The sequence below is a fragment of the Erythrolamprus reginae genome, chromosome Z (assembly GCF_031021105.1).
Source record: "Erythrolamprus reginae isolate rEryReg1 chromosome Z, rEryReg1.hap1, whole genome shotgun sequence".
In the NCBI taxonomy this organism is placed as follows: domain Eukaryota; kingdom Metazoa; phylum Chordata; class Lepidosauria; order Squamata; family Dipsadidae; genus Erythrolamprus; species Erythrolamprus reginae.
Window position 1 is genome coordinate 148516630 of NC_091963.1, and position 56775 is coordinate 148573404.

A 56775-nucleotide genomic window follows, 5' to 3' on the forward strand; every position below is an offset into this window, starting at 1 on the left:
GCTGGATTCACTTAACGACCGTGCTAGTAATTTAACCACTCTTTAACGGTAGCAACGAAGGTCATAAAATGAGGCAATAATAATTTAAGAAGAATAATAATTTATTAGATTTGTATGCCGCCCCTCTGGCAAGGCTTGCTTCACCCTATTTCTCGCCAAGCCACATAAATCCATAAATTTTATAATATTGTTATTTGTAGATGAAATATATCTCATGTGTGGTTAATTTTAATTAACTCAGTAAAGAAGAGGATAAAAAGGACATATTGAAAGTATTATTAGCGCTCTTTTCTCTCTCCGAATGTTTAACATATCTAAGAAATATTATTAATTATTTTAAGCATTGATTCTGTGTTTTTTATTGCTCATGTTGTTTTATTGTATGTTGAAAAAAAAAATAAAGAAATATTGTACACCCAAATAAATAAATAAATCCATAAATTTTATAATATTGTTATTTGTAGATGAAATATATCTCATCTGTGGTTAATTTTAATTAATTCAGTAAAGAAGAGGATAAAAAGTACATATTTAAAGTATTATTAGCGATTTTTTCTCTCTTCGAATGTTTAACATATCTAAGAAATATTATTAATTATTATTTTAAGCATCGATTCTGTGTTTTTATTGTTCATGTTGTTTTCTTGTATCTTGAAAGAAAAATAAAGAAAAATTTTATACCCAAATAAATAAATCAATCCATAAATTTTATAATATTGTTATTAACTCAGTAAAGAACAGGATAAAATGTACATATTGAAAATTTTATTAGCATTTTTTTCTCTCTCCGAATGTTGATATTATTATTTTAAGCATCGATTCTGTGTTTTTTATTGCTCATGTTGTTTTATTGTATGTTGAAAGAAAAATAAAGAAAAATTGTATACCCAAATAAATAAATCCATAAATTGTCATTAGCAGAGGATCCCCCCACCCGTATGCACAGGGGAAGCCAGATTCGCTTAACGACTGTGTTAGTAATTTAACCACCGCAGGGATTCACTTAACAACGGTTGCAAAATGGATCAAAACTCACTTAAGCTAAACGGGGGGGAAGCCGGGTCCACTGAATGACCGCATGGCTCCCTTAAAAACTGCAGTGAATTGCTTTGCTGCGGTGGCACAACAACAAATCTCGCTTAACGGCATATATGAGGGGCGCTATTGCGGTCGTTAAGTTGAAAATGGCCTGATAAAGGCCTCCTTTCGAGAGTTCTCCCTAGAAGTCAGATATTCGGTCCACGAGTTCATCACCACTTCGGCCTTGAAATCCAGGCGGTGTTTCGATAAGACGACACAGAAGCGCGCGTGTGTGTGTGTGTTATAAGCCTGAAAGCTCGCGTCACGAAGGAGCTTGCGACACATCCCAGCACGCTGTGCAACAACTTCCTCGCACACAACACAACCTTGTGCAGGAGAGGTGGCCTAAGCCCAGTGTACGAAGAACTCAGGGCGCACGCAGCCCTCTGAATCATAACTTCCACCCAAAAATGAAGCAATGTGTGTGTGTTTCGGTATGTGTGTGTATATATATAGATACGCATATAAAAGTGGTTTTTTTCCTGTCAAATCATCCTCGTCTACCCAAATATGGGACGGAGCACACTGAGGAAGTTTCCCCTCCTTTTCATTATTAGCAAAAATATGTTACATACATTTTGGATCCCCCACACCCAATTTAGAATAAGAAAAGGCGAATAAAATCCAGCTGGAAGAAGCCTCAGGTTTCGTGACTTCTGGCTGTACATCGTTTAGGGGGATTAAGAGGCGTTCCCGTTTTTTTCCCCCTCGCAGGCCCACACATGTTCTCCCCGAATTAACCTCCCACTCTGCAATATTGATGGATTGCTTTGTATCTGTACAAGTGTGTACTTGTGTGCAACTCGAAGGAGCCCTTAGTGTTATCCATAACAATTCACATTTATTCCTAATAATTCACATTTTTTGGTAAAATATTTTTTTGTCTCCACAATTTCCATATACAGTGTTCCCTCCATTGTCGCGGGTTTGCGAAAAGTCTATACCATGGTTTTTCAAAAATATTAATTAAAAAATACTGCACGGTTTTTTCCCCTATACCACGGTTTTTCCCACCCGATGACGTCATATGTCATCACCAAACTTTAGTCCCCCTTTAATAATTTTTTTTAAAATAAACTTTAATAAATAAACATGGTGAGTAATAATCTAAATGGTAGCTAAGGGAATGGGAAATTGCAATTTAGGAGTTTAAAGTCTTAAGGGATGGCTTGTGATACTGTCCATAGCCAAAAACAGTGTATTTACTTCCGCATCTCTACTTTGCAGAAATTCGACTTTCGTGGGTGGTCTTGGAACGCATCCCCCGCGAAAATCGAGGGAACACTGTATACATCAATGCATGTACCTTAAAACGTATCAATAACATACATAATTCTACCTTTTTTCCCAATCAAACATGAATCAATGTCCTAATTTTGGCACCTATTTTATGCTGTTATTTATCAGTCTGTTTTTCTTCTCTTCCCTCTACCTTCTTACTCCTTCTCTAATCCTCCCTCCAAAGTCAAAGTCAGGTGAAGTATGAGTACTGTAGTATAAAGCCTTAGTAAGACCAGACCTGGAATCCTCCAACTCGTTTTGGTCACATTACTAAAAATTTCACAGCAGTGAGAACAATTCATCAGTGGAACTGCCTGCCACCGGAAGTTGTGAGTGCGCCATCACTGGAGGTTTTTAAGAAGCGAGTGGACTGAAATGCTATAGGGCAGTGATGGCGAAGCTGTGGCACGCGTGCCACCATATTGGACGGCACATGAGGCGCTGCCTTACATGCATGCGCTGTGCAGTTGATTTTCAGTCTTGGGGAAGGCCGTTTCGTCCTCTGGAGCCTTCAGGGAAGTTTCCTGAAGCCCCAGAGTGCGAAAAATGGGCAAACCATACGTTTGGAAAAATAGACTTCCGGTTTTCCCATTCTGCTGTTTTTCGCACTCTGGAGCCTTCAGGAGAGCTTCCTTGAAGGCCCCAGTGTAAAAAACAGCACAACAGGCAAACCGGAAGTCCGTTTTTTCAAACTTCCGGTTTGCCAGTTTTTTCACCGTCCCAGGTTTCAGTGAGGCATGCACGCATATGAGGGGACAGAGGGGGCATTGTGCGCATGTGCAGGGGCAGCACGAGGCGGTGTTTGCGCACACGTGAAAAACAAGGAATGCATGTAGGTATGTGCACATATGCTAGTGCATGCACCCATATCCGTTTGCCACACGAAATGAAAATTAATTTTAAATTTTAAAATTATTTTTAAATTTTAAAATTATTTTTAAATTTTTAAATTATTTTTAAATTTTTAAATTATTTTTACATTTTTAAATTATTTTTAAATTTTTAAATTATTTTTACATTTTTAAATTTTTAATTTATTTTTAAATTTTTAAATTATTTTTAAATTTTTAAATTTTTAAAAATTATTTTTTAATTAATTTTAATTTTTAATTTTTAAAATTTAATTTTTAATTTTAAAATGTTTGCCATCACTGGTATGGGGTCTCCTAATCGAGGTTGGGGGTTGGACTAGAAGACCTCCAAAGGTCTCTTCCAGCTTCCAGGCAGGATCCCAATAAACAAACTCACAGGACAAAGCATGCAAATAAACTCGCAGCACAAGGCCTCTGGATCGGGATGATTTTAATTGGCAATAAATTAATTGGTCTGTGGTGCTTTCCATCCCCCTCCCCAGAAAATCAAGTCAGGATGTTAGGGATGTTGGGGAGCAGCGTGGCCAATTCTGACCGGATGCCCGGAGTTTGGCACAGGGGGTTTCCTTGGAGGTTGAGCTGAGTCAAGGCGGGGAAGTCGACCAGGCTCCGGAGGGCGGAAGCTCGCTGGATGCCTGAGGAACGCAAAATGAGTTAAGGAAGGTTTTTGGTCAGAGATATCTCAACCCACCGCCTCTCAATCTCCTCAGGCCCCGTCCCTGACAGGCCTCATCCCACCCGCAAGGATACGGTTGTTGCAGAGCGAAAGCTCCTCCAGAGAAGGCAGCGGGGGCAGCCCTTCCAGGCTCTCGATCCGGTTGTTGTCGGCCTCCATCACCTGGGGAGGAAACAAGCAGAGAATCAGAGATACGGCGAGTTCTCCACTTAACGACCGTTAATAATGTCACGATGAATGAGCTACAACCTGATTGGTTTAGAATTGTATAAACAGTAATGCACCTTTGCATAGGTATGGGCGGTGGTTTGTTGTGATTAGTGGTTAGTAGTGGTTTGTAGTGGTTCGTGATTAGTAGTCTGTAGTTAGTGGCGGCGGTGTATAGTAAGATAGTACTGTATCGTGTTCTGTACATGGGAAAAAGGGAATATAGCTTTGGTACAAAGAAGAGTAAAAATTCCCCTTTTTTGAGAGCTTCTGACAAGCAAATTCAACGGGGAAGCCAGATTCACTTGACTGCCAAAAAATACGACTTCAGCAATAGAGTAAACAACACCTGGAATGCACTACCTGATTCTGTGGTTTCCACTCCTAACCCCAAAACCTTTAACCTTAGACTATCTACAATTGACCTCTCCCCCTTTCTAAGAGGTCTGTAAGGGGCGTGCATAAGCGCACCACTGTGCCTACCGTCCCTGTCCTATTGTCTACTTTTTATCATTACTTATCTAATGTTTTATATGTACAAATTACCAGCCTATAATTGTTTGACTGACTAACTAACATAACATAACATAACATAACATAACATAACATAACATAACATAACATAACATAACGTAACATAACTCTGGAGGTTGAGAATGCCTCCTCCCAGAATTCCAATTCCAAGAATTTGCTGGGAATTGTAGTCCGGACGTTCCTTCCATCGCTGAATATGGAGAAGCTGCAATGGTCATAACTCTGAGGACTGAGTAAGTCCATTTTCCCTCAGTGCTGTCATGATTCTGGACACACCCTAAATCAGGGGTGTCAAAGCTCAATTTCATTGAGGGCTGCAACAGGGCTGTGGTGGACTGGGGGGGGGGGGTCATGGGTGTTGTTAACTAGGTAGTTGTGGCCAAATGGCTGGGCGTGGACAGTTTGGCGCCCCTCCCCAAACCGCTGGCCTGATATTTTGTCTTCACATTGGGCAGATCAGGCTGAAGCGACATGGGCCGGCTCCTTAACATTTTCCAGGACGGCTCTGCAGACCAGATCTGACCACATTCTGGGTCGGATATAGCCTTGTGTTTTGACACCTCTGCCCTAAATGAACACTTTTAATTTGAGGAGAACTTGTGCAAAGCCATGGCTGATGGGTTTCGGGACTCTGATTTTCGGGGGGCGGGATGTGGGGGTGTCTTACCTCTAGGCAACGCATCATGGCCACTGTGGGGGGCAAGGTAGAGAGAAGGTTGTCGGAGAGATTCAGGTGTGTGACCAGCAACAGGTGTTCCAGGTGACAAAGGCTAGTCAGACCCTAAGAAAAGGAAAATATTTATATATATAATTATTTTACTTAAAGATAAATAAAAATATCCTGATATAAATCAAAATATTTTACTATTATTTTAACCGTTGAATCCTGTCCCAGCTTTTTTTGGCAACTTTATAGGCAGGTAAACCTGATCGCCTGTCCATCACGATTTCTTAATATTTTTTAATATCAATATTGCAACTTTTGTCATATTTTGCATTTTTTAACTCAGACGCAGTCCAATTCGCGATTCCTTTTTGTGACCTTCGGACAAGCAAAGTCAACCGGGGAGGTGCTGGATTTGCTTAACAACCGTGCTGTTCGCTTTACAACTGCGGTGATTGGCTTAACAGGGCGCGGAATGAGGAAGAATTCACTTCGCAATCGCCTCGCTTAGCGTCAGAAACATTGGACTATGACACGGACATACGTCGAAGACTACCTGTATTGCACGAAGGTGAGGCTTCCAGGATTAAAACATGGGCAAAATTTTATGATTGGCTAAAGAAAAGAACAATAAAGAAATAAATAAAAAATTATGCAAAGCAACACGTCAAATAAAAGAATTCAAAAATTAATAGTATGTAAAAAGAAGTGAAATTCTCTGATCAAATATCCAAAAAGTGGGGAAACTTTCATTTCCCAAATGTTGTATGTATATGTTTTTATGTATGTTTTTTCTTTTGTCTTGTATGTCATATTTGTAAAAAAACACACAAAAAAATTAATAAAAAATAATAATAAAATAAATTTAAAAAAAAGGTGTGACATTTGCACCCAGTACCAGTGACTGCTTTAACTTGGGGAGAAAAATAGGTGTAGAAATATCAGAAAAGGGTGTAAGGTCTCCTGCTCGGCCACGGCGGGAGGGAGGAGGGGCTGGACTAGATGACCTTCAAGGCCCCTTCCAACTCTGTTAATCTAAATTTACAAAAACCATTGGGAAATCAATATGAGGCCAAACCCTTCACCCAAAGCCTTCCGTTTCTCCTTCTGCAATTATGAGATTTTTTCCCCCCACAAAGATCCCAACCAAACCTTCCAGTTTGTAAATGTGAGCATGCTCGCACACCTGCACTCACTACGCTAGCTTGCGCCCCTTCTGTGTATACACTTTACTAATACGCGCAGCTAGCACAAATGCGCGGGGATTAAAAACGTGCCTAAATCGGATGGCACATGCAGGTTGCTACTACCAGTTCGTCGAAACTAATCCGAACCCGTTGAATATCACCTCTAAACCTAAGGAGTCCAAAAGTTGACTTTCCAACCAGGCAGGGATTCCTCTTCGACAACGCTCCCGGAACGCTCCCGGTGACGATGTGGGCATGCCGGAAGCCAAATCATGGGTGAGGACAACATGCGTGACCAAGATTTTGGCAATTTTCGTCAATATTTTTGCTTCTTCCGCGAATGCACGGAAGCAAAAAAAAACCCCAGCAAAAATTGCCAAAATCTCACTCTCAAGTACATCCTTGCACAAAATTTCGCTTCCGGCAAAAGCTGAATCTCACACCGATGTGTGTGTCCACCCACCGGTCAGCTGGAGCTCCACGTGCAGCTCCATTTTCGATACTGGAACGCCGTATTGGGCCGTACCGGCTACAACCTGCTAGTGTTTCCCACCCTGCAGAACTTCCGCCTGGTTCCGCCCCAAGGGAGAAAAATTAATTTTTTTTTTCAGGTCAAAGATCTTCTGTATTGGTCAACATTCCCGATGCGGGGAAGTTGGCTCATCTCGCCTCTTATTTTAGTTTATGAACCAATTTCCTTAGAAGCCACAAAAGGAGGAAGTGGTTACCACGTACAACCGTAGCTTAATTTTTGTAAGCAGGGGTCGTGGGTTCATCCGTCTCACTGTCTCTCTATTGTGCATTGTGTGCTGAAAGGTGAGGAATATAGGTAGTCCTTGACTTACGACCATTTGTTTAGTGACTGTTTTGAAATTACAGCGGCACTGAAAAGAACATCATAAGAACCTAAGAAGAGCCCTGCTGAATCAGGCCAAAGCCCATCGAGTCCAGCATTGTTTAACACAGTGGCCACCCAATTGTCCATGGGGATCTTGAGCAGAAAGAGAAGGCAAAACCCTCCCTTTGCCCTGACCCCCAACAAATGGGACCTAAGGGAACCTTGCCTGCCTCAAATAACATAGAGGCGGCACATGGACATCCGTTTCAATAACCACCGATACACTTGGCATCCATGAATCTGTCTAATCCTGCCTTGAAGCTATTAAAGAAGTGACCTAGCAGCCATTTTTCACACTGAGGACCGGTTTGTGGAAAACCAACCCATCCCCAAAGTTTAGAATCCGAATCAGAACTACAATAGAGGTCATTTAGTCCAATCCATAGACATTGACAACATTCCCCCTCGGTCAATTGCAAAAGGCAGCTCATCTTGGATGGGCTGACATCCTACGACTACATCTGTCTATCCAAAGTCCTTGGGAAGGACCGGATACAGTAGTCCCTCGCTATACCGCGCTTCACCTACTGCGGCTTCACTTCATCGCGGGTTTCTGAGGAAGTCGATCGGCAGATTTAAACAGCCCGCCGAACTCGATCGGCAGGTTTTTTTTAAAAAAAAAAATCTAAAATTGTAAATACTGTATTTAAATACTGCATCTAAAATAAATACTGTGTGGGAAGGGGTTTATAAACACTTAAAACAATGAAAACTTACCAAACAATTACAATATAAATACTTAAATAAGTACTATCAGTCGATAAATTCCCCATCGCGGATTTCACCTATCGCGGCCAGGTCTGGAACGTAACACCAGCGATAGGTGAGGGACTACTGTAATTTTGAATCCCGTCTCAGCATTTGGGAAAAAAATTCCAAATCCCGTCTCAACATTTGGGTGGCTCTTAACAAAAGATGAAGAGATACCTCTCCTCTATTTTTGGGTACCCCAAGAATTAACCAAAGCGGTCACACCATCGCCATTTTCCCAGGATGCTCTTTGGAGTACCACCTGGGACCCTCCCTCCAACTACCTTCTGGGATAGGTCCACCACCCTCGAATCGGCGTACTCCATCTTGAGGACGCTGTTCTCAATCAGAAACTTGCTCCGGAGGTCGTTGAGGTACGAGGAACGCATGGGGTCTGCGGCCTGACGGACGAAAGACAAGCATGAGAGCACCATTAGTTTGCTGTCGACAAATTTGACATGGGAACGTATCCGGGCGGATCATTTTAGTGTAAAGATACAGCAGGCTTTGTCATCCTCAGGGCCTTTTTAAGGAGGGGTGGGCTTCAACCGCCAGAATTCCCCAGCCGCTGTTCTTTAAAGTGGATGGACTTCAACCCCCAGAATCCCTCAGCCAACATGCTTGTCATGTTGGGTGGATCTCAAGTCCCAGAATTCCCTAGCCACTATGGTTTTAAAGCAGATGAACTTCAATTCCCAGCATTCCTGGTCACCTCTGTCTCCACTTTGTTGAAATCCACCTCTATTTTGTTTATTGCATTCCCACCCTCTGTTAATAATAATAATAATTTATAATAATAATTTATCAGATTTGTATGCCGCCCCTCTCCGAAGACTCGGGGCGGCTCACAACACAGTAGCAATACAATATAGCTACAAATCTAACGGGTGTAACTCATGGGATTGGGCGGCATATAAATCAATTAAATTAAAATTAAATTAAACTGGGAGGACAATAACCAAAATCCCCAGCCGCTGAGGTAAAACGTTGCGTGCTACATGTGCGAGATTAGCTTCCGAGCAAAGTGTGAGTCACACCAGGCTTTGGCGTTCTCTCCCAGGCTGACCTTCAAGGCCGCAAAGTAACGGAGGGTCTCTTGTTCGTATACCAAGGGGTCCAAGGCCCTCATGAGGAGGATGATGGTTAGTAGGCACCCTGAGATTAAAAAAAAGAAAAAAGGACAGATTCAGATTTAATCAAGATACCCAACTCAACTCAGACGCCGTTAATTCATTCGCCAAAAGCTTCCTTTATGCTCCATACTTTTCCCCACCTGCCCTAATTCTTGGGGTCCCACTTAAGAACAATCCTAAAACATTCCATTTAATGTTTTCTTTGATCGTCTGTTTATAGGTAGTCCTCAACTTACGACGAGCACTGGGAAACAGAATTCCCGCCGTTAAGGAAAGGAAAACAGTGGCTATTTACCACTCTTTTTTTTTCACCCTTTGAATTCCCTGACGTTGTTAAGCGAATTATGCAGTCGTTAAGTGAATCCGGGCTTAACACCCACCCAACCTTTTTGACTTTGCTTTGTCGAAAACCGGCTTGAAAGGTCACGAATGAGGATCATGTGACCTTCCCATCCCTCCGGGGCGCAAATAACGCGCCCACATTTTAAACGGTGAGGCCGTAGGGAAGTTTGTGAAGGTTGTAAGTGCGAGAAGCGGTTGTGGGTTGTTTTTGAACAGTGCTTGCTGTCATTCTGAACGGTCACCAAATGAGTGGTGGTTAAGCCCAGGAATACCTGTACCTCTCAAGTTGCTAGTCTTGAAGGATGTTAAAACAACATTGGAGGTTCCCCTCTAGAGGTTTCTATGGGCTGTCAGTAGAGTCTTAAGGCCTAGTAACTTAGGAAAAATTAACACTTGAGGCGGCTGCTACTGAGGTCTCTTCTCAGGATCCGTCGAGTTGTGTGTGTGAAGGGCAAAGGAGATCCAGAACCTACACTTGTTTTCCGGCTCCAAGGCCTGTAGTTCCTTGCAAGATTCCAGCTCCGACTGCAGCACCGTGGACTTTTCGATGGAGAGTTCGCACCTGAGACAAGAGAAGGAGGCAAGTGGTCAGGAAGGTGTGAGGTATCATCAATATGCAGATAGTACCCAGCTGTACATCTCCACCCTATGTCCAGTCAACGAAGCAGTGGAAGTGATGTGCCGGTGCCTGGAGGCTGTTGGGGTCTGGATGGGTGTCAATAGACTCAAACTCAACCCAAATAAGACGGAGTGGCTGTGGGTTCTGCCTCCCAAGGACAATCCCATCTGTCCGTCCATAACCCTGGGGGGGGGGGGGGAATTATTGACCCCCTCAGAGAGGGTGCGCAACTTGGGCGTCTTCCTTGATCCACAGCTCACATTAGAGAACCATCTTTCAGCTGTGGTGAGGGGGGATGTTTGCCCAGGTTCGCCTGGTGCACCAGTTGAGGCCCTATTTGGACCGGGACTCACTGCTCACAGTCACTCCCGCCCTCATCACCTCGAGATTCGACTACTGTAACGCTCTCTACATGGGGCTACCTTTGAAGAGTGTTCGGAAACTTCAGATCGTGCAGAATGCAGCTGCGAGAGCAATCATGGGCTTCCCCAGGTATGCCCATGTCACACCAACATTCTGCAGTCTGCATTGGTTGCCGATCAATTTCCGGTCACAATTCAAAGTGTTGGTTATGACCTATAAAGCCCTTCATGGCATCGGACCAGAATATCTCCGGGGCCGCCTTCTGCTGCACGAATCCCAGTGAATGATTAGGTCCCACAGAGTTGGCCTTCTCTGAGTCCCGTCAACTAAACAATGTCGTTTGGCGGGTCCTAGGGGAAGAGCCTTCTCTGTGGCGGCCCCCGACTCTCTGGAACCAGCCTCCCCCCGGATATTAGAACTGCCCCCACCCTCCTTGCCTTCCCTAAACTCCTTAAAACCCACTTTTGCAGCCAGGCATGGGGGAATTGAGATATCTCCCCCGGGCCTATACAATTTATGTATGGTATGTTTGTATGTATGTTTGATTAATAATGGGTTTTTTAAAATGTTTTTTAAATTATTAGATTTATTATGAATTGTTCTATTGCTGTTGTGAGCCGCCCCGAGTCTAAGGAGAGGGGTGGCATTCAAATCAAATCAAATCAGATCAGATCAGATCAAATCAAATCAATAAAGGAACGAAAGCAAGTCTTTGCCTCCAGGAAAGAGAGGAAGGAGAGAGAGAGAGAAGGAAAAGAGGGAGGGAGAAAGGAAGGAAGAGGAAGAAAGGAAAGGTGGGAAGGAAGGAACAGGGGGAGGGAAGAGGAAAAATGGAGGGAGGGCAGGAGGAAACATGCGGTGGAAGGAAAGGAGGAAAAATGAAGGAGGAAAGAGATGGGGATGAGAGGAAGGGAGGGAGGAGAGAAAGATGAGAAGGAAGGAACGGAGGGGGGAAACAAAGGGAGGGAGAGGGGAATGAGAGGAAGGAAGAAAGAAAGAACGAAAGAAAGAAAGGGAGGAATGACGCGAAGGAAGGAAAGGAAGTAGGAGGAAAAACAAAGGGAGGGAGGATGGAAAGTGAGATGCAAAGGAAGCAATGAAGGGCGGAGGAAAAATGAAGGAGGGGGGATGGGGAAGGGAAGGAGAGGAAGGGAAGGAGAGGAAGGGAAGGAGGGAGGAAAGATGCAAAGGAAGGAAAAAAACAAAGGGAGGAAGGAAGAAGATGGGAATGGAAGAAAGAAAAGAAGAGGGAAGAAGGAAAGGAAGAGGCGATGGAAATGGAGGAAGGAATGGAGGAAGGGAGAGAGAAAGGAAGGAAGGAAGGATGGAAGGAAGGAAGGATGGAAGGGAGGGAGGATGGATGGAAGGAAGGAAAGAAAGAAAGAAGGAAGAGGTAGCTATTATGAACCCCTCTGTCTTCCACTTTGTTCATCCAACAGTTAAATTAGAATTTCACAATTGGGGAATTCTGGGAGTCAAAGTCGACCCATCTTAATGGGGCTGAGATGGAGAAACAACCTCCCTTCCCTCCAACTCCCCACCCCTATTTTGTACCACTGAGCTTTTTTTATAAACGCACACACCCTCCCCCCCCCCCCCAACATCCGTGGAAGGGTTTTCCTCCCGTGAGTCAGGCAGGGCTCAGCGCTCACGCTCGGCTGAAGGGAGCCTGAGGCTTAAGTGCCTGAAAAAAAAGGGGTTGGGCCCATCAATCACCCCTGGCTGACTCGGTTTCCCCTTTAGCCAGCTCATGGTCCGCCCTGGATGCCCCAAGAATGGAAGGGAAGTGAGTTTGAGTAGGCGGAGAAGGGGAGGGAGAGCAGAAGGAGGGAGGGGGGTGACGATGAAGAGGAAACAAAGTGGATCGTTTCCCTTCCTTCCTTCCTCTTTCCTGCCTTTTTTCCTTCCTTCCTTCCTTCCTTCCTCTTTCCTGCCTTTTTTCCTTCCTTCTCTCTGTCTCTCTTTCTCCTAATGTTTTCCTTCCCTTCTTTCCTCTTTCCTGCCTTTCTCCCTCCCTTCCTTCTTTCCTTCCCTCTACATGTTCTTTCCTTCTTTCCTCTTTCCTGCCTTTTCTTTTTTCTTTCCTTTAATTCTTTCCTTCCTTCCCTCCCTCCCTCTGTCCATGCTTTCCTTTCCTTCCTTTCCTCCTTCCCTTGTCCCCATGCTCCTCCCTCCCTCCCTCTTTTCTGCCTTTCTTTCCTTCCTTTTCTTTCTTCCTTCTTTCCTTCTCTGTCCCCCTCTCCCCCAGACTTTTCTTCCTTCTTCTCTCTTCTATCCTTCCCTCCCTCCCCGTACTCCTTCCTTCCTCTTTCCTGCCTTTTCTCCCTTCCTTCCTTCCCTCCCTCCCTATGCTCTTTCCATTCTTCCTTCCCTCTCTCCTTCCTCCCTTTCCTTTTGTTAAAAACCTAGTAGGGGAAAAAGGTTTGGCCAGAGTGGACGAGGGAGTGCTCTATCTATCTATTATATGTCTGCCTGATTGTCTGTCTAACTATCTCCATCCATCCATCCATCCATCCATCCATCCATCCATCCTATCTTTCTTCTATCTCTCTCTCTCTCTCTCCCTACCTATCTACCTACCTACCTCCATCCATCCATCCATCATCTCTCTTATCTACCTATCTGTATCTGTCTATCTGTCTGTCATCTATCTATCTATCTATCTATCTATCTATCTATCTATCTATCTATCTATCTATCCATCCATCTATCTATCTACCTACCTACCTATCTTTCTTGCCTATATCTCTGTCTGTCTATCTCCTTCCTTCCTTCCTTCCTTCCTTCCTTCCTTCCTTCCTTCCTTCCTTCCTTCCTTCCTCTGAATGACTCAGAGTGGCTTACAACAATAAAATAGCAAAAACAATGTAAACAATTAAATCACAACGAATAACAATAATATACAACCCTATTAAAATCTCACTAACACAATCATACCATGTCATACATCCCAATCAAGTTTTATTAGGCCAGAATTAAATGAAGTGGCAATCATTCACGGCTCCTGGGCCTGCTGGCAAAGCCAGGTTTGTACGTCTCTGGAAAGTCAGTTGGGTGGGGGGCTGTACGGACCTCAGTGTATGGTTGGTCCTAGAGATCTGGGGCCACTTCAGAGAAGGCCCACCCCTGCGGCCCCACCAGTTGGCACTGCTTAGTCGACGGGACCCAGAGAAGGTTGAACCTGTGGGCTCTAACCGGTCGCTGGGAATTATGCGACAGAAGACAGTCCTGTTAATAGTCTGTCCACTTTATGCTTTTACTCAAAATACAAGATACACAGGTGATCCTCGACTTACAATAGCTTGCTTAGTGACTGGTCGAAGTTTTGACGGCACTAAAAAATGTGACTTATGACCGTTTCCTAGACTTAAGACCATTGCAGAGTCACATGATCAAAACCCAGGCACTTGGCAACTCCTACTTATTTGCAGTATCCTGGGGTCCACACGATCCCCTTTGGCGACCTCCCGATGAGCGAGGTCAACGGGGGAACCGGAACCACCTGCTACCGCACAAATCCCAGCGACTGATAAGGTCCCACAGAGTTGGCCTTCTCCGGGTCCCGTCGACTAAACAATGTTGTTTGGCGGGCCCCAGGGGAAGAGCCTTCTCTGTGGCGGCCCCATCCCTCTGGAACCAACTCCCCCCGGAGATTAGAACTGCCCCCACCCTCCCTGTCTTTCGTAAACTACTCAAGACTCACTTATGCTGCCAGGCATGGGGGAGTTGAGATATTCCTTCCCACTAGGCCATTACAAGTTATGCATGGTATGTTTGTGTGTATGTCTGGTTTTATAATAGGGGTTTTTAGTTGTTTTATTAATTGGATTGTTACATGCTGTTTTTTAATCATTGTTGTTAGCCGCCCCGAGTCTACGGAGAGGGGCGTCATACAAATCCAATAAATAAATAAATGAATGAATGAATAAATGAATAAATAAATTTGCTTAACAACCGGGGGACTCGCTTAACAACGGCAGCAATCTACTCAACAACAGTGGTGAGAAAGGTTGTAAATGGGTCAAAATTCATTTAGCAACGGTCTCCCCGAGCAAGGGAAATTCCAGAGTTCCGTCGTGGCCGTAATTTGAGGGCTACCTGCAGGATCAAACCGACAGGTGTAGGTGGTGGCACAACAGTTTGTGTTGTGTTCTCTTGCGGCCTTCCCTCTTCGCTCTTGCACGCTGCCAAGATTTGCTACGGTGACTTGAGGCTTGTTACACGGGGATTAGCTACCTGTCTTCCTCACAGGAGCTTCGGAAGTAGAGATTAACTCTTTCCTCCATTAAGCCAAATCAGGGAGTCAAATCGGCAGGGAGAGATTTCTATCCTAAAGCGGTGTTTCTCAAAAGGCAGCAACCTTTAAGGTGGGTAGACTACAACTCCCAGAGTTCCCCAGTCAGGTTGGGTGGGCTCCCGGAGTTCCCTAGCTAGCATTGTGGATGATTGGTTTTTAAATGAATTAGGGGTTTTATATAACTCGTCAGATTTTTATGATTTTAGATAGAAACATAGAAACCTAGAAGACTGATGGCAGAAAAAGACCTCATGGTCCATCTAGTCTGCCCTTATACTATTTCCTGTATTTTATGTTACAATGGATCTATGTTTATCCCAGGCATGTTTAAATTCAGTTCCTGTGGATTTACCAACCACGTCTGCTGGAAGTTTGTTCCAAGGATCTACTACTCTTTCAGTCAAATAATATTTTCTCATGTTGCTTTTGATCTTTCCTCCAACTAACTTCAGATTGTGTCCCCTTGTTCTTGTGTTCACTTTCCTATTAAAAACACTTCCCTCCTGAACCTTATTTAACCCTTTGACATATTTAAACCATTGAAAGTTACAAAATGTGACTTACAGCATGTCCTCACCATTATGTCCTCGCGACCACATGATTAAAATGTGGATGGTTGGCATCCAGTAATGGTCATGACTTTCCTATTAAAAACACTTCCCTCCTGGACCTTATTTAACCCTTTGACATATTTAAATGTTTCTATCATGTCCCCCCTTTTCCTTCTGTCCTCCAGACTATACAGAATGAGTTCATGAAGTCTTTCCTGATACGTTTTATGCTTAAGACCTTCCACCATTCTTGTAGCCCCTCTTTGGACCCCTTCAATATGTATTATCAATATCTTTTTGTAGGTGAGGTCTCCAGAAAGATTTGATGGATTGTCTTTTTTAGTATTTTAAATCTTAGATTTCTCACATATTTTGTATTTGCCTTGTTTTAAGCCGCCCTGAGTCTCAGGAGAAGGGCAGCACCGAAATCTAATTAATAAATAATAAATAATAATAAATAGCCCAGCTGCTGTGGCCTAGAGGGGGAGCACTTGCTTTGCAATCAGGAGGTTGTGAGTTCAATCCTAGGTAGAGGCAGATATAGAGGCTCCTGCTTGGGCAGGGGGTTGGATTAGATGACCTGCAAGATCCCTTCCAACTCTGTTAAATAATAATTGGGTAGACTTCAACTCCCAGGATTCCCCACTTAGATTGAGTGGATTTCAGCTCCCAGAATTCCCAGTCAGCTCCCAGAATTCCCCAGTTAATTAATTTTAATCCCGTCTTCTTGTGGTTCATCCAAGAATACCAGGTCATTGGCAAAGTAGTAGTTTATACTCTTCATTTCTAATTTTAATTTAATTTAATTTATTTGACTTTTGTACTGCCCAATCCTGTAGGACTCAGGGCGGCATATAATTTTGGTTCCTTTAATACTTGAATTGATTCTGACTTTATTCAATAGTTTTTAGCATCAGGATAAAAAGCAAAGGTGACAATGGACATCCTTGCCGGACTCCTTTTATCTGGAATGGTTTAGTCACATCCCCGCTTATTGGCTGTTGGGGCATGTATATTGTTTATATCCTCTGTTCAAATTTATTTCTGAATTTCATGTTTTAAATTTGCCAAATCATATGCTGCCAATTTACACTATCAAATGCCTTTTGCGCATCTGGAAATTCTGACGACCTCCCTTACCTGAACACCTGTTCCTCCGTTACCGAATCCTGGTTCCAACAGTCCTTGTGACCTGGAGAGGAGAGGAGAGAGAGAGACTGAGGGGGTGTGGTGGTCAGAGGTCCAGCTGCGGACACAGGAAAATGTAGTGGTGGTGGATAACTGGGATATGGTACAATCACCTTTGAAGAGGACGCATTCCTTCTGCACATGTCCTTCAGCCCAGAGGACGCGAAAGGTATGTTGAGGCCAATGGTCATTGAGGGCAGACGTTGGCAGGTCACACAGCTGGGGAAGTAGCCGGATTTAAGGAAAAACAGCAACCCAGAATTCTGGAAAATGGCAAAAGCAGCTGCCCAGCCTCCTGATTCATATTCAGTCAGTTCATTTAGTAGTCATTCATTGTCCCAATGGCATATAACCAAGTGACTTATTGGCCATTTTCCCCCACACTTATGACCGCTGTGGCATTTCCAACAGTCATATGATCCAAATTCAGATGCTTGGCAAATGACTCGTATTTATGACGGTGGCAGTGTCCCCAAGGGTGTGTGTGTGTGGTTATGCCATCCCCTTTTTGAGACCTTCTGCCAAGTAAAATCAAGGGGAAACATGGATTCACAGTAGAACCATCTTTCTAACTTAAAAACTGCAGCGGCTCACTTAACAACCGTGGCTAGGAAGGTCATAAATCGGGGCAAAACCTCCCTTAACTACTGCCCTGCTTAGCAATGAAAATTTTGAAACTAAATGTTGGTCGTAAGTTGAGCATTAGGATAGCCCCTTCCTCAAATTTACAGCCCTTGTATTTTTGCCAAAATAGTCCATTGGTATGCTTGATCTGGGGCACTGGTTTCTGATGCCCCAGAAAAATATAATAATAATAATAATGATGATGATGATGATGATGATGCACAGATGATCCACTGGAACCTGTGCCGGAATTACCAAAAGAACTGGTGGGATCATAAGCCCCAACTAACCTCAGATTGTGTCCCCTTGTTCTTGTGTTCACTTTCCTACTAAAAACACTTCCCTCCTGAACCTTATTTAACCCTTTGACATATTTAAACCATTGAAAGTTACAAAATGTGACTTACAGCAGGTACTCATCCTTATGTCCTCGCGGCCACACGATTAAAATGTGGATGGTTGGCATCCAGTAATGGTCATGACTAACATGGGTGGCTTTCTCACAGGGAAAGCCAAGCCAGATTCGCAGAATGACTGTTCAATTCACTTAACAACCGAAGAGATATGCTTTAGCCAGCTTCAAAATTCCTTGCTATCAAATAAAACACCTGCCTCTCAGCTGGACCACGCCAAATTAGCTGGAAACACAAAGCAGGCTGAAATACACAACATATGGGTTCTAAGCGGTAATTAATTGCCACTGTTGGGATTCCTTGGATTATGTATATTCCTCTGCAGGAATCTTGCTAAACAGGCTCCGTGGGAATCTTTTTTTTCTTCTTCTCATTTTAAGAAACTCCTTAAGTGATATTTCTCAACCTTCGCCATTTTATGATGGATGGACTTCAACTCCCAGAATTCCCAATCCAGCATGCAAAAACTCCATTCCCATGCAAAAACTCCATTCCCTTCGTAAGGCGAAAAGTTCGTAAGATGAAACAATGTTTCCCATAGGAAACAATGTAAAATCAATTAATGCGTGCAAGAAACCCCCCCCTGCAAAAATGGCGCTCCGCTGGGCACCGCTGCCTGGCTGTTGCCTTTTGAAACAACCGGGGGACTTCTCGGCGTTCTCTGGAACGCCGGACAAGGAAGTTTGGCAAAAGTTCGGGTTCGGCGTTCGGGTTCAGGAGGACGCCGAGAAGCCCCACCGCCCGGCTGTCAGCTTTGCAAAAGAGCCGCGGAGCTGTCGGCCGGTCGGGAGGCTCAAACGGAGGTGGGGAATCCCAATAGGGAATTCCATGGGCGGAGCTTTGACGTCATGAAGACGTCCTTCCTGGAGTCCACGTCCTCCGTTTGAGCCTCCTGACCGGCCGACAGCTCCGCGGCTCTTTTGCAAAGCTGACAGCCGGGCGGCAGGACTTCTCAGCGTTCTCCTGAATCCGAACGCCAAACCCGAACTTTTGCCGAACTTCTGGGTTCAGCATTCGGGAGAATGCCGAGAAGCCCCCCGGCTGTTTCAAAAGGCGACAGCCGGGCGGTGGAGCTTCTCGGCGGCCACCCGAACTCGAACTTTTGCCAAACTTGTTTCTCTGCTCCCCAATAAATCCATTAAGGGCTCGTCCTTGGCCAACCGAATCTCAAAGGATACCCACATATATCCGGGTTTATTTTTCCCATCCGGTGTGCGCCAACGGACCACCAACGGGGACTCGTCTCCAAACACGATCAGGTCATGCGATGCTGGAGCCACCTTTAAAAAAAAAAAAGGAGAGAAGGAAATGGTCACCACGGCCGGTGGACTTCTGAAAATCTTTCCTTTTTCCTCGAGAGCCTCTGGAACTCACCGCCACCGGATGAGAGAAGGCCACGGACAGCGAGGTGTTTTCTCTGTTGACGTAGACACAGCGAATGGTTGGCTCTGAATCACCTAAGGAGGAACAGAGTGGGAAAAAAAAGTCCTCTTGACAGGGAGTGGAAGATGGGTTCTGTTAAACGTCTCCCATACCAAAACGTGCCCCGGGGGGGGGGAGTTGATATCCCAGAATTTTTAGCTGTTGGGGAATTCTGAATGTTGAAATTACTCCTGCGAATTCAGGAGAATTTAGAGTCAACAAAACAGAATATTTGAAGGTCAGGGTTGAATTGTGGGCGATTTAATTCCAGACGTTTCGTGACCCAAGTGGGGAATGTCAATAGTGCTGAGAAGGAATGGGTCAGAGGTGAGTCCCTCCCAGTTCAGCTGAAATGGTAGAAAACCATTGGTGATGTCATAGAACCGGGTCAATTGATGTTGCTACGTGGGTGCCGCCATCTTTTTTTTGGAAATTTTAATTATTTTTCTATTCCCCCCCCCTTCTTCTACACCTTGTTGGCTGTACAAGTCCCTTAATCAGTCCTTAAGTACTTAGCTAGTAGCTGTGAAGAAACGTCACAGCCCTCCTTCTTCCCGCAAAGTGAAACACACACATACTTTACTCTGCTTTGGTGTCAAAGGCGTGAAAAATCCACAAAGTTCAGACACAGCGAGGCACAATCCTGAAGAACTGCGATCAGATAATCTTCCACAACGGCCAAACTAGCACGCTGTTATTTATAGCAGCAGCTCTAATTACTGGAGCCCCACCCAAACACAGGTGGCCTCTCTTATCTCCTGTAATATTTCCTCAATTGGTCTCTTCAATGCATAAGTCTGAGCCTGCGTGGGTCTAACACTTCCGCATCCAAATCGACCGAAGATAATGGAGATTGGCTTCCTGGGCTGTGTGCCAAGCCCCCCTCTTCCAAGTCACCCCCACCTTCTTCTTCGTCCGAGGAAACTGCACTCCCTGAACTCTGCCGGCAACAAAACAGGCCTAGGACATGTTGACATTTCCCCTGCCTCTACCTCCACATTCCCTGGGGTAGGAGCTGGGCCGGAGTCAACCACAACACACCGCCATCTTATTTTTGACTTTATTTTTTTCAGGTTTGTTTTGCACAAAGTGTGGCTACGAGGTGCAGGAGGAAGTGAACCAGCAGCGAGGCAAGTTAGAACCCGCCCCTGGAATGGGTCCCAAAGGTGATTTTTCAAGAGGCAACGGGACTTTTTTTGGTTTTTTCCTTGAAGATGTTTCGCTTCTCCTCCAAGAAGCTTCTTCAGTTCTGGCTGAATAGTGGAGGGTGGAAGGATTGGTATCCTTTTCCAGTCCTCTGGTCGTTAGGATGGTTTTAGCCACTTGGAGGTTTATTTTGAAAAAGCTCCTTTGGGACAATTGGAGCGATGGAAGTGGAGGAGGAGTTGTTCTTTGGGGCCCCTTGGTTCTCTCTGAACTGGGTGGTTCCCTTGCAAACATTTCCTGACCCAGCTAGGTAACATCAGCAGTGCTAAAAGGAAGTGGGGATTTTTGGAACGACAGAGGAGGCTATCTGTGGGGTCCTTGGTGTTTTCTGCGCTTGCTGCTTTTCTTACAGACTTTTTTTTTTAAAGAAAACAATTTTTATCGATTTTTTTTTCAACATTTAAAATCACCTATTCATTTTTTACAGCTGCCCATTATCTGTGTCAATCCTTTTTCTGATCCTAGGCTACCATTTTATACATTCTGCAGTTTCTTTTTAATTATCCATACACGAGGGTGAGTCAAAAAGTAATGCCATTTCATTTATTTTTTATTTATTTATTTATTTTGTCCAATGCATAATACACATTGAAGAGAATAGATATGTAATAATATAAGTAAAGAAAAGAATAGAAGAAAAGATATAAAAGTATAGGTGAACATATTTGAAAGGAAGAAAAGATAAATGAGATAAGGAGAGACAATTGGACAGGGGACATTGGTGCACTTATGCACGCCCCTTACTGACCTCTAAGGAACCTGGAGAGGTCAATCTTGGGTAGTCTAAAGGAAAAATGTTGGGGGTTAGGGGTTATTTCAGGTGAAGTTTTTGATTAAAAAACACCTGAGGTTTTTCCCCAGTTATAAATGATTTCTGAAATATTCTGTTCCTTACTTTTCAGGGTTGTAGACTCGCAAAAGTGTTGCGTCAAAAACAAAGAGCAGTGATTGAATTCCTTGTAGCTAAAGGGGAAACCCCTGTGAACATTCACAGACGATTACAAAATGTGTTTGGGGACAATATTTTAGATTATAGCAACGTATGCAGGTGGGTCCTTCGTCGGAATAATGAAAAAGTTATTCCAGCGACGAGGAAGTGAAAACTGCCGTGAAGAAGTGGCTCAACAAAAACAGTCAACAAAGTTTTTTGAGGCAGGGATACTTGTTCCCATTCGAAGGTGCAACACTGCTAGTGAGAGAAACGGTAACTACGTTGAGAAGTAGAGATATAATGGTGGTAGTGTTGGTAATTATATCTGTCCTAAATAAAATTCTACTACTTTTTGACTCACCCTCGTACATATTCAACTGCATTACACATTTCTACTATTCCAATTGCAATAATTATCCTTCTAGTTATAAATATAAACATAAATATAACTATAACTATAAATGTACAAACACCTACACCGATAGATATATATAGAGAGAGATATATAGATTATAAATACATCTATAGTTATCACATGTTTATGCTGATTTCTTTTTTTAAAATTAAGGGAGACTAGGATAGCGCTATTTCGGCCTTGTTCTGGTTATATTGTTCTATAGTTATATTGTTCTATAGTTTTATATATATATATATATAGTAATAGTAATATATATATATAGCTGAAGGGATTGGATACTGTAGTCTAGAGGTTAATTCTCTGCCTTACAAGGCAAAGGTTGCAGGTTCAAGTCCTAGTGAGGGTTATGGCTAGCTGATGAGGCCAAAATAAGGCCGAAATAGATCTATCCTACTCTCCCTTAATTTTCAAATTCAGCCAAAACATGTCACACACACACACACACACACACAATGTCACATGTTAGGTTTTTTTTGTTTTTTTGCTGAATTTGAAAATTAAGGGAGACTAGGATAGATCTATTTCGGCCTTATTTTGGCCTCATCAGCTAGCCATACCCACTGGGAGTTGAACCTGCAACCTTTGCCTTGTAAGGCAGAGAATTATCCTCTAGGCTATTGTATCCAATCCCTTCAGCTCTGCACCAGGGAAGTGTTACATATTTTTGTGTCGAATCACCCTGGTGTATTGAAGGAACATCACAGCTCCTTATTTGCCTCTATATTTATTTATCATCTATAATTATATATATAATTATAGATGTGTATATAATCTATATCTCTCTCTATATATCTATCTATCGGTGTAGGTGTTTGTACATTTGCAGTTATAGTTATATTTCAGTTTATAAATATAAACATATAAATTTACAAACACCTACACCGATAGATAGATATAGAGATATATAGATAATATATACACATAATCACACAAAATTTCTAATCCATATTTTATATACTCTACATGCATTGATTTTGCTTTTATGTTCAAGCCAATTATACCACTTGTTCCATATCCCATAATAATCAGTATCCTCTCTGTCATGTAATTCTGTTGTTAAGTTTGCCCATATTTTCACATTTTATCACTTTTTAAATTATTATTATCATTGCACTCAAGGGGACAATTTCTAATTTGCAGTTTGGGGCAAAAATGATCCTGGCTTCATTGCAGACATTTCATTAACCAACCAAGTAACACCATCATCGCTTGTAGGTAATGCTACCCTGATTATGTTACCTGGTTGGGTGATGACACATCTGCAAAGAAAGACACGCAAGGCCCAGAGACCCCCAAGGACCCCACCAACTCAAGTCTCCCAGCTTCTTATATCCTCAGCAGACGATTCATCATTGATCTCAAGATAAGTTGTCCGTCTTGCCCCCTTCCTATATTGGGGAGGGGGGAGAGAAATGAAGTAATGATCCTCCCCAGAATCTGCCTTAAGGTGAATTCCCATTAAAAAACAAGATGGCCGCTTGGTTCCTACCTCTACCCAGAAGCCAACGGTGGTAGAACCAAGCGCTCTGATCGTTGGGATCCGTGAAGAAAGCATTTTGCACCAGTTCCAGCTCTGGAAGAGAGGAGATTGGATGAAATGTTTTTAGTCTTATTCCTAAATATTTTTCACAGTTTTATATTGTGCTGTTTATGGATAGAAACATAGAAACATGGAAGACTGACGGCAGAAAAAGACCTATTATTTAACATAATAAGAGTTGGAAGGGACCTTAGAGGTCTTCTAGTCCAGCCCCCTACTCAAGCAGGAGAACCGATAGCATTTCAGGCAAGTGACTATCCAGTCTCTTCTTAAAAAAACTCCAGTGATGCACCGCCAACTTCTGGTGGCAAGCTGTTCCACTGGTTAACTGTCCTCACTGTTAGAAAGTTTCTCCTTAATTCCAGGTTGCCTCTCTCTCCTTGATTGGTTTCCATGTATTGCTTCTTGTCCTGCCTTTAGATGCTTTGGAGAATAGATCGACTCCTTTGTGGCAACCCCTGAGATATTGGAAGGCTGCTATCATGTCTCCCCTGGTCCTTCTTTTCATTAAACTAGCCATGCCCAGTCCCTGCAACTGTTCTTCGTATGTTTTAGCCTCCAGTCCCCTAATCATCTTGGCTGCTCTTCTCTGTACTCTTTCTAGAGTCTCAACATTCTTTTTTAATATTGTGGCGACCAAAACTGGATGCAGTATTCCAAGAGCCTTCTCTGTGGCGGCCCCGGCCCTCTGGAATCAACTCCTTCCAGAGATTCGAACAGCCCCCACCCTCTTTGCCTTCCGTAAAATGCTGAAGACCCACCTTTGTCACCAGGCGTGGAGATAACTACCCTCACCCCTTTTGTTATGTTTTCGACCTTATTGTATGATGGACTGGGTTGAATGTGTATGATTGCATAGTTAGGGATTTTATTTATGTTATCAATGTTTTTAATTGGTTTAAATTTTCTACTATTGGATTTGTAATGCATTGTATCACTGTTGTGTTGTGAGCCGCCCCGAGTCTTCAGAGAGGGGCAGCATACAAATCTAATTAAAAAAATAATAAAATAATAATAATAATAATAATAATAATAATAATAATAATAAGGGTGAGCTTAAAAAGCGATATTAACCGCACAATCTTAATTCCAACCCTCTGTTAACGCAGCCTGGGATTGCATTGGCTTTTTTGGGGGCGCAGCTGCAAAATTTCTTCAATACACCTTGTTTGTGGTAGCCCCCGCCCAAAAATCAATGGTTTGTTCCAAGCTGAGCACCCCTTTTTTTGCATAATATCTCCGGGACCACCTTCTGCCGCATGAATCCCAGCAACCGGTTCGGTCCCACAGAGTTGGCCTTCTCCGGGTCCCGTCGACTAAACAATGTCGTCTGGCGGGACCCAGGGGAAGAGTCTTCTCTGTGGCGGCTCCGACCCTCTGGAACCAGCTCCCCCCTGAGATTAGGATTGCCCCCACCCTCCTTGCCTTTCGCAAACTCCTTAAAACCCACCTCTGCCGTCAGGCATGGGGGAACTGAAACATCTCCCCCTTGCCCATGTTGTTTTGGTGTTAGATTGATTGTATGCGTGTTTTTTAATATTCTGGGGTTGTTTTTTATGAATTTTTTAGCTTAAAATTGTAATTGGATTGGTGGGTATTGGATTTGCTATTATGTATTGTTTTTACTTCGTTGTGAGCTGCCCCGAGTTTGCGGAGAGGGGCGGCATATAAATCCAATAAATCTAATCTAATCTAATCATATGTACCCCAGACCAGTGGTCCCCAACGTTTTTTCCACCAGGGACCAGTTTCAGCAAGACAATTTTTCTATGGCCCAGTGGGGGCGGAAAGGGGCGTGGTTGGGGGAGGGATTAAGCATGGGGGTGCTGGTCCTCCCCGCCCCTCTTTCCCGCCATCGTCCTGTGGCCGGCAGAACCTCCCTCCCAAGCCCTCTTGCCCAGCGGGAGCTAAGCGCTGGAGAGACGGGGTCAGGCTGGCCCTCCTGCCTCCCCCCAGCCAAAAACGCAAAAGCGCCCTGCGGCAGAAGCCAAAAGAGGCTTGAGCCTCTCGGTCCTTCCCGCCCCTCTGTCCCATCCATCGTCCTGTGGCCGGCAGAACCTGCCTCCCGAGGCCTCTTGCCCGGCGGGAGGCGAAGCGCTGGAGGGAGGGGGGTGGCGGCATGAGGGCCGGCAGCTGCTGACTCCACGGACCGGTGCAACATGCCCCACGGCCCGGTACTGGTCCGCGGCCCGGTGGTTGGGGACCCCTGCCCCAGACCAACAACAATCCCCACACACAACAAAAGACAGCTAAAAATGCTCCAGGGGAAAAAAAATAACAGTGGCAGCAATTCTGTTGATGCCAAGGTTGGCACCAAGACTGGTTGCTAGCGCGGCTTTTGCAAACAGAAACCACTCAACATTTTTCGATCATGACCAAGCTGAGGTCGGGCAGGCAGGTGTGGCTATCTCGCTTTGCTAATTTCTAAAGGGGGTGAAAAGGGGAATGAAAAAAAGGGGGAGGAGGAGGAGGCTGAAAGAGAATCTTGTCTGGGAAATCATCACTCAAGAGGGTTATGATTAATCACCTTTTAGTTCTCCTTCTACAAAGGAGTTTGTAAAGCTTACCCTCTGTTTATTTAATCTCCCACAAACTTTATTATTACTTTTGGGGGGAGTGTGGGGGAGAAGGAGGGCTCCACTTTCATCCATGGGACCGGGCTCCCACCGGCAAAGATGTCTCCACATGTCTCCACATGTCTTTGAGGCAAGGGAAGGTTTCAAAGGCACGAAAGGAAAAGGAATGGGAGGAAGGAAAAAAAGAGAGGGGAAGGAAGGAAGGAAGGATGAAAGAAGTCGAAGAGAAGAAGAAATGAGAAGAGAAGGAAGGAAAAAAGGAAGAAGTTAAGAGAAGGGAAAAGGAGGGAGAGGAGAGGAACTGGAGGAAGTTAAGAGAAGAAGAGAAGAAAACAAAGAGGAGAGGAGAGAGGAGCAAGGAAGGAAGAATGGAGGAAGGAAAGAAAAGAGACAGGAAAATATTAAGAAAAGGAAGAGGAGAGAAGAGGAGATAAGAAGAGGAAGGAAGAAAAAAGAAAGAAAGAAGGAGAAATTAAGAGACTGTAAAGAGGAAAGAAGGAAGGAAGGAAAGAAAAGGGACAAGAAAAGGAAGAGGGGAGAAGAAGAGGTGAGAAGAGGAAGGAAGAAAAAAGAAAGAAAGAAAGAAGGAAGGAAGGAGAAATTAAGAGACTGTATAGGAAGGAAGTTAAGAGAAGAAAAAGAGGCAAGAGAAAAGGAGAGAAGAACAAGGAAGGAAGGGAAAGAGGAAAGAAGGAAGGAAAGAAGGAAAGAAAAAGGACAAGAAAAGGAAGAAGAGGAGGTAAGAAGGAAGGAAGAAAAAATGAGAAATTAAAAGAAGGAAAAGGAAGGGAAGGAAAGAAACTAAGAGAAGAAAAAGAGAAAAGGAGAGAACAGTAAACAATAAAAGGAAGGAAGGAAAGAGGAAAGAATGAAGGGAGGGAGGGAGAAAGAAAAAAGAGGAAGAAATTAAGAAAAGGAAGAGGAGATGAGAAGAGAAGGAAGGAAGGAAGAAAAAGAAAGAAGGAGAAATTAAGAGAAGAAAAAGAAGGAAGAGAAGGAAGGAAGGAGCCATTAATTCAACCTCCATTCAAATTTGCAAAAAGCAATTTATGACCGGTCCTCCCACTTACGACCGTCACCGCATCCTAACAAGTCATGTGCTCAACATTCGGAGACTTGATAACCGGCATGTATTTATGATAATTAATAATAATAATAATTTATTAGATTTGTATGCCGCCCCTCTCCGAAGACTCGGGGCGGCTCACAACAATGATAAAAATAATATTTCAGTGAAACAAATCTAATATTAAAAAGAAATATATAAAACCCTATCATATTAAAACCAGACAACACATACATACCAAACATAAAATAAAAAGAGCCTGGGGAAAAGATGTCTCAAATCCCCCATGCCTGGCGGTATAGGTGGGTCTTGAGTAGTTTACAAAAGACAAGGAGGGTGGGGGCAGTTCTAATCTCCGGGGGGAGTTGATTCTAGAGGGTCAGGGCTGCCACAAAGAAGGCTCTTCCCTTGGGGCCTGCCAGACGACATTGTTTAGTCAACGGGACCCGGAGAAGGCCAACTCTGTGGGACCTTATTGGTCGCTGGGATTCGTGCGGTAGCAGGCGGTTCCGGAGGTACTCTGGTCCAATGCCATGTAGGGCTTTATGATGGTTGCAGGGTCATGGGATTGCCCCATTTTGTGACTTTCCTGGCTGACTTCCCTTCACAACCTCAGCGATTCCCTTCACACCATGGCAACAACAACAACAACAAAAAGATCTCCTCACAAAAATTAGCTGCAACCCGCTTAAAAACTTAGTTTAAGAGTGGCAATTCCAGTCTCGACTGTGGTTGTAGGTTGAGGACTAATTGTATCACATATTGTGAGGAAGACATGGAGGTTAAATAGGCATGTGGGAAGGGTGAACCTGAGGGGGTCATCGGCAGAGAAAACTTAATATTAACCGCTCCAAACTTGACTGTAAAAAATATGACTTCAGTAACCGGGTTGTCGAAGCGTGGAACTCATTACCGGACTCCCTAGTGTCATCCCCAAACCCCCAACACTTTACCCTTACATTATCCATGGTTTACCTATCCAGATTCCTAAGAGGTCAGTAAGGGGCGAGTACAAGTGCACTAGAGTGCCTTCCGTCCCCTGTCCTATTGCTCTCCTATATCGCCTATACCTTTCTTCTATTCCTATATCTCTTCTTCTATTCTTTCATTGATATGTTGTATTCCTATATCTTCTTTTCTATTCTTTCATAGATATATTTTTCTATGAGTATCTCCTCTATAACCTTCATCATGTATTTTACTATGTGTAAAACCCTCATTGTGTATTGGACAAAATAAATAAATAAATAAATAAAAATAAATAAATAAATCCTAGGATAGCATATCCTATCCCTGCGATGGCGAACATATGGCACATGTGCAACCCTCATTGTGTATTGGACTAACTAACTAACTAACTAAAATAAATAAATAAATAAATAAATAAATAAATAAATAAATAAAATAAAAAATAAAAATAAAATCAGGAGTTATTTCTTCCCCAAAACACACTTTTGAGAAGGAAAACAAAAACCCTGAATTTCAGATATGTGTTTCCCAGAAATAATTTGTGAGGGCAACAATGTGAGGAAAACTCCCTTCTCAGAGTCATTTGCCAGGCATTTAAAACAGATCCCACACACACAAACTCTCCGGAGGTTAAAAAAGGAAAATCTGATAAAGTCACTTGACACTAAAACCGAGAAGGTTAATGGCTCAATTGTGAAAGGAAAAATAAAAGTTGGGGTTTCTTCAGATGATGAGGAAAAACCCGTGCAAAGCTGGGAATCATGATAAGATCTGGTGGGTTTTTGGTGGGCCTGGAAACTCCGGCTGCCATGGAGCCTCTTCAATCATGTTTGGCTTCCAGAGACTCAAAAAATTAAAAAACAAACAAACAAATGAAAAAAAGGTACGTACAGTTCCTTATGTTATTCCCATATGTGTTTTGTGTTTTTTCTTCTGTATATTTTTCTCTTTCCCCCATTTTCTCCCCTCTTTCTTTTTTAAAAACTCAATAAACTTTTTTTTAAAAAGAGAGATTCATAGAAACATAGAAGTCTGACGGCAGAAAAAGACCTCATGGTCCATCTAGTCTGCCCTTATACTATTTTCTGTATTTTATCTTAGGATGGATATGTGTTTATCCCAGGCATGTTTAAATTCAGTTACTGTGGATTTATCTACCACATCTGCTGGAAGTTTGTTCCAAGGATCTACTACTCTTTCAGTAAAATAATATTTTCTCATGTTGCTTTTGATCTTTCCCCCAACTAACTTCAGATTGTGTCCCCTTGTTCTTGTGTTCACTTTCCTATTAAAAACACTTCCCTCCTGGACCTTATTTAACCCTTTAATATATTTAAATGTTTCGATCATGTCCCCCCTTTTCCTTCTGTCCTCCAGACTATACAAAGGAAGAGCAAACAAATAAATGAGAGAAATAACTAAATAAGTTATTTAGAGCAGTGATTTTCAACCTTTTTTGAGCCGCACATTTTTTACATTTACGAAACCCTGGGGCACATTGAGCGGGGCGGGGGGGGGGGGTGTGCTAAAAAAAGTTTGGGGAAAAATTATCTCTTTCTCTTCCTCCCTTTCGCTCTATTTCACTCTTTCTCTCCCTTCCTTCCTCTTTCTCTCTCTCCATCCCTTTCTTTCTCTTCCTTCCTCTCTTTTTTGCTCTCTTTCTCTCTCCCTCCCTCCCTACCTCCCTCTATGTCTTTCTCTCTCTCTCTCCTTCCCTCCCTCTCTTTCTTTCTCTCTCTCTTTCTTTCTCTCTCTCTCTCTTGCTTTCTTTCTCTTGTTCTCTTTCTCTCTCTCTTGTTCTCTTTCTCTCTCTTGCTTTCTTTCTCTCTCTCTCTTTCTTCCTCTCTCTGAGCTTCGCGGCACACCTGACCATGTCTCACGGCACACTAGTGTGCCACGGCACACTGGTTGAAAAACACAGATTTAGAGTAAATAAGTTAAATAAGGAGAGAAGCAACTTAGAACTAAGGAGAAATCTCCTGGCAGTCAGAACAATTGACCCATGGAACAGCTTGCCTCTAGAAGTTGCAAATGCTCCAACACTGGAAGTTTTTAAGAAGATGTTGGAGAATCATTTGTCTGAAGTAGTGTAGGGCGGTGATGGCGAACCTATTACAGGTGGCACGCGGAGCCATATCTGCTGAGACGTGAGTTTATTGCCTTAGCTCAGCTCCAACGTGCATGTTTGTGCCGGCCAGCTGATTTTTGGCTCTCACAGAGGCTCTGGGAGGGTGTTTTTGGTTTCCAAAGAGCCTCCAGGGGGAATGGGATGAGGAAAGCCTTTGGAGGCTGGGGAGGGCAAAACACGAGCCTACTGGGCCCACCAGAAGTTGGGAAACAAGCCGTTTGAAGCCTCTAGAGGGCCTCCGGGAGGCAGGGGAAGCTGTTTTCACCCTCCCTGGGCATAGAATTATGGGTCTAGGCACGCACGCATGCGCATGCTCTTTCGGCACCTGAGGGGAAAAAGGTTCGCCATCAGTAATGTAGGATTTCCTGCCTAAGCATTCCATTCCATTCCATATTTTCTGTCCTGTTCTATTCTATTCTATTTGGGTCTTCCATTACCATAGAACAGCACTCACTAGAGCAAGATTTGAGCAGTTAGATTCTATGGTCAAATATGGACGATTCCACCAAGTACCATATTTTGAGAGAACATGCATTTGCGGTGCACCAGAAATAGAAGACATTGCACATGTGCTACTCAATTGTAAACTATACTCCTCAGTAAGACCTCAGTATTTACAGCCCCTACTTGACAAAATCACACACTGGGACTGTAATAAACAATTATCATATTTTCTTCAGGGTACAAATATATATGTAGTTTCTAGAACCGCTAAGTTTATAGTCAGGGCTGTTCAGATGAGAATACGTTTTATAGAACATATTGGGGTGGCAGGCAAAGGAGAGGAACTCACTTAAGAATATTTCATATCAGTATCTTAGATTTGTTTAATATAATCCTTTGCACGAGTTATATTCTCATATTTTACTACTCAATTTTAGCATATTATACTGCATTTTAACTTATTATTTATTCAAATTCCCTCTATTTTAGCCAATTTTATTGTATTTTAACCAGTCACAGTTTTATGACGACCGACGTGGTCCTTTTCCTCGCTTTGATATGGTCGATTGACTAATCAAATAAAGTTGATATTGATATTTGGGAGGGTTAGGGTTACCCTCCCCATGCCGCCCTCCCAACCCTTTCCCGATTCCCACCTTTCAGAAGGATTTCCTCCGTGATCCGGCCTTGGTGCTGGGGGTCGGGGTAGAGCTTTGGGAGGAGGAGGCTGCGATAATGCCAGGAAGAGTAATTGGAGAAGTTCCGGGTGATGAGGCTGTCGCTGAAGGCCAGTTCGTCCTGGGGGAGCACCTTGGATCGTTGCACCACGAAACGCCGGTAGTCCCAGCAGTGAACTGTAGGGGGCGCCATAGAGAAACGGTTGAAAATTCGGTTGGATCGCCAACTAACCCTCCTCCTTCTCTTCAAACATGTCGACTTTGAGAACGGCGGATTCCTCTCCCAGAATTCCCCATTCTCCAGCAAAGAATTCTGGGAGATGAAGTCTGCACAACTGAAAAGTCAGCATGTTTGAGAAATACGGCATTTATTTATTTATTGGATTTGTATGCCGCCCCTCTCCGCAGACTCAGGGCGGCTAACAACAGTAACAAAACAGTATAATCCAATACTAAAAACAGTTAAAACCCTTATTATAAAACCAAACATACATACAAACATACCATGCATAAAATTGTAAAGGCCTAGGGGGAAAGAGTATCTCAGTTCCCCCATGCCTGGCGGCAGAGGTGGGTTTCAAGGAGCTTACGAAAGGCAAGGAGGGTGGGGGCAATTCTAATCTCTGGGGGGAGTTGGTTCCAGAGGGCCGGGGCCGCCACAGAGAAGGCTTTTCCCCTGGGCCCCGCCAAGCGACATTGTTTTGTTGACGGGACCCGGAGAAGATCCACTCTGTGGGACCTAACTGGTCGCTGGGATTCGTACAGCCGAAGGCGGTCCCTGAGTTAATCTGGTCCGGTGCCATGAAGGGCTTTATAGGTCATAACCAACACTTTGAATTGTGACCGGAAACTGATCGGCAACTAATGGATCCCATAGGCTGGCCTTCCTTACACCTGCTGAATTCCAGCTCCTGAGGTTTCCACCAAAGATAGGAAAACTTGCATTAATTGGGTAAAATTGTTTGTAAGCTGCCCAGAGTCATAGATAAGAGAAGGAGAGCTATGTAAGTTTTTTGGGGGGGGGGGGCAGGAAGGAGGGAAGAAGGAAAGAAAGAAAAAAGAAAGAAGGAAAAAGAAAAAAGAAAGAAAAGGAAAAGAAGGAGGGATGGTGGGAGAAAGAAAAAAGAAAGAAGGGAAGGGGAGGGAGGGAGGGAGGAAGGAAGGAAGAAGAAAGATAAGAGACATAGATGACAGACGGGTAGATGAATGGAAGGATGGAAGGAAGAAAGCAAAGGAAGAAAGGAGGGAGGGCAGGAGGAAGAAAGAAGGAACATGGAGGAAGGAAGGAAGTAAAAAGATAACATACATAGATGATGGATGGATGGATGAAAGGAAGAAAGGAGGAGGGTGAAAGAAAGAAAGACAGAAAGAAGGAAAAAGGAGGGAAGGGGAAGGAAGAAAGGAAGGAAGTAAAAAGATAAGATACATAGATGACAGATGGATGGATGGGTGGAAGGAAAGGAAGAAAGGAAGGAGGGAGGAAGTAACTAAGTAAAAAGAAAGATAAGGTAATGGATGAGAAGGGATGGAAGAAAGGAAGGAGGGAGAAAGAAAGAAAAAGGAAGGAAGAAGAAAGAAAGTAAAAAGAAAGATAAGATAATAGATGAGAAGGAATGGATGGATGGAAGGAAAGGAAGAAAGGAAGGAGGAAGAAAGAAAAAAGGAAGGAAAAGGGAGGGAGGGAGGGAGGGAGAAAGAAAGTAAAAAGAAAGGTAAGGTAATGGATGAGATGGAATGGATGGATGGAAGGAAAGGAAGAAAGGAAGGAGGGAGAAAGAAAGAAAAAGGAAGGAAAAGGGAGGAAGGAAGGAAGGAAGAAAGGAAGGACGGCTGATTTTCAGGAAGGAGCAGCCACAGCCACAAAGCATCCTTTCGAGAAGGTTCAAGGCCATCCTATGCCCACCCACCTGGGCGGAAGCGGAAGGAGGACTGGCCATGCTGGTACAATCTGAGTGGGCAACGTGACAAGGTTGTGGGTGGTGAAGACAAGGGATTTATTGATTTATTTAATCTGACTTCTATGCCACCCAATCCTGAAGGACACAGGACGGCTTACAACGGTATAAAAAGTTACAATTAACAGCAATTAACAGGGTTGACCCATCCTTCCATCCTTCCGAGGTGGGTAAAATGAGGACCCGGTTTGTGGGGGGCAATAGCCTAGCTCTGTTAAAAAGTGCTATTGCTAACATGGTGTAAGCTGCCCTGAGTCTAAGGAAAAGGGTGGAATAAAAATTGAATAACTAACTAACTAACTAACTAACTAACTAACTAACTAACTAACTAACTAACTAACTAACTAAACTAACTAACTAACTAACTAACTAACTAACTAACTAACTTGATGATGATGATGATGATGATGATGATGATAATAATAATAATAATAATAATAATAATAAAATAGTGAAATACGAAGATCTAAAAATCGAGCTGCACCGACTCTGGCATAAGCCCATGAAAGTGGTCCCAGTGGTACTTGGCACACTGGGCGCAGTGCCAAAGGATCTCAGTGGACATTTGAAAACCATCGGAATTGACAAAATCTCCATCTGTCAATTGCAAAAGGCCGCTTTACTGGGATCAGCAAACATAATTTGCCGCTACATCACGCAGTCCTAGGTGCTTGGGAAGCGCCCGACTGGTGATGAAATATGAAATCCAGCATAGTGATCTCGTTTGCTGTGTTGTACTGACATAATAATAATAATAATAATAATAATAATAATAATAACAACAACAATAATAATAACAATAACAATAATAACAATAATAACAACAACAACAACGCAGTCCTAGGTGCTTGGGAAGCGCCCGACTGCTGATGAAATATGAAATCCAGCATAGTGATCTTGTTTGCTGTGTTGTACTGACATAATAGTAGTAATAATAATAATAATAATAATAATAATAATAATAATAATGAGTCAAGGAACAAAACTAATTTCTAAAATCGGAATTAAAACTAAGACAATTTAATTGCATACATACTAGTCATTTAAACCAACTCGGACACGTGGACAAGCTAGCGGTTGTTTCAGTGGATGGGAACTTTCAACTGGGTGGGAAACCTGAAAACACAGTTCCCACAGCAGGTGCTCCAGAAATAAATGGGAACTTTGTGGAGTACTTTGACTAGGATTTTGATTTCGTTTGCATGTTACCTGGAATCTTGACAATATCGGCCAGAGAGGTTGTAAAATTGGGGAGGGTGTGTGTGTGTCCTTTAATGAGTGTCTCGCTTAGCGAAATGGGGGCTCCCTCGTGGCCATAAGCCGAGGACTACTGGGGTTCTGTTATCTCATCCAGGACCACTGCAAGAGAAAGAAAGGAACTACGCACAATTTCGTTCATCGATCTCCAAAAACTTGCCGCACAGCTCCAGTTCTCGGGCCCAATCCGGCTCGGGCATGTGCTCCATCACCCAGCAGCGATGATGCCAGGTGCCGTAGGATTTGGGGTTGACCCTCAAGCAGCACTCCAGGAAGGCAAGTTCGGCCTTGCACAAGGCTTGCATCTCTTCGGGGCTCCTGGGGGGAGATGGAACGGGAGAGACATGGAGTTAGTGGGTTCCACTTCCCTATCGGTTCATGTGGCGATGAGATCGCCTACGTCATGTTGGGGAACTGATCCTCTGCGTACGCGCAGAAGCCTTCATGGGCTAGGAGGTTTCGGCACATGTGCAGAGGGGGGTATTTGCCAGCCATGGTAATGAGCCGGGGTAGCACAGCAGGTAGAGTGCTGTACTGCAGGCCACTGAAGCTGACTTGCAGATCTGAAGGTCAGCGGTTCAAATCTCATCACCGGCTCAAGGTTGACTCAGCCTTCCATCCTTCCGAGGTGGGTCAAATGAGGACCCGGATTGTGGGGGCAATAGCCTAGCTCTGTTAAAAAAGTGCTATTGCTAACATGTAAACTGCCCTGAGTCTAAGGAGAAGGGCGGCATACAAATTGAATGAATGAATGAATAAATGAATAAATAAATAAAATAATAAAATAATAAATTAATAATTAAATAATTAAATAATTAAATAAATAAATGGTAACCAGAGGACAAGTTCAGGGGCATGGACCGGTGGCCATTGTTGTGCAAATTTCCACCACCGGTATAATAATAATAATAATAATAATAATAATAATAATAATAATAATAATAATAACAACAACAACAACAACAACAAAAAACAAACAAACAACAACAACAACAATAATAATAATTTATTAGATTTGTATGCCGCCCCTCTCCGAGGACTCGGGGCGGTATGGGCGAACTGGTAGCAACCCACCCGCTGCTCCAGATCCCATGGAGAGACCCTCTTTCTCCTTTTTGCAGACCCCTCCCGCCGACCCCTACTCACTCCTCCTTCTCCAGGTGCAGGAAGGTTTCTCGACGGAAGTTCCAGAGGGTGGCGAAATCCGGATTGGCCCCGAGGATTTTGTTGCTGAGCTCCAGGCCTTCCTTATCAAGCTGTCCCACCTTCCTCTGAAGGGAAAGGCTTACAATGGTGGCGTCCCAAACCCCCCCTTTCCCCCCCCTCACATGCCCAAGTTGGGAGGGCTAACGGGGTCCCCTTAACTGTGTTTCTCAGTCTTGGGTAGTTTAAGGTAAGTGGAGTCGAACAGGAAGGAAGGAAGAGAGGGAGGGAGGGAGGGAAGAAAGAAAATAAGGGAGAAAGGGGGGAAGGAACAGAGCTGGCCAATAAAGAATTTTATTCTATTCTGTTCGGTTGTTCTATTCTATTCTATTCTATTCTATTCTATTCTACTCTACCGTATCCATCATCCATTGTATCTGTGTCTATCATCTAGGTATCCTCTCCATCCATCCATGCCTTGTATGTATATATGAATGATAGATGGATAGACATCTTTCTTTTTCTTCTCTTAATTTCTCCTTTCTTTTTCCCTTTTTCTTCCTTCCTTCTCTTCTCATCTCCTCTTTCCTTTACTTGTCCTTTTTCTTAACTCCCTCCCTCTGTTCTTCCCTCTTTCCCTTCCTTCCTTGTTCTTCTCTCCTCTTTTTCTTCTCTTAACTTCCTTCCTTCTCTTCCTTTTTCTTCTCTCAATTTCACCTTTTTTTCTTTCCTTTTTTTCTTCCTTCTTTCTCTTCTCATCTCCCCTCTCCTTCCTTTTCTTATCTTTTTTCTTTCCTCCCTATCTCCCTCTGTTCTTCCCTCTTTCCCTTCCTTCCTTGTTCTTCTCTCCTCTTTTTCTTCTCTTAACTTCCTTCCTTCTCTTCCTTTTTCTTCTCTCAATTTCACCTTTTTTTCTTTCCTTTTTTTCTTCCTTCTTTCTCCGCCCACCCATCCCAATGCCAAGGCTTCCTCATTCGGATTCTGTCCCAACCAACGCAAAAACTTCCAGTATCTTTTTTCTCCCAAGGCTCAGAAGTGGGCATCCCAGCCTCACGTAGTTTCACCTTCTCAAAGATGGCCTTGGTGAGGGTCACATACTGCTGGAGCTTCTTCTCCCGTTCAAGGCGTTTGGCTTCCGCTTGCTCTTCCGTCGTTTTCACCTTCAGCCTTCCGTGCTGGGGCAGAGGGGGGAGAACCAAAGAGAGGAAGATGAAGGTGAGAGACATTGCTATGGGGAAGCAGTGAAGAACCTCAGGAAGGATCTCTCAAACGACCAGGCAGAAAACTCACCATCTTGAACGACTCCAAAGAAAGAAGCGAAGAACGAATCACGTGTCCTAGGAAATGTGAAAGGAGAAGAAATCTCAGTGATATTTGAAGCTTGACTCTCCAGCAGACAAACTGAGGATGTTGTTAAGCGTGAAAAACTATTAGACCTAAAGATTACAGAGACTAACAGAATTGGAAGGGACCTTGGAGGTCATCTAGTCCAACCCACCCATTTGACGTTTCATGTAGTTTCTTCAACCTTTGGATGGAATGTCAGATTTAATTCAATTCAATTCAATTCAATTTGACTTCTATGCAGCCCAATCCCAATGGGACTCAGGGCGGTTTACAACAGTAAATAATACATACAATACAGAAAAAGTCAAATATTAGTTAATAAATGTTGTGGTTAGCTCTGGCCCAGCTCCTGCCCCAAGGACTGTGGATGTGGGGGAGACATCCACATGCTGCAGGCCTGTTTTGCCCCCGGTGGAATCTGCTGATGAAGGCTCCTCTGACCAAGAAGACATGAGTGACAGGGAGGAAGAGAGTGGGGCAGACAGCTCAGAAGGAGATAAATTCTCTAGCTCCTCCTTGGATTCAGAACAAGAGTTAATGATACAGCCACGCATGCGGAGAGCGATGCATAGGCAACAACAACTGAGAGATTATTATCAAAGAAAATGAGGCCACCTGTGGTTGGGTGGGGCTGTGGTCATTAGTGAGGCTGCTATAAAGAGCAGCCTGTGGGTTTGGCCATTGTGGAGGATTATCTGATCGTGGTGTTTCGTGACTGCTTTACTGACTTTGACCTTTTGTGTGCTGATTTTTCCCCGCTTTGAAACTAAACCTGAGCAAAGTGTGTTTCACTTTGTGAAAGAAGAAGGACTGTGAATTACCTCACAGCTGCAAGCTAAGTATCACAGAACTGATAAGGGACTTGTACAAATTACCAGTTTGTTTGGAGACAAGTGCTCTTGGCTATACCAAAAGAGGGCTTGGTTTAAGTGAATTTTCATGATAAAGAACATTGTTTTGAATTTTCAAACGTGTGTGTGTCTGAAATTTGTACCTGTGAATTTTTGGGAGGAGTCTGCCAGAGAGCTCGACAGAACAATAAAGAACAGTAAAACCATAATAAACCCAATGAACTATCCAACCAAACACACATGCTTACAGAATCAGTTACAATTTGGCCATGATGTTAGCCAGGTCTTCATGGCCTTTCAGAAGGACAACAGGGTGGGAACAGTGCAGACATTGGTGGGCAGCTGGTTCCATAAGGTCGGGGTAGCCACAGAGAAGGCTCTCCCCCATGGGCCCATCAACCTGCATCGTTTAGTCCAGGGATAGGCAAAGTTGGCTCTTCTGACATGTGGACTTCAACTCCCAGAATTCCTGAGCTAGCATGATTGGCTCAGGAATTCTGGGAGTTGAAGTCCATAGGCCATAGAAGAGCCAATTTTGCCTGCCAGTGGTTAGTCGATGGGACCTGGAGAAGGCAAACTCTTTGTGATGTAATACATCTCTGGGTGGTATATGGCAGGAGACATAAGAACTCAAGAACCTAAGAAGAGCCCTACTGAATCAGGCCAAAGCTCATCGAGTCCAGCATTCTGTGTCACACAGTGGCCCCCCCCAATTGTCCATGGGGATCTTGAGCAGAAAGAGAAGGCAAAACCCTCCCTTTCTCTTGACCCGCAACAAATGGTACTCAAGGGAATCCTGCCAATCTCAACCAACATAGAGGCGGCACATGGACATCCGTTTCAATAACCACCTATATGCTTAGCTCATCCATGAATCTGTCTAATCCTGCCTTGAAGCTATCAAGGCTGACAGCTGTCACGACCTCTTCTGGAAGGGAATTCCATAAACCAACGACCCTCTGGGTGAAGAAATATTTCCATTTATTTGTCCTCCCTTTCTTACCTATGAGCTTGAGGGAGTGCCCCCTCATCCTAGTATTGTGTGATAGAGAAAATATTTTTTCTCTATCCACCTTTTCTAGCCCCTGCATGATTTTATACTCTTTGATCAAGTCACCCCTTAAACGCCGCCTTTCAAGGCTGAAGAGACCAAGGCGTTGCAACCTGGTATCCTAAGGGAGGGGCTCCATTTCCTTCATCATTCTTGTTGCCCTTTTTTGCACCTTTTCCAGTTCCATTATATCCTTCTTGAGATGAGGTGACCAGAACTGTACACAGGACTCCAAGTGTGGTCTCACCATCGATTTGTACAGAGGCAATACAACACTTACCGACTTATTTTCGATTCCCTTCCTAATCAGGCCAAGCATGGAATTTGCTTTTTTTCCACTGCTGCTGCGCACTAGGTTGACACCTTCATTGAGCTGTCCACCAAAACCCCAAGATCCCTTTCTTGGGTTGTCTCAGAAAGCTTGGTCCCCATCAGTTGGTAGCTATAATTGGGGTTCTTTGCCCCGATATGCATAACTTTGCACTTGTTTAGGTTAAAATGCATTTGCCACTTGTTGCCCACTCACTCAATTTCAAGAGATCCTTCTGGAGCTCCCGACAATCAGTTTCACTTTTCACTACCTGGAATAATTTAGTGTCATCAGCAAACTTTGCTGCCTCATCATTTACTTCTACGTCCAGATCATTAATGAATAGATTAAAAAGTAAAAGGTCCCAAAACTGAACTTTGGGGTATACTTCTCACTTCTTTCCATCCAGAGAATTGTCCATTTATTGCCACCCTTTGCTTACTATAATTTAGCCAGTTACCAATCCAGGACAAGACCTGTTCTAATTCCGTGGCTGAAGAGCTTTTTTAGGAGCCTTTGGTGAGCGACTTTGTCAAAAGCCTTTTCAAAGTCAAGATATTCAATATCAACCGGGTCCCCTTTATCTATGTGTTTATTTACACCCTCAAAGAATTCTAACATTAAAGCCATAATAAACCCAATGAACATTAAAACTATAATAAACCCAATGAACTATCCAATCAAACATACATACATACAGAATCAGTTATAATTTGGCTGTGATGTTAGCCAGGTTTTCACGGCCTTTCAGAAGGACAATAGGGTGGGAGCAGTGCGGACATTGGTGGGCAGCTGGTTCCATAAGGTCGGGGTAGCCACAGAGAAGGCTCTCCCCCGTGGGCCCATCAACTTGCTTCGTTTAGTCCAGGGGTAGGCAAAGTTGGCTCTTCTATGACATGTGGACTTCAACTCCCAGAATTCCTGAGCTAGCATGATTGGCTCAGGAATTCTGGGAGTTGAAGTCCACAGATCATAGAAGAGCCAGCTTTGCTTACCCCTGGTTAGTTCAGTGTTTCCCAACCTTGGCAACTTGAAGGTATCTGGACTTCAACTCCCAGAATTCCCCAGCCAGCATCCGCTGGCTGTGGAATTCTGGGAGTTGAAGTCCAAATATCTTCAAGTTGCCAAGGTTGGGAAACACTGGATTAGTTGACAGGACCTGGAGAAGGCAAACTCTTTGTGATGTAATATATCTCTGGGAGGTATGTGGCAGGAGACGGTCTCGTAAATAGTCAGGCCCTAATCCATGTAGGGCTTTATAGGTGATAAACAACACCTTGAATTATGCCCGGAGACTGATCAGTAGCCAGTGCAGCATGCAGAGTGTTGGTGTTATATGGGTGTACCGAGGTTCACCCATAACAGCTCGTGCGGCTGCATTCTGGACTATATGTAGTCTTCAAGAATAGCCCCATGTAGAGCACGTTGCAATAATCTAGAACAGAGGTAGGCAAAGTTGGCTCTTCTATGACTTGTAGACTTCAACTCCCAGAATTCCTGAGCCAATCATGCTAGCTCAGGAATTCTGGGAGTTGAAGCCCACTGTCCTAGAAAAGCCAACTTTTCCTACCCCTGATCTAGACAACGAACCACACCATTATTTTACTGAAAGAGTAGTAGATGCTTGGAACAAACGTCCAGCAGACGTGGTTGGTAAATCCACAGTCACTGAATTTAAACATGCCTGGGATAAACATAGATCCATCCTAAGATAAAATACAAAAAATAGTATAAGGGCAGACTAGATGGACCATGAGGTCTTTTTCTGCCGTCAGTCTTCTATGTTTCTATTTTATTTTTTAAAAGCATAATTTCCATCTTTTATCTTCCCACCGAGCCCAGAAATCTGACTGAGCTAAACAAGGCTTGTCTGTGGTTAGGGCCAAAATGGGAGGTGGAACCTGGTTTCACAACCTGGTGAGAAATGGTTCAAGGCAAGCACACGAAAGGTTCCTGCCAACAACCTCACAAAGGACAATTCAAGAGCAATAATAAGATTTTGGCACCTTAAAAAAATAATCCAAAAAAATTTTGAAGCTGGTTCATTTCCCATAATGCATAGCCCATAACTCAGGGACATCGTGAGTAAACCAGTTGTTGTTATTTTTTAAGAGGATTAGAGCCAACCAGGCAGTAATCTCTACTCCCAGACGTTGCCCTAAAAACCCAGGCTCCTTAAACCCCAGAAAAGCTGTGCTGTAGCTACATTTGTGCATTGCATTGAATCAGGGTGCAAATTTCTTTTGCTTTTTTATGCAGAGTCAAGCCACTGTTATTGGTTCAAACACGGGTCAGGTCAGGTGTAAGCATGAGTTCAGCCAATGATGGCTTGTTCAAGAATTGCAAAACATGCACAGACTTAAACCAACATGCACATAGCCTTAAACCAACATGCACACGTTCCGTCAGTAGGTAAGCCTTTTGACTGGCCTAGAAAGCAAACATTCCCGAACAAAACATGAGGGGGGCGGCAATCTGAGTGCCCCTTACTCATTTTACCTTCATGCACAATTTTTTTCCCTTCGGAATAATGCACAACCAGCGCAACCTCACCAAATTCCTTTCCTAATGCCTGCCCCCCTCCGGGAAGCTGCGAAGTGGTCTTTCCCGGAAATAGCTACATCGATTTTCTAACGGGCGAAACCATTCCGAACGCTCCCTCAGGGATGTATATAGAAGCGGAAAAGAAGGCGCGGGGTTAATCCTAGCAGTCTCTAGGGGGCGATACCAACCGGACGGTGAAGACGGGGGGGATGAGATACCCGAGAAGATGAAATCGGTCGGCGGCGAGTGGTCTCGTCGCAAAGATTCGGCGAGCAGAGCAGTCCCTTCGGGCGAATCCAATGAAGAGGGGAGGGGGGGATACGGATGGGAACTACCATTGAGCTCGGAGGGCTATCGAGATGAAACCTCCCGGCGGGACAGAGCGTCCTCCTTCTTTTTTGTTTTTAATGCTTTATTCAATCTTGAAGAAATTTATTTATTTATTTATTTTGTCAAGTACATATCGGCAGTATGCAACAAATAGCACTGTTTATATACATGATATTGTTACTAATTAGAGAGAAAAGATTGTACAGAAAGTCCTCGACTTACAACCACAATTGAGCCCGAAATTTCCATTACTAAGTGAAACATTTCTTAAGTGACTCTAGCCCCATTGGACAAAATCTTTCTTACCACAGTTGTTAAGTGCACCACTGCAGATGTCCAGTACGTAATAATGGTTGTTAAATGAATCTGGCTTCGCCATTGGCTTGGCTTGTCCAAAGGCTGGGGGGGGGGGGATCACGTGACCTTGGACCAGAGCTCCCCAAACCTGGCAATTTTAAGACTTGTGGACTTCAATTCCCAGAATTCTCCAGCCAGATATACTAGCTGGAGAATTCTAGGAGTTGAAGTCCATAAGTCTTAAAGGTGCCAAGTTTGAAGACCTCTGCCTTGGACAGAGTGATGGTCATAAGTTTGAACCAGTTGCCCTGATATATTGGAAAACTGTTATCCTGTCTCCCCTGGCCCTTCTCCTCATTAAACTAGCCATGCCCATTTCCTGCAACCGTTCTTCATATGTTTTAGCCTCCAGTCCCCTACTTCTCTGCACTTTTTCTAGAGTCTCAACATCCTTTTTGCATCGTGGTGACCAAAACTAATGTGATATTCCAAGTGTGACCTTATTAAGGCCTTATAAAGTGGTATTAACACTTCACACACCTTGGTGTGCACTAACTTCCCATGGCTAAGATGGGCATGCAAATTACACACAGGTTTAGTGTTCGGTAAACCAGTAATTCTCAGTCTCAGCAAATTTAAAATGAGTGGACTTCAACTCCCAGAAATCCCCTGCTGGGTAGACTTCAGTGTTCCAAAATTACACAAAAGAAGAGGGAGTCCACCTTATTCTCCAAAGCAAATAAAATAAATAAATAAATAAGAGAGGGTAGAAGGAAGCATAAAATAAGAGTAGTAGCAGTGGCTGACAAGTTGAAGAGGAAGATAGAAAAGGGGAGAGAATAAACTGGATAAGAATATTTATCACTGAATTTGGAATGGCTGTAATTGAATTGGGGATGGTTTTAATTGAATCATCCCAGATATCATTTTGTTTTTTAATTTGTTCCAAAAATGCATGTTATTCTCTAGGATAAATTAGGAGCAAAAGCAGGATTCAGTAAGTTTAACATTTAACATTTTCTCCAGTATAACTGGAGAATTACATGAGTATAACTATACTCATCTACATACAGGAATAACTTTAAAAGAGTTATAAAAAGACACAAAATAAAAAGAGCCGGGGTGGTGCAGCAGGTAGAGTGCTGTGCTGCAGGCCACTGAAGCTGACTGTAGATCTGTAGGTCAGCAGTTCAAATCTCATCACCGGCTTAAGGTTGACTCAGCCTTCCATCCTTCCGAGGTGGCTAAAATGAGGACCAGTGTTGAAGCTCCTACAACTTCTTCTGGCAAGCTGTTCCACTGGTTAATTTGTTCTCGGTCAGAAAAACGTTTCCTTGATTCCAGGTTGCTTCCCTCCTTGATGACTTTCCATCCGTTGCGTCTTGTCCTGCCTTCAGGTGTATTTATGTATTTATTTATTTATTCGGTTTTTATGCCTCCCTTCTCCTTAGACTCAGGGCGGCTTACAACATGTTAGCAATAGCACTCTTTAACAGAGCAAGGCTATTGCCCCCACAATCGGGGTCCTCATTTGACCCACCTCGGAAGGATGAAAGCCTGAGTCAACCTTGAGCCGGTGATGAGATTTGAACCGCTGACTTGCAGATCTACAGTCAGCTTCAATGGCCTGCAGTACAGCACTCTACCTGCTGCGCCACCCTGGCTCTCTAAATTTATTTATTTATTTATTTATTCATTCATTCATTCATTCATTCACTCACTCACTCACTCACTCACTCACTCACTTACTTATTTATTTATCCATTCATTCATTCATTCATTCGTTTATTCATTCATTCATTCATTCATTCATTATTTTACTTGTCAATCAAGTATAGGATAGTAGTTTGTGTAAACATAACATAGAAAGTAATGATAAAAAACACAATTGGACCATAGGACAGGGACGGTAGGCACAATGGCATGCTTATGCACGATCTCTTCTAAAAGGGGAGAGGTCAACTAAGGTTGAAATCTAAGGTCAATCTAAGGTTGAAATCTAAGGTTAATATCCTGTTCCAAAAGACCCTGAGGGCTGGTTTTTTTTTTGTGGAGCTTAGTGTTTTGCATTGTTTTTAATCTGGATTAGTTTTATCTTGTTGTCATCGAGGGCTTGAAATGTTTAGGAGAAAAAGCAAAAGCATAAAAAAAAAAATAGATCAGAGGGCACAAAATTTTTCTGGGCATCCCAAAACAAAGTTAGTGTTTCTTCGACGCCCGGAAAGATTTCTTTGTTTCCCTCAATATCAGCTGCTTTTGTCCCGTTAAATAAAGTAAAGGTGGTGATAGATACGCCCAAGAATAATTTGGTATTTACACTTCCCCATTAATCTGGTATGTTTATTATGGGCCTCAACTGGCTGACAAGCCCCGGCAGCTCAGGGCTGTTTAACAAAGCTTGGCTTAATCAGATCCTTCAATGCCAACAGCACAGACTGACATTAGATCTTGAGGTTACATGTAGTCCTTGAGTTACAACCTCCATTCAACCCCAAATTTCCATTGCTAAGCCAGACGGTCGTTAAGTGAATCTATAGTTGTTCAGCAAACCGTTGTGAAGATAGCGATACGGTGGTTAACCCAATCTGGCTTCTTCCATTGACTTGACTCAACTGAAGATCGCCAAAGTAGATTAGATAAGCCCTAGACCAGTGATGGCGAACCTATGGCATGGGTGCCACAGGTGGCACATGGAGCCATATCTGCTGGCACGCGAGCCATTGCCCTAGCTCAGCTCCAATGTTCATGTGTGTGCCGGCCAGCTGATTTTTGGCTCACACAGAGGTTCTGGGAAGGCATTTTTGGCTTCCAGAGAGTCTCCAGGGGGATGGGGGAGGGCGCTTTTACCCTCCCGTGGTTCCAGTGAAGCCTTTGGAGCATGGGGAGGACGAAACACAAGCCTCCTGGGCCCACCAGAAGTTGGGAAACAGGCCATTTCCAGCCTCCAGAGGGCCTCAAGGGGGTCGGGGAAGGTGTTTTTGCCCTCCCCAGACATTGAATTATGGGTGTGGGCACTTGCACATGTGGAAACGTCTGGGGCAGTGATGGTGAACCTTTTCCCCCTCAGGGGCCGAAAGAGCAAATATGTATCTGCCTTGTTAAATTTTTCTGGTAAAATGCCCAGCGGGAATATCTCTGGTTTTAGTTTTATACTTAGTTTCAACCAAGTATAGAAGTATAACTCCGGTCCGCAGTAGAAACCCACCTCTGTTTCCGACCGATGTTTGGTTAACAGGGACAGCTGAATGGTGAGCCAGTAAATATTTGGAAATTATTATTTGCGGGCCAAATATTTAAACAGCTCTAGGGTGCTACCAGTGCATACCAGGAATGTGCTACTACCTTTTCAGCAAAAGAAAACAAGGGTGCAGAATAATATATTTGTTTATCTTGTCCCAGACTCTGTGAAGCTGATGGGAGCCAGAAAAGGGGCCTCTTTGAATAACTGTTTTCAGGAACAAGGTGTGCCTTTGATTATGGTTTCTAGTCCCTTTGAAGTAACAAGCAAGAATGTAAAAGTAGGATGCTTGGCTGCATAGCTAGAGGTATAACAAGCAGGAAGAGGGAGATTATGATCCCGCTATATAGAATGTTGGTGAGACCACATTTGGAATAATACTGTGTTCAGTTGTGGAGACCTCACCTACAGAAAGATATTGACAAAATTGAACGGGTCCAAAGACGGGCTACAAGAATGGTGGAAGGTCTTAAGCATAAAACGCATCAGGAAAGACTTTATGAACTCAATCTGTATAGTCTGGAGGACAGAAGGAAAAGGGGGGACATGATCATAACATTTAAATATGTCAAAGGGTGAAATAAGGTCCAGGAGGGAAGTGTTTTTAATAGGAAAGTGAACACAAGAACAAGGGGACACAATCTGAAGTTAATTGGGGGAAAGATCAAAAGCAACATGAGAACATATTATTTTACTGAAAGAGTAGTAGATCCTTGGAACAAACTTCCAGCAGACGTGGTAGATAAATCCACAGTAACTGAATTTAAACATGCCTGGGATAAACATAGATCCATTGTAAAATAAAATACAGAAAATAGTATAAGGGCAGACTAGATGGACCATGAGGTCTTTTTCTGCCGTCAGACTTCTATGTTTCTATGTTTCTAAGTTTTTTTCAGGAGGCAACTGAACTTTCCTGTTGTTGTTGTTTTCTGAAGACATTTCGCTTCTCATCCAAGAAACATCTTCAATTTTTATTTATTTATTTATTTATTTATTTATTTACTGTATTTATTTAATTTTGTCCAAAACGTAATGAAGGTTAACAGAGGATATGCTCATAGTAAAATATATCAATGATAGAGTAGAAGAAAAGATATAGGTATACAATGTATATCAATGAAAGAATAGAAGAAAAGATATAGGAATAGGAGAGAGAGATATAGAGAATTATAAGAGAGACAATAGGACAGGGGACGGAAGGCACACTGGTGCATTTATGATGCATTAATTCTGAGACAGGACGGTGGGGAAGGGAAATATTTATATTCCTTGCAGACAGCTGGTCATGTGTGTCCTTCTTAGAGGGTCGTGGAATCACTTGGAGGTTTATCTGTGTCTTCAGCGTCACCTGAGGGATGCCAATAGTTCCTGTAGTCTGCAATTTTCCCCCCCTCTGGAAATCCTTTCCTTTCGCAAGACCCACCTGTATCGCCAGGCACGGGGGAATTGAGACATCTCCCCCAGGCTTATATTTATTTATTTATTTATTTATTTATTTGTTGGACTTGTATGCCGCCCCTCTCCGAAGACTCGGGGCGGCTCACAACATGTAAAAAACAGTCACAACAATCCAATTAATTAAAATTTAACGATTTAAGAAAAGAAACCCCATATGATAACAGACACACACACAAGCATACCATGCATAAATTGACGTGCCCAGGGGAGATGTTTAGTTTCCCCATGCCTGACGACAAAGGTGGGTTTTGAGGAGTTTTCGGAAGGCAGGAAGAGTAGGGGCAGTTCTAATCTCTGGGGGGAGCTGGTTCCAGAGAGCCGGTGCCGCCACAGAGAAGGCTCTTCCCCTGGGACCCGCCAACCGGCATATAGTTTTATGTATGGTATGCTTGTGTTCTATGGTTTTTAAATGATGGGTTTTTAGATGCTTTCTTTTAAATATTAGATTTGTTACATTGTCCCATTGTTATTATTATTGTTGTGAGCCGCCCTGAGTCTGCGGAGAGGGGCGGCATAAAAATCTAATAAATGATATTGTTGTTGTTGTTATTATTATTATTAATTATTATTAATTATTAATTATTATTAATTATTATTAATTATTATTAATTATTATTAATTATTATTAATTATTAATTATTATTAATTATTATTAATTATTATTAATTATTATTAATTATTATTAATTGTTATTTATTATTATTAATTATTATTAATTATTATTAATTATTATTATTAATTATTATTATTAATTATTATTATTATTATTATTATTATTATTATTATTATTATTATGTCAGTACAACACAGCAAACGAGATCACTATGCTGGATTTAGGATTTCATCACCAGTAGGGCGCTTCCCAAGCACCTAGGACTGCGTGATGTAGCGGCGAATTATGTTTGCCGATCCCAGTAAAGCGGCCTTTTGCAATTCAATGGTTTTCAAATGTCCGCTGAGATCCTTTGGCACTGCGCCCAGTGTGCCAAGTACCACTGGGACCACTTTCACGGGCTTATGCCAGAGTCGTTGCAGCTCGATTTTTAGATCTTCGTATTTCACTAATATCTCTAGCTGCTTCTCCTCAATTCTGCTGTCCCCTGGGATTGCGATGTTGATGATCCATACTTTCTTTTTCTCCACAATCAGGATGTCTGGTGTGTTATGCTTCAGAATTCGGTCAGTCTGAAGTCGGAAGTCCCACAGTAGTTTTGCTTGCTCATTTTCGACCACTTTTTCGAGTTTATGATCCCACCAGTTCTTTGCCACTGGTAGATGGTAGTTTCGGCTTAAGTTCCAGTGGATCATCTGTGCCACAGCATCATGTCTATGCTTGTAGTCAGTCTGTGCGATCTTTTTGCAGCAGCTGAGTATGTGATCAATTGTTTCATCTGTTTCTTTACAGAGTCTGCACTTTGGATCATCTGTTGATTTTTCAGTTCTGGCTTTGACGGCATTTGTTCTAATGGCCTGTTCTTGTGCCGCCAGTATTAGTCCTTCTGTCTCCTTTTTGAGTGTTCCACTTGTAAGCCATGACAAGGTCTTTTCTTCATCCAGTTTGCCTTCAATCTTCTCCAAGAACTGGCATATTATTATTGTTGTTGTTGTTGTTGTTGTTGTTGTTTGCATGCACAGATGGGGCCCATTCGTGCATGCGCTCATCTTTGCAAACCTCTGGGTTATATGATATATGTCTTTTAATTGAGGTCACGTTCCAGGTGAGAAGGACCGTCGGCCTCTTACCAGGCTGGCGAGGTTTGCGGCGTGGGCGGGGAAGGAGGCAGCCATGTTGGGGGTGGAGCCCGCGGAGCCCGTGGCCCCGCATCACCGACGGGGGCCGCGGCGATGTCATTGTGGTGTGCTGGGCACCGATTGGTTGAGGAGCGGCTGGGGAGGCCCCTATATAAGGGGCCTGCTTGTGGCGCCGCTCCTCTTTATTCTTGGTCTCCGAACGGAGACACCCGCCCACCCTCCCTCTGTTACAGGGTGCATAGGATGGGTTGTCCCTTGGGGGGCCGAGTAGGAATTTTTGGCAGTCACGGTAGATTGGCGTAACTGTGGCTGTTTTTTCGCCTACTCCACTCTGTGCGTGGGAGTGTGGTTAGGGGGTGTACTCACCAGCTAGTTCCCCCCCAAGGTCATTGGGGGGCCCCCGAAAGGGGGCAGAAATGGGTGTAAGCAGCAATTGTGTGATCTCCTTAAGGGGCACCTCTAGTGAGGTGAGGGGCGACCTCCTTCTCGTATTACAGGGCTTGACCGGCTTGGGTATGGGAAGGGGGCCGCACCTGGGGCTCGCTGGCTGGGGCTTCCCAGAGTCCAGGGGCGAGCCATCCCACACGCCATGGGGGCGTGACACGGCGTAGGGGGCAGGTGTAAGGATACCACTCCCCTACGCCCAGGCAAGGAACTTTCGCACGAGAGTTGCTCAGAAAAGGTTTGTGACAGTTGGCTCCACCCCCATTTTGATTTATGCACCCCTGCAGGTCATGTGACTTAATTGGTTAATTAATTAATTGATAATGAATTAATAAAGCGACCCCATTATACCCAAACCTTTTGTGTCTGAGCGTTACTCCGCCTTCGCCGCAAACCACAGAAGAAGGATGACGTAAGCCAGAAGGGAGAGGAAGCAGGGCTGACACACTTTTGGGTGTGTGTTTGGAAATCCAGTTCTCCTAAGAGAGGATTCACGTTCCGACTGCCCTGCTGTTCACCCTAAACTCAGTCCTTGCTTTCTCGGAATGACGAGAGATGTGGATGTATGATGAACCCTCCTTTAGTGGCTGCTTTCGGTTGGGTGGGTGACGATATGATAAGAGACGTTGAGTCAGCAGAGGGTGGAAGGGAAAAAAAAAGGAATTTAGGCAGGGTTTTTTTTTTAAAGGAAGAAACATACTTCCCTTTCTTTCATTGGCTTTTATGAAAGGGCCACGCCAAAGATTGTTGACAAGTTTTCAAAGGCTGCTGTTTGATTTTAGGAAAATGCATTATTAGACAGCAGAGATTCGCTGATACCTTAAAATTTCTTTCTTTCTTTCTTTCTTTCTTTCTTTCTTTCTTTCTCTCTCTCTCTCTCTCTTTTTCTTTCTTTCTTTCTTTCTTTCTTTCTTACTTACTTACTTACTTACTTACTTACTTACTTACTTACTTACTTACTTACTTACTTACTTATTTATTGGATTTGTATGCCGCCCCTCTCCGAAGACTCGGGGCGGCTAACAGCAATAATAAGACAGCATATAATAATAATCCAATACTAAAAACAATTAAAAACCCATTATAATAAAAACCAAACATACATACAAACATACCATGCATAAAATTGTAACGGCCTAGGGGGAAAGAGTATCTCAGTTCCCCCATGCCTGGAGGTAGAGGTGGGTTTCAAGGAGCTTACGAAAGGCAAGGAGGGTGGGGGCAATTCTAATCTCTGGTGGGAGTTGATTCCAGAGGGCCGGGGCCACCACAGAGAAGGCTCTTCCCCTGGGTCCTGCCAAGCGGCATTGTTTAGTTGACAGGACCCGGAGAAGGCCCACTCTGTGGGACCTAACTGGTCGCTGGGATTCGTGCAGCAGAAGGCGGTCCCGGAGATATTCTGGTCCGATGCCATGAAGGGCTTTATAGGTCATAACCAACACTTTGAATTGTGACTGGAAACTGATCGGCAACCAATGCAGACTGCGGAGTGTTGGTGCAACATGGGCATACTTAGGGAAGCCCATGATTCCTCTCGCAGCTGCATTCTGCATGATCTGAAGTTTCCGAACACTTTTCAAAGGTAGCCCCATGTAGAGAGCATTACAGTAGTCGAGCCTCCACGTGATGAGGGCATGAGTGACTGTGAGCAGTGAGTCCCGGTCCAGATAGGGCTGCAACTGGTGCACCAGATGAACCTGGGCAAATGTCCCCCTTGCCACAGCTGAAAGATGGTTTTCTAATGTGAGCTGTGGATCGAGGAGGACGCCCAAGTTGCGGACCCTCTCTGAGGGGGTCAATAATTCCCCCCCCAGGGTGATGGACGGACAGATAGAATTGTCCTTGGGAGGCAAAACCCACAGCCACTCCGTCTTATCCGGGTTGAGTTTGAGTCTGTTGACACCCATCCAGGCCCCAACAGCCTCCAGGCACCGGCACATCACTTCCACCGCTTCGTTGACTGGAAATGCAGGTGGGGCTGGACTTAACGACCATGAGGAAGTCTAACATTTCTGTCGCCTTGCAGGAAAAAACAGGTGAAGGGAGTCCTTGACATACGACCGCAATGGAGCCCAACCTTTCGGTTGTTAAGTGGGATGTTTGTGATGTGAACTTTTGCCCCGTTTGCCAGCTTTCCTTGCCACTGTTGTTAAGTGAATAAGTCAGCAACCCGGTTGTTAAGCGAATCTGGCTTCCCCATGGACTTCGCTTGTCTGTAGGTCACAAAAGAAAGATCAAGGAAAACCCTGCGACTGTCATAAATATGAACTGGTCACCACAGGACAGGTAGAAACATAGAAACCTAGAAGACTGACGGCAGAAAAAGACCTCATGGTCCATCTAGTCTGCCCTTATACTATTTCCTGTATTTTATCTTAGGATGGATCTATGTTTATCCCAGGCATGTTTAAATTCAGTTACTGTGGATTTACCAACCACGTCTGCTGGAAGTTTGTTCCAAGCATCTACTACTCTTTCGGTCAAATAATATTTTCTCACGTTGCTTTTGATCTTTCCCCCAACTAACTTCAGATTGTGCCCCCTTGTTCTTGTGTTCACTTTCCTATTAAAAACACTTCCCTCCTGGACCTTATTTAACCCTTTAACATATTTAAAAGTTTCGATCATGTCCCCCCTTTTCCTTCTGTCCTCCAGACTATACAGATTGAGTTCATGAAGTCTTTCCTGATACGTTTTATGCTTAAGACCTTCCACCATTCTTGTAGCCCGTCTTTGGACCCGTTCAATTTTGTCAATATCTTTTTGTAGATGAGGTCTCCAGAACTGGACACAGTATTCCAAATGGGGTCTCACCAGCGCTCTATACAGCGGGATCACAATTTATTTATTTATTATTTATTTATTACTTAGATTTGTATGCCGCCCCTCTCCGAAGACTCGGGGCGGCTCACAACACGTGGAACAAATCATAAATAATCTGACAAATTTAAAATATTTAAAGATTTAAAAAAGACCCCATATACTAACAGACATACACACAAGCATGCCATATATAAATTAAACATGCCCAGGGGGAGATGTTTCAGTTCCCCCATGCCTGACGGCAAAGGTGGGTTTTAAGGAGTTTACGGAAGGCAGGAAGAGTAGGGGAAGTTCTAATCTCCGGGGGGAGTTGGTTGCAGAGGGCCGGTGCCGCCACAGAGAAGGCTCTTCCCCTGGGGCCCGCCAACCGACATTGTTTAGTTGACGGGACCCGGAGAAGGCCCACTCTGTGGGACCTAATCGGTCGCTGGGATTCGTGCGGCAGAAGGCGGTCTCGGAGATATTCTGAAGGGCTTTAAAGGTCATAACCAACACTTTGAATTGTGACCGGAAACTGATCGGCAACCAATGCAGACTGCGGAGTGATGGTGAAACATGGGCATACCTGGGTAAGCCCATGACTGCTCTCGCAGCTGCATTCTGCACGATCTGAAGTTTCCGAACACTTTTCAAAGTGTTGAGAGCATTACAGTAGTCGAACCTCGAGGTGATGAGGGCATGAGTGACTGTGAGTAATGAGTCCCGGTCCAGATAGGGCCGCAACTGGTGCACCAGGCGAACCTGGGCAAACGCCCCTCTCGCCACAGCTGAGATATGTTTTTCTAATGTGAGCTGTGGATCGAGGAGGACGCCCAAGTTGCGGACCCTCTCTGAGGGGGTCAATAATTCCCCCCCAGGGTGATGGACGGACAGATGGGATTGTCCTTGGGAGGCAAAACCCACAGCCACTCCGTCTTATCCGGGTTGAGCTTGAGTCTCCCTCTTCCTGCTTGTTATACCTCTAGCTATGCAGCCAAGCATCCTACTTGCTTTCCCTACCGTCTGACTGCACTGTTCACCCATTTTGAGACTGTCAGAAATCACTACCGCTAGGTAGATTTCAAATCTGATTTTTATGACAACCTTCTCATGCTGGGTGATTGACACCGAGATGAAAATTAGGGGTGTGGGGCATGAAGTCATCGCCCAAGCCAAGCCAGGATTTCCCATGGGGAAGACAGGGTACATGTGTAAGCCAGGAGGAACGGGGAAGGAATGGAGAGGAGGTGACAGTATCTTCCTTTAGTTGGAAACGCCTGACAAAGTCCCATCTGTTGCAAAGACCGAAGGAGACATTCGTAACCTATATTATAAATTCACCATTCGTACATCCCTGATTTATGCCGGCAATTAAATGGCTATTTTGGAGGAAGAATGCAACACGCCTCATTGGGGAGTTTTCAGCAAAATGTTTAGACTGGGAGGAGTAATATTTAGCTCAGCACTAATATAAATGCTCATTTAATACCCCAAAATTAATTAATATCCTTACTTTTATATTTAGTTTGTATATTGTTCTCTAATCCACCCCCCCTTCATTCTAACCATTCATAAAATAAATTCGAAATTGTCTTTCAGTTTCATTGTTTAAAGAACGAAAATATCAAGGTGGAAAAAAGTAAAACAGGAAAATATATAAGATATATAACCATAATAATTAATTTGTGGATATGAACAGCAATAAGAGAACCTCAAGGAGTATAGTGTATAATTTAAATGTACCAATTTACACTAAGATGATATTTTTTAAACTGTTTTTTTGTTTTTGTACTTTTTTGTATGTATAAATCATTTGTGTACGATGTAGCTTTTGTAATGTTTTTAATATATATAAATTAAATAAACAATATTTTTAGAAAAAGAAACGCTCATTTAATTATGTGTAATTTATAAGATACGAGCGATCCCTGACTTAAGACCACACCTGAGCTCTGAATTTCTGTTGCTAAAGAAGACGTTACGTGAATGTGACAGTCTTTCTTTACGCTGTTGTTAAGCAAATCACTGCAGTTGTTAATTAAGGGAGTAATGGTAAGTGAATCTGGCCTCCCTATTGACTTGTCAGAAGCTCACAATAAGGAAATCACTTGACCCCTCCCGGGACGCTGCAACAGTCATAACTATGACGTTTAGCAACCATTTGATATGTTACAGGGTTAAATAAGGTCCAGGAGGGAAGTGTTTTTAATAGGAAAGTGAACACAAGAACAAGGGGACACAATCTGAAGTTAGTTGGGGGAAAGATCAAAAGCAACATGAGAAAATATTATTTTACTGAAAGAGTAGTAGATCCTTGGAACAAACTTCCAGCAGACATGGTAGATAAATCCACAGTAACTGAATTGAAACATGCCTGGGATAAACATAGATCCATCCTAAGATAAAATACAGAAAATAGTATAAGGGCAGACTAGATGGACCATGAGGTCTTTTTCTGCCGTCAGACTTCTATGTTTTTATTATGTTACAACAGTGCTGAAAAAGGCAACTTCTAACCTTGGCAGAACCCCCTGGTTGCATGGTCAAAATTGAGATGGTTTAGTGACCGTTTGATGTTATGAAGGTGCTGAAAATGGTAACTTCTAACCTTGGCAGAACCCCCTGGTTGCATGGTCAAAATTGAGATGGTTGGCCACTGGCATGTACTTATGACTGTTGTACGGTCACGAGATCCCCTTTTGCTACCTTCTGACAAGCAAAGTCGATGGGGCAGTTTTGGAGGCTGATGGATCTAACAGACAGATCAATAAAGTTGGACAGGACCTTGCAGGTCATCTAGTCTAACCCCCTATATCTGACTCTATCTAGGATCAAACCCATATCCTCCTGATTGGGAGGCAAGAGCCTAACCTCTAGGCCATAGCAGCTGCCTGTTTGACCACTGTTTGACTTGCAAGAAAGGTCATAAAATAGGACAACAACCTGCTGAACCACTGTCTCGCTCAGCAACAGAAAGGTTGGACTCATCTGTCACCGTAAGTCAATGATTAGCTTAAATTCCTCACCACTGTGACGAACTGGGAAAGATTAAAATTTGGAGGCTCTGCCCTTGTGGGGCTGCCCTGCCCTGGGTGGCTGTCATGAATCAATCGGAGGTTTCGAAGGAGGAAGCTAGACTCACCTGTAGACATCATTCAGGAAGCAGAGAGATAGGAAGAGCAAATATTTATGCTGTCATTGTTGATGGCACCATTGAATTGCCAGGAAATAGTGGTTTTTCTCAGGTGTCGTCATAAATTGTCTCGGCCCAACACAGACCTGCCCCGGATACTCTATCCTCTTCCTACAAGGTTGCTCCTTCTGGATACCGAATAATGATTTTATTTATCAAAATCCACATGGATGGCACCCTTCTCCCTGTCCAGTGACTTTGGGGTGACTTCGTTATTGGGTTCCTATCCGTGCGCTTGATGCCATAGCACTAGTAGCAAAAATGGAGCTGTGCGCGGAACTCCATGTGACTGGCGGGTGGGTGCAAGCACCTGCATGAGATTTGGCTTCTGCACATGCCCAGGAAACCAAATCTCACACGAGGATGCTCTCCTGTGCAAGATTTTTGGCAGGTTTTTTGCTACTGTGCATGAACAGAAGCAAAAAATCTGCAGAAATCTCGCAAGTGTGAATGTCTCCACGCGAGATTTTGCTCCCTGAGCATGCATGCGCAGAAGTAAAAAATCATGCCAGAACAAGGGTGAACTTGCATCTCCCTGCGCAACTTTGCTACCTGCACAAGTGCAGTAGCATAATTGCGCTGGATTCCACTAGCACTCAGAGCCATGTAAGCGAGCACATATCATTGTATTTGTACTTTATTATATTGTGTTGCATTGTATTATGATCTATTTATTTTATTTTGTTCATCGTACAAGACCGGGGAAAGGTAAATATGGCTGTTTGATGGGGCTACAGGTAACATGTGCAGCATGTCAGCTGTTCAGAGTGAAGCTTCCCGACAGCAAATTTGTTAATGCCCATGGTGTCCAAATGATGCTCCAGATGTTTTTGGAATTATTATGATTGATCATGGGGGTCTCCCTTCCCCAAAGTAAGTCCTGAGTAGCTCAGTCAAGCTCGGCTAGGTGAGCCACACACATTTATAGGCTTATTCAGTGTCCTATGCCTAGCACTCTGTGTTGTATCTTACGATTATGTATTTTTATGATGATGATTTATCACTTGTTGCTTGTATGTACACTGAGAGGTTATGCATCGGGGACAAATTCCTTCTGTCCAAACACTCTTAGCCAATAAAGAATTATTCTATTCTATATATCATTTTCTACTCTACTCTATGTATTCTGTTCTATTTTTATATTCTATATTCTATTCTAATTCTGAATTCTAGTCTATTCTATTGCATTCCATTGCCCCGAGTCCTTGGTCATGTAAATCCAATAAATAATAATAATTTTCTACTCTACTCTATATTCTATTCTATATATTCTGTATTCTAATTCTATTCTATTTTCTACTCCTCTATAGTCTATTCTAATTCTGAATGCTATTCTATATATTCCATTTTATTTCTCAATACTATTCTAGATATTCTATTCTATTTTTATATTCTATATTCTATTCTAATTCTGAATTCTATTCTATAGTCTATATTCTAATTCTATCCTACCTTGTTCTATTCCATTTTCTACTGTACTCTATAATTTATTCTTATTCTGAATTCTATTCTTCTAAATTCTATTCTATATATTCTATATTCTAATTCTATCCTATCTTGTTCTATTCCATTTTCTACTGTACTCTATAATTTATTCTAATTCTGAATGCTATTCTATATATTCCATTTTATTTCTCAATTCTATTCTAGATATTCTATTCTATTTTTATATTCTATATTCTATTCTAATTCTGAATTCTATTCTATAGTCTATATTCTAATTCTATCCTACCTTGTTCTATTC

The 56775-nt window shown here is 43.3% G+C and overlaps 1 protein-coding gene across 5 annotated transcripts; it reads right to left on the reverse strand.

Annotated features, from left to right (window-relative positions):
• Positions 1-3648: 3648 nt before the first annotated feature.
• RABGGTA (Rab geranylgeranyltransferase subunit alpha) lies at positions 3649-42239 on the reverse strand. Of its 5 annotated transcripts, none has more exons than XM_070767390.1 (17): positions 42151-42239; positions 36702-36748; positions 36476-36586; positions 35415-35539; positions 34399-34586; positions 31036-31233; positions 23146-23229; positions 19054-19136; positions 18858-18959; positions 16756-16861; positions 16595-16646; positions 10098-10186; positions 9216-9304; positions 8434-8550; positions 5318-5431; positions 3984-4071; positions 3649-3868 (listed from the first exon to the last, which is right to left on the reverse strand). In XM_070767390.1, the coding sequence occupies exons 1-17, from the start codon at positions 42221-42223 to the stop codon at positions 3720-3722; spliced, it is 1815 nt and encodes a 604-aa protein (XP_070623491.1). In that variant the 5' UTR covers positions 42224-42239; the 3' UTR covers positions 3649-3719. The 5 variants fall into 5 exon arrangements, with proteins under 5 accessions (XP_070623491.1, XP_070623493.1, XP_070623496.1 ...); XM_070767392.1 differs by lacking the exon at positions 42151-42239 and adding an exon at positions 41703-41818; XM_070767395.1 differs by lacking the exon at positions 42151-42239 and adding an exon at positions 41733-41806.
• Between the last annotated feature and the right edge of the window lie 14536 nt (positions 42240-56775).

Bases quoted from the DNA above. Each gene is read 5' to 3' on its own strand.
- RABGGTA (XM_070767390.1), bottom strand. From the start codon at position 42,223: ATGGCGAAGCCAGATTCATTTAACAACCATTATTACGTACTGGACATC. The intron at 36,587-36,701 runs GTGAGTTTTCTG...CCTCTGCCCCAG, and splicing joins CTTTGGAGTCGTTCAAGATG to CACGGAAGGCTGAAGGTGAA. The intron at 31,234-34,398 runs GTGCGTAGTTCC...CGCCCCCTACAG, and splicing joins GGAGATCGATGAACGAAATT to TTCACTGCTGGGACTACCGG.